The sequence below is a fragment of the Rhinatrema bivittatum genome, chromosome 2, assembly GCF_901001135.1.
Source record: "Rhinatrema bivittatum chromosome 2, aRhiBiv1.1, whole genome shotgun sequence".
In the NCBI taxonomy this organism is placed as follows: Eukaryota; Metazoa; Chordata; class Amphibia; order Gymnophiona; family Rhinatrematidae; genus Rhinatrema; species Rhinatrema bivittatum.
The window spans coordinates 18,433,181-18,495,130 of NC_042616.1; the positions used below are offsets into that span (position 1 = coordinate 18,433,181).

At 45.4% G+C, this 61,950-nt stretch overlaps 2 protein-coding genes across 2 annotated transcripts; both read right to left on the reverse strand.

Annotated features, from left to right (window-relative positions):
* Positions 1 to 3,563: 3,563 nt before the first annotated feature.
* LOC115083618 (oocyte zinc finger protein XlCOF6-like) lies at positions 3,564 to 29,116 on the reverse strand. Its single transcript, XM_029587540.1, has 4 exons — positions 28,900 to 29,116; positions 21,591 to 21,717; positions 19,943 to 20,062; positions 3,564 to 7,616 (listed from the first exon to the last, which is right to left on the reverse strand). Exons 1-4 carry the CDS (start codon positions 28,921 to 28,923, stop codon positions 5,440 to 5,442), a joined length of 2,448 nt encoding a protein of 815 aa, XP_029443400.1. The 5' UTR covers positions 28,924 to 29,116; the 3' UTR covers positions 3,564 to 5,439.
* A 17,440-nt stretch (positions 29,117 to 46,556) lies between these two features.
* Positions 46,557 to 58,129, reverse strand: LOC115083617 (oocyte zinc finger protein XlCOF6-like). The gene is made up of 4 exons (XM_029587539.1): positions 57,944 to 58,129; positions 56,098 to 56,224; positions 54,893 to 55,012; positions 46,557 to 48,753 (listed from the first exon to the last, which is right to left on the reverse strand). Exons 1-4 carry the CDS (start codon positions 58,106 to 58,108, stop codon positions 46,577 to 46,579), a joined length of 2,589 nt encoding a protein of 862 aa, XP_029443399.1. The 5' UTR covers positions 58,109 to 58,129; the 3' UTR covers positions 46,557 to 46,576.
* Positions 58,130 to 61,950: the final 3,821 nt, after the last annotated feature.

Consider the following 61,950-nt stretch of genomic DNA (forward strand, 5'->3'; position numbering starts at 1 on the left):
GCCAAGGGATTAGTTTTAAAGGGTCGGGGTGGGTTTAGGGGTTAGTTTTGTGTGCCGTTTTTCCCGCCCTCCCCCAAAACGATAAGAGAATCCCCACGATCAATATCATGGGGTTTTCCTATCGTTTCGGGGGATTTCTGACGATTTTGAAAATATCGTCCGATATTTTCAATCGTTCGAAGCCCGATTCACATCCCTACCAGGCATACACCAATGGAACCACTAAAGGACTCTGCCTGTATTGAGTGGGTAATATAGTGAGTTTAGAATGCAAAAGATATCCCAATCCACACGGAACCAGCAAAAAAACGCTCAATTGTTGGGGCACGTAGAATTGGGTTCCCAGAAGTCAATCGGCTACATGACGTAAATTACAGGACACAATGTACAATTTAAGGTCTGCTAGGCCTAGTCCCTTCTGCTCCCATTTGCGCATAAGTTTTTGGAGGGTAACACGATATTGGAGAAATTACTTATCTGATAATTTTGTTTTCCTTAGTTTAGAAGATGGATTCAGGATCAATGGGTATAGTGTACTCCTGCTAGCAGATGGAGACGGAGTCAGGTTTCAAAGCTGACCTCACCCTTGCTACACCCCTGCAGTGACCTCAGCCATTCAGCATTCTCTTCAAAAGCCACTGTGAACTAACTATTGAAAAAATTCAATTAAGACTTGATTAAAATGATTAAAAAACTTGAAGGCCGGTGACCATGACCGTACTCAACCAGACATAAGTGCTTTATCCCTGCCAACTTATAGCAACCCCAATCCAGGGGTGGGGAGATGGCTTACCTGTAGTCCCTTGGGGACAAGGTTCATATGCATTCCCTTGTCACTACTCATGGGCAGCCGTGGGCAGGATGCTCAGTCCATCTGTGTACACAAAGGAAAATAAAATTATCAGGTAAGTAATTTCTCCATTTCCTAGTGTGTAGGCAGATCGACTCAGGGCCAATGGGATGTACATGTACACGTCGCTGCTCGGCAAATGCCAACGGGAGACAGTAGCTTAGCTTCCACCCAGGATACTGCCTAGGAATGAGCTTTTTCTTGGAGGAGTAGAGGTTTCCCTGCCTCTAAGTAGGCTCCCGTGATTACTTCCTAGATCCAGCGGGCTATGGTAGCTCGCTAAGCTGCTTCGCCTTGTTTCCTTCCCCCATGAACAAATAAGTGGTCCGTCTTGCGCACAGGTTGTGTACATTCTAGGTACCGTACCAGCAACCTACTAACGAATAAGTGGCGTAGGAGGCGGTAGTCTTCCAAGTCCTTGCATCGATCAAGGGACGGTAAGGAAATGAACTGGTTTATGTGAAACTCCGAGACTACCTTTGGTAAGAAGGAAGGGACGATGTGAATCAGTCGGAGGAACAGCTTACAACATGACAGCGCCTATAATTCAGAGATGCCTATAACTCAGACAGATGCCTATAATTCAGACAGCGCCTATAATTCAAAGATTCAGAGAAGCAGAGGCCACTGAGGGAAGGCGTACAGTAAGTCCTCATCTGGCCGTGTCTGAATAAGGACGTTGATCCCTTGGGAGCGCGGATCTCGTCTGCAACTGAAGAATTGGGAGACCTTCGCATTGTGAGATGTCACCAGTAGGTTGATGGATGGGAGGCCCCAGCAATCTACTAGGAGCTGGAAGGCTCTGGTCAACAATGCCCATTTCCCTGGATCCAGACGCTCCCTGCTGAGAAAGTCTGCTGACGTTGTCTTCCCGCGATGTGGGAGGCTGAGATCCCTTGTAGATTTAACTTCGCCAATTCCATAAGGGGGTCTATCTCCAGAGACACTTGATGGCTTTTAGTTCCTCCCTGGCCAAGGTAACCCCAATATTTAAAAAGGGCTGCAGGGGCGATCCGGGAAACTATCGACCAGTTAGCCTGACTTCAGTGCCGGGAAAAAACAGTGGAAACTATTCTAAAGATCAAAATCGTAGAGCATATAGAAAGACATGGTTTAATGGAACAGTCACCATGGATTTACCCAGGGGAAGTCTTGCCTAACAAATCTGCTTCATTTTTTTGAAGGGCTTAATAAACATGTGGATAAAGGTGAACCGGTAGATGTAGTGTATTTGGAATTTCAGAAGGCGTTTGACAAAGTCCCTCTTGAGAGGCTTCTAAGATAACTAAAAAGTCATGGGATAGGAGGCAATGTCCTTTCGTGGATTACAAACTGGTTAAAAGACAGGAAACAGAGAGTAGGATTAAATGGTCAATTTTCTCAGTGGAAAAGGGTAAACAGTGGAGTGCCTCAGGGATCTGTACTTGAACTAGTACTTTTCAATATATTTATAAATGATCTGGAAAGGAATAAGACAATGATACAAAATTATTCAGAGTAGTTAAATCACAAGTGGATTGTGATACTTTGCAGGAGGACCTTGCGAGACTGGAAGATTGGGCATCCAAATGACAGATGAAATTTAATGGTATTGCATATAGGGAAAAATAACCATTGCTCGACAGCTGGACCCACCCTTTGGAACTCTCTGTCACCGGAGCTTCGTCAAGAACCTTGTCATCAAACATTTAAGAAACACCTCAAAACATGGCTTTTCAGACAAGCCTTCCTGGATTCCCAAGACCATTTTGACACAGGTCAAAGGACATAACAGAATATAATTGTCCTTCAGGGTCCCCTTTATGCTCCATTTGATTTGTTCACTTGTTCTCATATTTATTCTCATATTTATACTAGACCCTATGTTTTAATGTAACGCCTTAGCTGCCACTGTTATGTTGTTCTATTTACTCTATTAGAAGCTTTGTTTTAATGTAACGCCTTAACCGCGATTGTTCTGTTAGATTGTAAACCGATATGATTTGTCAATTGTACAAGAATGTCGGTATATAAGAATTCTAAATAAATAAATAAATGTTAGGTTCCATATCAGGAGCTACCACCCAGGAAAAAGATCTAGGCATCATAGTGGATAATACTTTAAAATCATCAGCTCAGTGAGCTGCAGCAGTCAAAAAAGCAACCAGAATGTTAGGAATTATTAGGAAGGGAATGGTGAATAAAACGGAAAATGTCATAATGCCTCTACATCGCTCCATGGTGAGACCGCACCTTGAATACTGTGTACAATTCTGGTCGCCACATCTCAAAAAACATATAGTTGCAATGGAGAAGGTACAGAGAAGGGCAACCAAAATGATAAAGAGGATGGAACAGTTCCCCTATGAGAAAAGACTAAAGAGGTTAGGACTTTTCAGCTTGGAGAAGAGACGCTGAGGGGAGATATGATAGAGGTGTTTAAAATCATGAGAGGTCTAGAACCGGTAAATGTGAATCCATTATTTACTCTTTCGGATAATAGAAGGACTAGGGGCATTCCATGAAGTTAGCATGTGGCACATTTAAAACTAATCTAAGAAAGTTATTTTTTACTCAACGCACAATTAAACTCTGGAATTCGTTGCCAGGAGAAGTGGTTAGTGCAGTTAGTATAGCTGGGTTTAAAAAAGGATTGGATAAGTTCTTGGAGGAGAAGTCCATTACCTGCTATTAAGTTGACTTAGAAAATAGCCACTGCCATTAGCAATGGTAACATGGAATAGACTTAGTTTTTGGGTACTTGCCAGGTTCTTATGGCCTGGATTGGTCACTGTTGGAAACAGGATGCTGAGCTTGATGGATCCTTGGTCTGACCCGTATGGAATGTTCTTATTTTAGTTTGCAATGTTAACTATTCAATGTTAACTAGTGTTCAAATTGTAAAGTTTTATTGTAACTGCACCCCTGTTTCTTGTGAACCAGCATGATGGGACCACTGTCTTGAATGTTGGTATATAAAAAAAACTTAAATAAAAAAACTTAAAAAATAAACTATTTATGGTATACTGGAAGGAGAACCATTTGAGAAAAGTAAGAATGTGGGCTCTGCTGAAATTTATCAAAATGAAATAGATCAAGCACACTTGAGTACATCAAGTTCATCATGAAAATGTGGCAGACAACATTTCACCTGAGGATGGCCAACCTGTCCTCTCCAATATTAAGATCCAGCGAGGAATATTCCAGGCAGATTCCCTGTTACTGCTTTTGTATTATCTGGCATTAAACCCACTGAGTGCTCTCATTAACTCCTTGAGTTATGGAATTTGCTTTAATCGTAGAGCAACCAATCCCCTACAGAAGGTTTCCCATTTACTATTTGTCAATGATTTAAACTCTACAGTTCTTGTGATGATCATTTAGCACAACTCGAAAGCTTCTTACAATGCTTATCCCCTTGATTACAGATCAACAAACTCAGTACTCAGTCAGGTTAGAAGCATTTAGTCTGCAAAATTAGACAGAGTATCGGGAAGGAGGGACAAATGACCTGACAGTCACTGTTGGAGATCCTTCAGTTTTCTGCTTGCACAAAAGCTGCTTATATAGAAAATTTCTCTCTTTGTTTATCAGTTTCCTCTTATCTCAGCATCATGACAGTTGGTTCTGTTTCTTTTCATCTTGGCCCACAATTACCCCAATATTAGTATCTGTTCTGCTCCCACAGGCTATTTCTCTTCTGTCTGAGTTTCAGTCTTACCACGAGGGCAATGGTTTCAATGAGTCTCTTTTGTCTGCTTCTTAGATCTCCCCGCTGGCAATGTTTCTTTTTCTGATATGGATCATGAGCACCACAGCTTCAGCTCTGTGCGCACACATTATGTCTGCTAGAGCTGTCTCTCGTTCTGCAGATATACAGACTCCATGTGCTGAACAGTTTCTCAGGAAAATCAAGCAAACTGAAAACATCTCCCTGATTGATGATTCCAATATAGGAGAAGTGGAGCAGGAGAGTGCATATAAATATCTAGGAGTAGAGGAAGGTGGAAAAATCCAACATAAAGTATTGAGAAAAAAATCAGTAAAGAATAGTATAGAAAAATGAGGCTGATATTGATGAGTGCCTGAACAGCACAAAATAAGATACAAGCTATTAAGCAGCTTGCAATCCCTGCATTATCATACAGTTTTGAAACAGAAGACTGGCCTAAAAACAAGAAAGTTCCTCCATGCCCATCAGATAATTTATAAGAACCAGTGCATGCTGAGATTGCACATCCCTAGAACTGAAGGTGGTTCTTATTGAAATTAATTACACCTATAGCTACAGAATAGGCCTTCAGTACTTTATGCTGAATTTTTCTTCCTTCATGCTCCAGTTCTTTTATATTGCAATCTTCAGTCAGGGAGATGTCAATTTTGCTAATTGAGCATCACAAGAACTGTAGAGTTTCAAATCAAGTACAAGTAGTACAGAAGATACCTCTGGAAGGGGATTGATTGCTCTAGGATTAAAGCAAGTTTCATAACCCAGGGAGTTAATGAGAGCACTCAGCGGGTTTAATACCAGACAAAAAAGCAGTTACAGGGAATCACCTTGGAATATTCCTCGCTGGACCTTAATATTGGAGATGACATGTTGTCCATCCTCAAAGTTCTGGTTTCTCTCCTGTGTGGATTCTTTCATGCCTTTTCAGGCTTGATTTCCAACAGAAGCTTTCATCACACTCAGTGCATAAAAATGGTTTCTCTCCTGTGTGGATCCTTTCATGGCTTTTCAGATGTGCTTTCAAGCTAAAACTTTTATCACATTCACTGCATGTAAATAGTTTCTCTCCTGTGTGAATCCTTTCATGGAATTTCAGCTCTGATTTAACCCTGAAGCTTTTATCACATTCATTGCATGTAAATTGATTCTCTCCTATGTGGATTCTTTCATGCTTTTTGAGGCTTGATTTCCAACTGAAGCTTTTATCACATTCAGTGCATGTAAATGGCTTCTCTCCTCTGTGGATCTTTTCATGGCTTTTCAGATGTGCTTTCAAGCTGAAACATTTATTGCACTCACTGCAAGTAAATGGTTTCTCTCCTGTGTGGATCCTTTCATGGATTTTTAGCTGCGATTTACACCTAAAACTTTTAACACACTCAATGCAAATAAATGGTTTCTCTCCTGTGTGGACCCTTTCATGGCTTCTCAGCTCTGAGTTACTCCTGAAGCTTTTATTGCACTCAGTGCATGAAAATGGTTTCACCCCTGTGTGACTCATTTCATGCCTCTTCAATTCGGATTTCAAAAGAAAGTTTTTATCACACTCAATGCATGTAAATAGTTTCTCTTCTGTGTGGATCCTTTCATGCCTTTTCAGTTTTAATTTACACCTGAAGCTTTTTTCACACTCATTGCATGTAAATGGTTTCTCTCCTGTGTGGATCCTTTCATGGTTTTTCAGCTCTGATTTACTCCTGCAGCTTTTATCACATTCACTGCATGTAAATGGCTTATATCCTGTGTGGATCCTTTCATGGCATTTGAGCTGTGATTTATACCTGAAGCTTTTTTCACACTCCTTGCATGTAAATGTTCTCTCTTCAGTGTGGCTTCTTTCATGGATTTTCAGCTCTGATTTACACTTGAAACTTGCATCCTGCTCATTGCATGTAAATGGATTCTCTCTGGTGTGTATCCTTTCATGAATTTTCAGTTTAAACTTCCAACTGAAACTTTTAACACACTTAGTGCATTTAAATGGTTTCTCTACTGCATGAATCTTTTCATGCTTTTTCAGTTCAGTTTTCCAACTGAAGCTTTTACCACATACAGTGCATGTAAATGGTCTCTCCCCTGTGTGGAACCTTTCATGCAATTTCAGTTTTGATTTTCTACTGAAGCGTTTATCACATTCAGGGCAACTAAATGGTTTCTCTCCAGTATGGATAATTTCATGTATTTTTAGTACAGGTTTTGAACGGAAGCATTTATCACATTCAGTGCATGAAAATGGTCTCTCTCCTGTGTGGATCCTTTCATGTATTTTCAAGTAAGATTGGCTAATAAAGCATTTATCACACTCAGAGCATGGAAACTGTTTCTCTCCTGAGTGTATGATTTCATGCATTTTCATTTCAGGTTTTGAACGGAAGCTTTTTTCACACTCAGTGCATCTAAATGGTTTATCTCCTGTGTGGATCCTTTCGTGTATTTTCAAGTATGATTTGCTAATGAAGCTTTTCTCACACACAGTGCATGTAAAAAGTTTCTCTCCTGTATGGATCCTTTCATGCATTTTCAAGTATGATTTACTAATGAAGCATTTATCACACTCAGTGCATGCAAATGGTTTCGTTGCCTTGTGTATCCTTTGATGCTTTTTCATTTTTGATTTCCAAGTGAAGCTTTTGTCATAGTCGGCACATGGAAATTGCTTTTCTCTTGAGTGGACCTTCTGGTGCATTTTCAGTTGTGATGGATAAATGAAACTTTTGTTACATTCTCTACATGTAAATGATTTCTCTCTGGTATGAATCTTCTGGTGAACTTTTATTACTTTACTTGCACATTCACTGCCTGAATAGAGTCTCATCCCAGCCTGTTCTCTCAGGTGTTGTGTACTTTGCTCACAGGGAGTCACATTCTCAGTGGAGTCTCCTGCCAGGTTTCTCAGCCTTTCCTCTGACTTGCACGGATTCCAGCAGTTTTCCTCCCAGTCACAGCAGGGGCAGGTATCCACTCCATCTTTTTCCAATACAATCTTCGTCACTGCCAGATGTTTAGTGGGTTCCTCAGGATGCGTCTCCTCGTGTTTTCTCTTGGTCTCATCGATCTCTGGATAAGAAAATAAAGGATCGACATTATTTGATGTGAGGGAGACTCACAGTGACAACGGTCAGGGTTTTCTCAACATTAACATAGCTCAGAGGGATCAAGGGTGTAAAGCAGCCACATCACCTCCTTTCTGCAGCATTCTGAGATGAATCAGAGCACAATGCTGGGTCTCAGAGGAGGATAAAGCTGAGGACTGAACATCTCAACACAGTCAGGTGTATAAAGTTCTCAGAATGTTGTTTTATGTAACTCACACATACAAAAACCACTTTGTACACTAACAAACTATATTTAAATAGCCCTGTGATGTCCAGCACTCGGTTGAAATTATTAATGGAGGTCTTCATGCACAGCCAACTGTTAATCTTGAAAATGCAATCAGTGCTTCACTATGATCATTGACCTCACCTGAATGTGCTTTCAATAATGGACAACAGTGAGCACTTCTTAATTTTAATTTTAAATTACTTTCTTTTGCAATGTGTCTCATATTTGCAATTAAAAGGACTTATCATAGCTGGGAGGTCTTGCCGTCTCCTTCAATGAAACATTCCCCAAGTGCTATTCAGTAATCCACTATCAGAACCTGACACGCACCCCTGAAGCAGAGCATTTTCCAAACACAGATCCGCATCAGTTTCTGAAAGGTGAATATCACTTGAGGAATGCTTCAGTGAAGGGGACAGCAAGAATCATAGCTATGAGAAGCACTTTTAATTGAAAACAGAAAAAATTCCAAAAGAAGTAATTTAAAATAGATCACAGAGCCCCTAAGAACAGGAGTAATGCTCTTTCTGTGAAACGGATACCATGGACCGAATCCTTCAGAGCGTGTAAACAGAGCGAGCGCTCACGCACCCCCAGAGACACGCGGTGAGCTCTGAACCCAACGAGAGCAGGAGAGGAGAAGGATTTGACTCCCTAAAAGAGAAAAACTACAAAACAGCAGAGAGCAGCAGGTGAAAGGAAAGGCTTAAAAGGACTCTGTAAGCCCAAACCACACAGGGAAAAGATAAAAGGGATCTGTGGACCCAGACCCTTCATATGCCACAGAACAGGAGAGATAAACGTGTTGTGGTTTGTAAAACAATGAGGGAGACTTATTCCAGAAGATTTTGTCACCTATCCTGCTATAGGAATAAAAGCTATCAAGGTGAAGATGTGGATGTGAATGTGCCCCATGTGGGAAATTATTTTTAGGAGGAAGTTAACGTGCAGAAGAGTATTGTGCCATGATAGACAGGCATGAAGCAGAGAAAATCAGATATTATTAGTGTAATTATTTAATATAAGGCCTATAAGTTCTGAGAATACATATGCCAATTTTCTTAGCCTATTTGTAACAAAAACTGTTTGCATCAAAACAAGTCCTGAGATCAGATATATTGGAGAGCCGTTACTCAGAAAGGCTAACTGCAGATATCTGAACAGAACAGGCCTTAGCTCCTGGCCACACCCAGCTGTTTGTCGGTGATACGATAACGGATAGTCAGGGCCTCAGCGAGCACATGGGGAGTGGTTCAGAGAAAGATACTAGGACAAAGGTCAGAAGAATTAACTTAAAAAAGCAACATGAGACAGGTTATTTGAAATCAGAGAACCAATACCTCGGAGGGAAAGCTTTCCGGACATTACCAATGTTAATGAAGAGACTCGTGGAGTAGGGAAAAGCTTTTTGGACATTATCAGTGGTTAATGAAGTGACCAACTGAGTTGTTGCTGATTTTCCAACACGTTGTCCCGGATTTCCAAAATACATTACATTGGGAATTGTGAGGAAAGTATTTAGTGTACATATTCTTTAATGCAAACTCTATGTTTTGATTGCTTATTCTCAGACTTATAAGTAAAGCTCCTATACTTGTAATTAATGTGTTCTGTACTCTGACATATAACCTACCACTCAACCACTCAACCACCCCACCTCCAACACTCACACCTTTTACACCCCATCCCAAGCCTGGAATCTCGATTCAGCTCTTAATAATAACCAGACCTTGAGACCTGAGATTACAGCACAGGAATGAGGGACAGGAAAATGTGAATAAATCTCTTATCTTAGCTGCTGGTTCTCATAAGCAGGAAATTACAGTGCACTGGGAGTGGAGTCAGATCCTCAAGGTTTTGTGGCTATTGACTTGGTGGAGGATCCAGGTCACCAAAATCAGAAGGCTCTAGTGATGACGGCTGCCTGTCTTACACTTTGTCCTCTTATTGTGTCTTTTCAGGAGAGTGAGAAACGGAACCATGGAAGAGTTTGGGAGCTGGAATATTTATTCTTTTTGGTGTGTGATGGGTTTTTGTTATTCTTGGGTTTTCTATGATCCTTTTTTTAACCAGAGAAACTGAAGTATCCACCCTTAGAAAACAGATAAAATAAGGGCCTTTAGAGAGGATCAGTGGCAGTGATATAGCAGCATGGGAAGAACCAGCGTCTCTCATCCCGAGCAGTTAGGGAGGACTGGTAGTAGTGGTGCATCAGCGTCAGCAGGGACTCGAGACCAATGGGATATACAAAAGCTACATAGGCTCTCATGACCACCTCATTAATCCGTTTTTCGGACCGGTTCTGAGATTTCCAGATACCGTAACAGAAATCTCTTGCCATCCAAATGACAGAGGGGGTGATATTCCTCCACATCCTTGAGTTTATTTAGGGATGGTAACAAAGTGGATCGATTCAAATGAAACTCAGACTGTTGGGCAGGAAGGATGGGCAGTAGTCATCTGGAGGAACAGTTCCCAGCATGACAATGCCTACATTTCAGAGACGCGATGTGCCAAGCATATAGCCACCAGGAACTCTGTTTTCAAGGTCAACGAACGCAAGAAAAGACTGCGCAATGACCTAAAGGAACTTCCAAAAAATTCCAGTATTAAATTAATTAACCCTGGGGGTGGCCAAAGGTGCTTCGCTCCCTTCAAAAAACAGACCAAATCGAGAGCGGATGTCGTCACCGCGCAGGACGGACGGCTGAATTCTAGCTGCTCACCTCCCGCTCCTAACATCAGCTTACATCCTCGCCCTGAGGCCTCGGTTTTTGCCCCAAAACGAGGATTCGCTTCTGTAAGTGCTGCCATGGCAGCTAACAAGAAAAAATTAGATTTAAAACTATTCTCCTTCGCCGCAGCAGTGGCGGACCTGGAAACGGGAAGCGCGGTCAAAATGGCGGACGGGCCGGACATGTCCCTCGAGCCGGAGGAGGCGGCAATCCCGGGACCCCCCGAGCACGGGGACAACGATGCGCCCTCCTGAGCTGAGTTCTCCGCGTGGTTTGGGGCACTGCGAGCCGACATGGCACAATATAAAAAGGATATGGAGGCAATAATGTCGGGCCTAAAAACCAAGGTAGCTGAGAGAGCTCACCGTGTGGAGACCATGGAGGAGGGCCTAGAGGAGCAACAGGCGTACAGTCACTCCCTCGGCGAGGAACAACAGAAACTCAAAGATACTCAGGACATTTTAGCACGGCAAGTGGAAGACATGGAAAATAGGCTGAGAAGATCTAATTTAAGATTTAGGGGCATTCCAGAGACCCCTGATAATATTGACTGTATAAAGGTAGTTCAGGGCATCTGTATGACCTTGCTACATCCTGAGACGGCTCCAGAACTACTTAGACAACAGCATTTTGAATATGGCAATAAGGCGAGTAAACAACTGGCACGAAAATTAAAAGAAAAGGAGGCAGCCACACAAATCACAAAAATCCGAAACAAGGAAGGGCAATACATCCACTCTCAAGGGGAAATAGGACAGAGATTTAATGCATTTTATCAAGAACTTTATGACTCTGACCCAACAATAATGGCTCCGGAGATATCTAAGTACCTGGAGAGTGTTACTCTACCAGTTTTGGTGGAGATGGACCGACAGAGGCTAGACAGGGAGGTGACGCACATAGAAGTTCTACAGGTTATTAAAGAGCTCAAACTGGGTAAATCCCCCGGATTGGATGGGTACTCTGGGAAGTTCTACTTGTGACACCCCTTATAAACATGTTTAATGATTTAAAAGATACAGGCAGAATTTCTCAACAAGCCAACACCGCAGGCATTACTATCCTGGATAAACCTGGGAGGGACCACACTCTGTGTGGCTCCTACAGGCCGATATCACTTATTAATATTGACCTCAAGATGTTGGCAAAAATCCTTGCCGGAACACTGGGGAGTGTGGCCCACCTACTGGTAGCTCCGGATCAGTCAGGGTTTATCCCAGGGAGGCTGGCTTCCGATAATGTGCGCTGGCATTTCCGGACTCCAATTGATTTAACACCTCAACATCAACACACATCATCATCTACACCATTGTTAACTACCTCTACTATCGTTAGCCATTATTAATTAGTAACCTGTCCTTTCTCTTCCTTCTTCGCCAAGTTCTAGTCACCCTGTTACATGTAACTGCCTTTCCGCACCATAGTTCCAGTTTAAGTTTATTACGCACTCCTGTTTTATGTGAACCAGCATGATGTGACTGCTGTCTCGAATGCCGGTATATAAAAAACCTAAATAAATAAATAAATAAATAAAAAAAGGACTGAGACCTCCCAAATGGTCGAGCCCTCTGAAATGTTGAGTTTCTGTAGGGGCGAAAATAATGGGAACCCCTGGGATGGCCCCTCATAGGCGAGGAGAGCTGAAACTGCTTCCTCTTATTTTCCAGTAGCCGGGGAACTGGAGATTCACCTCTCTTACTGGCCAGTTTTTCCAACTTGCTCCCAAATACAAGTGATCTTTTAAAGAGCATCTTTGTAAGATTAGCCTTGGAGGTTGCATCAGCTGACCAGTTCCCACAGCCATAGCTGTCTTCTGGCCGCCTCTACTGAGGCCACTCCTCTGGCCGAAGTATGGACTAAATCAGAGCCTGCATCTGCTAAAAAGGCGGCAGCGAGTTCCATAATCGCTCTGGAATTCGCCCCTGAGTCATTCACCTCCCGAGAGAGGAGCAGACACGAACGAGCCACCAGAGCGCATCAAGAAGCAATCTGAAAGATCATAGCTATTGCATCAAAGGCCCGTTTAAGGATGGACTCCATCCACCTATTGTGCGTATTCTTTAAGGCCGCTCTTCCCTCCACTGGGATAGTTGTTTGCTTAGAGACGGCACAGACCAGCGCATCCACTTTAGGAAAACACAAACGCTCTCTCACTGCCGGATCCAGAGGGTATAGAGCTTCTAATGCTCATCCACCTTTAAAACTTGCTTCTGGGGTGTCCCATTCCAGGTCAATCAACTGGATGGCTTCCAGTACTGGAAAGTAGCAAGATGCTTTCCATAGGGAAATCAGAATGGGATTCTTCTTTGGTTCCGTCATACAGTCCTCCCCAGGAACTCCCAGCATCTTCAGGGTCTGGGAAACCAGGGCTGGTAATTTGTCTCTATGGAAAAATCATAACACGGTCAGATACGGTTCTAAACCGGGGGATTTCCCCATCTTCCAAGGAATCTGTATCCTCCTCTTCGTTCGTGCCATCCTTGGTGAGGCGAGGCATGCCTCGATGTCTGTCGATAGGACTGTGAGAGGGAGGGCTTACCAGCTGAGGTTCCATCCGGACAGGGGCAAGGGAGGTAGCAGAATGCACCTGCTTGAAGGCCTTGAAAGAATTCCACCAAAGAGAAGGCGGCCGTGTCCATGCCTAACCCAGGAGGTACTGAGGTAGGTGCCGCTGAATTTCCCTCTCCCATGGATGACCCAGTCCCGGGGTTACTCAGATCTGGGGTACTTCCGTTTAAGGCTGTGGCTGACCCATCCTCTGAATGGGAGGAGCTGGGCTTAGTGAAGTCTGGGAAGGCCAACTCTCCCTGGGCTTCCTCACAGTGCTGACATAACAAGAATGCAGGTCAGTCAGTGCAGCCCTAACATGACAAGCAGCACAGAGAGAAAGGCGCTTATCTTTATTTGCTGCCGGACGCATTGGTGACGGTAACTGCGTGCTCATAACTGCGTTTTCTGACTGCTCAACGCTTAAAATTTTATGCTCACAGATTTCAGGCGCCTACGTGGGCTGCAGCAAGGTGCACGCACAGCCTGTGCACGTATGTACGCATGCAAAAGTTATGCACACAGCGCGTGTGCAGAGCTGGCAAGCACTGCATGTACCGAAGCTATATGGTGGGCAATACAGGCACAAAAATGCATGCAAGATGGTGCCGCCACGGTCTACCATGCGATGTGCCAACCAAGCCTAAAGTGGGGCCTAGCCCACCGTGGGCCGCTCAACCCAACACGGAAGCCCACTTCCCCTCACCCCAACAGGATCAGGAACGACATCTGTACGGCGCGCCGAGCAAGGAGACCTGAGGAAGTCTTACCGAAACCTCTCCAATGTCTCTGAATCAGGAGGAAATTCTCTCTCTTTTTTTTTTCACTTACCAGCTGAGTACAGAGATGGTCTCTGGCTGTGGGGGGAGAGGGCTTTGGCAGTCACCACCACACTCTACTTCCTGCACCCGCTGCCTTTCAGCTGCTTCAGCAGCAAAGTCCATGCCGGGAACCGGCTACCGGACCGAGGCACACCTCTGAGGGATCTCGGAAATCACCTCAGGAATTCTCAACAGGGGGGAGGGACCCTTAGGTATCACCGCAGGAGAGCGGGGCTCGATCTTTCTCCGATTTAAAAGTAGAATTTCTTCTTCCAAAAGGTAAAGCGATTCCATAGGAAAAGCATGTCTGCATCTGCTGGAGACTGAGAAATAATGAAGGGCTGAGGTCACTACAGGGGTATAATCTTTGAAACCTGACTCCATCTTCATCTGCTGGCAGTGGAGCATAACCCATTGGTCCTGAGTCCATCTGGCTACATGCTAGGAAATGGGCTTCTTCTTTGGTTCAGTCATAAAATCCACCCCAGGAACTCCCAGCAAATTCAGGGTCTGGAAAACCAGGGCCGGAAATTCATCTCTATGAAAGAACCGTAACATGGTCTGATACAGTTCTTTTTTTTTTTTTATTAACAATTTTTTTTGTCAACAGTAAATATACAGAATAAACATATCCATAAGCCTAGGAATGAACGACAAAATTAGTAATGATACACTGCAGTACAATACATTCCCTCCCCCCTTTCATGAAATGCATCGAAAGTTGATAAGAATGGTATTGTCTGTTTCATTGTCTTCATAGTTGGAATGATGGTGACACTTGTCATCAAAAATTGACATCAGTGAGAGGAAGTTGTCTCCAAGTCCAGTAGGGTTCTCAAACGGGTGTTGTAGTGTTGAAGTTTGTGGTGGAGAACAGTTAGCTTGTACACTATGCAGATCCGATCCAGATGACCTAGTATCATAGCAAGAGTGGGTGGTGCAGGATCCTTCCATGACCTGGCAATCGCCATCTTTGTGGCTGTACAAAATTGATAAATGAGGGTTTGTACTGATGAAGAAAAGGTATCGTCTGGTAAGTTGAGAAGCGCCATTGTAATTGTCAGTGTGCATGGCGCTCGTAAAACTTTCTGGAGAGTATCAGCAACGGCTTGCCAGACAGGTCGGATGAGAGGGCAATCCCACCACATGTGAAGATATGATCCTGGTTGTGAACAGTTCCGCCAACATTGGGGGTTGAAGGAGGCACGAAATGTATGTAGTCTGAGTGGTGTGAGGTGCCATCTGAATAGTACTTTATAGTTCGCTTCCATAATCCATGTAGATATCGAACCATGTGACATTCTGGAGAAGATCCACAACCAATCATCTTCTGAAAAACAGCAGTTAAGATCCTGCTCCCATGTTTGTAAATGATGAGGTTTATTGGATAGTCGATAGTTCAGGATCTTATATATTTTAGAGATGAGGGCTTTAGGTGGTCGTGTGGAGGAGCAGTAACCTTCAAAAAGAGATCTCTCAATGGCCAAAGAGCTTTTTTTTCTCGCTTGTGAGATAAAGTGACTGATTTGCAAATAGGAGAGAAATTCAATGTTAGGCAAATTATACTTAGAGCACAGAACTGGAAACGATAAGAGTGAGCCCTGGGAGAAAAAGATGGGAAATCTGGGTGATGCCAGAACTTTTCCATTGTGGGAAGGCTGACAGAGAAATGCCCGGTGGAAATGTAATGTTGTGGAATAATGCTGTCTGTGTGAAATAGGATGCTTTGCCCACTAGTCTCTTTCCATAGTGACCATACAATCAAAGTGTGTCTGGTTGTTGGTGCCATGTCCGGGGCATGATCGCCATGTTGCTCGGGGCTGCCAAGGTATCGCGTGCAGGGGCATGTCTGAGATCCAAGCTTGCTCCATCTGAGCCCATTGTTTAATATCTGATGCCCTGACCCAATCAATTAGGGGCTTACGTTGAGCAGCTGTAAATCAGGCAGGCCTATTCCCCCGTGTTCTTTAGCTTGGGATAGAACCGTTCGAGCTACCCTGGGTGGGCGATGTCTCCATAGGAATTGGAGGAGTTTCCGCTGCCAAATTCTGAGTGTGGCGTTGGAAATGGCTATGGGCAAAGCCTGAAATAGAGAAATCTGGGTAGAAGATTCATTTTGAGAGTAGACAGCCGACCTAGCCATGAGAGCGGAAGTCGTTCCCATTTACTGAGATCACGATGGATATTTTGAAGGGGGTGTGTAATTAAGTTGGTAGAGATCTTTTAATTGTTTGCCTATGTAGACTCCCAAATATTTGAGTTTAGTAGTGGCCCATTTGAAAGGGTGACGAAGCTTCAGGGTGCTCTCCACCAGAGGAGAGCAAGAAATATTAAGGATTTCTGATTTGTCCCAGTTAATCTTAAAGCCTGAGACCACAGTGAACTAAGCAGGCTCAGATTCAATCTCCGGTAAGGATGAAGCGGGGTCTCCGACAGTAAACATAATGTCGTCGGCAAACATTCACATTTTGTATGTGTGTTGTCCTAAGGTGTAGCCTTGGATAGCAATATTATTCCTTATCCGAATGGCTAGAGGCTCCAGAAATATAGCGAAGAGTAAGGGGGAGAGCGGACAGCCTTGTCTGGTGCCTCTCCATACCATGAAGGGATCAGAGCAGCCTCTGTTGATTTTTAGACAGGCCGTAGGAGAGGTATATAGAGCGCGTAGCCATTGAAGGAAGGGTCCTCCACAGTTCATGGCCTCCAGAGTCTGGAATAAAAACGGCCAGTGGACCATATCGAAGGCCTTTTCCGCATCACTGGCCAACAACAAAGTGGGTACGGGTTGTTTAGTAGTGCCCCATAAAATATTGAACATTATCGCTCGCCATGTGTCCTGAAATAAATCCAGCCTGGTCTGAACGTATAATTTGTGCAATAAAACAGTTGAGGCGGTCCGCTAGTATTTTGGCTAAAATTTTTAAGTCCAAATTTTTCAGGGAGATAGGACGGTAGGATGCGCATAGTGCGGGGTCCCGACCAGGTTTGGCTATAATTGTGATACTGGCCATGTTAGAAGGGAGAACTGAGCCTCCGTCATGTAGGTAATTGAAATGTTGTTGCAAATAGGGAACAATATAGGGCCCAAGGGTTTTATAAAATTTGGCATTAAGGCCATCAGGGCCAGGGGCTCTGCCGATTTTTAATTGTTTTATGACCCCCAGTATTTCGGGTGTAGATATAGGTGAGATAGGCCGGGAAGGGGTATGGACTTTAAATACGTCTCGATAGATGTCTGAGAAATATACATCTCAGCTGTATATACATTTTGATAAAATTTAAGGAATTGTTGAGTAATAGCAGTATTGGAAGGCTCAATCTGGCCCTGGTCATTTTTGCTTTTAAGAATATGAATCTGAAGCGAGGTTTTCTTTAGTTGGTGGGCTAAGAGTTTACCGGCCTGATTACCCCCTGAAAATGGAGTTGGCGGGTCAGCGTTAGGGAGCGTGCAATGTGATTCAGTTCTAATCTGTGGAGATCCTCTCTGGCCCTGGTGAGAGTGGTGAGTATTTTGGGTAATGATCCGTGCATATGTTGATGTGAGAGTGAAGCAATTTGGGCTCTTAACTGGGAGCACTCAGCCTCCCCCCTCTTTTTCAAGTAGGAAGAACGGGAGATGAAGTGACCTCTGACGAATGCTTTAAAACATTCCCACACCACGATTGGAGACTGAGCGGACTCTGCATTCGTATGGAAAAAAAATCAGATACAATGGTGGTCAGAGCCATGTTGAACTGAGGATCATGTAGCAGCGAGTCGTTAAGTCTCCAGAATCAGCGGCCCTGATCTTGGGAAGAGAGGGCAATATCTATAAGAACGGGAGCATGGTCAGACCATGTTATGATACCTATGATACAGTTCTAACCCAGTGGGATTTCTCCATCTTCCAAGGAATCTGAATCCTCCTCTTCCTCAGCATCACCCGGGTCCCTACCACCCTTGGTAAGGCAAGGCATGACTTGGGGTCTGCAGGTAAGAATGGGAGAGGGAAGGATCACTGGCTGAGGCTCCATCTGACTAGGGGTAAGTGAGGCAGCAGACTGCGCCTGTACAAATGCTTGTAATCCCTGGAAAAAATCCATCCAATAAAAAGCAGCAGGGTCCATGCCTAGTCCAGGAGGCACTGGAGTGGGTCCAGCTGAATTTCTCTCTCCCATGGATCACCATGTCAAGGGAGAACTCAGATCTGGGGTACTTTCAGTTAAGACTGTGACCGACCCGTCATCCGAATGGGAAAAACCTTGCTTAGCAAAGTCTGAGGACGCCAACTCTCCTTGGGCTTCCTCAAGGTGCTGACATAAGCTGGAATCCAGATCAGGCTGTGAAGTCCTAAGACGACAAGTAGTACAGAGAGCAAGGCACTTAGGTTTCCCTCGAATCATTTCTGAATCAGTAAATTTTATTTTTTTTTTATTTATCTTACCTTTGCTCAGTGCTTACCGGCTGAGTACAGAGATGGTCTCCGGCTGCAGGGTGAGAGAGCTTTGACCGTCACCGCCACAGTCTGCCTCCTGCACCTGCTGCCTTTCAGCTGCTTCAGCAGCAAAGTCCATGCCAGGAACCGCTACCAGACCAAGGGAACCTCTGAGGGATCTCGGAAATCACCTCAGGAATTCTCAACTCGGGGCATCTGCTAGAAGACGGAAAGGTACTGAGGAGCTGAGGTCCCTGCCGGGGTGGATCTAGGGTGACGTCAGCTTTGAAATCTGACTCCGTCTCCATCTGCTAGCAGGGGAGCACATAACCCATTGGTCTTGAGTCCATCTGGCTATGTTAGGAAATAATACAATTATCCTGTACAGAAAAGGTCAGGACTGCAGACTGCTCTGACCTCCGACCCCCTTACGGGCCGATACAGTAAAGTCTGCGGGAGAGCAGGCGAATGCCCGCTCTCCTGTGCGCACGATTCAGTATTCAAATTAGGCCCGGCGGTAAAAAGAGGCGCTAGGGACACTAGCGCGTCCCTAGCGCCTCTTTTTGGACAGGAGCAGCGACTGTCAGCGGATTTGACAGCCGACGCTCAATTTTGCTGGCGTCGGTTCTCGAGCCCGCCGACAGTTCGGAAACTGGACGCCGGCAAAATTGAGCGTCCGGTTTTCAAGCCGCGGGACGACTTCAAATTTATTATTTTTTTTTTTTAAACTTTTTGTAACTTTCAGGACCTCTGACTTAATATCGCCATGATATTAAGAAGGAGGGTGCACAGAAAAGCAGTTTTTACTGCTTTTCTGTGCATTTTCCCAGTGCCTGGAGAAATTAGCGCCTACCTTTGGGTAGGCGCTAATTTCTGAAAGTAAAATGTGCGGCTTGGCTGCACATTTTCCTTTCTGAATCGCGCGGGAATACCTATCTCCAGTTAACCATTCTAAAACTCTATGTAGATCGTTACCTATAATTTATCTTCTTAAGTTACAATGTTATGTTTTAATGTAAATCTATCTCTTTAAATTATTATACAAGTTACCATGTAACAATGTGAAATAAGCAGCCCTTGCCTTATTTGTTCGGTTATATGTAAACCGATGTGATATTTCGATCTAATGTCGGTATATAAACGCAAATAAATAAATAAATAATAGCGCCCGCAACATGCATTTGCATGTTGCGGGCGCTATTAGGTTCGGGGGGGGTTGGACGCACGTTTTCGACCCCTTATTGAATAAGTGGTAACGCTAACATGTCGAAAACGCGCGTCCAATTGCGGGTTAACAGTGCACTCCGTCGGAGCGCACTGTACTGTATCGGCCTGCTAGTAAGTCAAGGACCGCTGGTACAGCATCACAGGATGTGACTGTGAGAAAATAACACAGACACAAGCAATGCCTGCCACAGAAACCCTGTGAGAGAGTAAAGAGATCTGCAGAGGAGCTTGTGAGGGGTCTCCTCACTTCCCAGCTGCTCCTTCCACTCCTTAGCTCAGCAGTTTTACTCCGCTCCCTCTTATTCCTGCACTCACCTGAGCAGCCGCTTTTCCCAGCTCCTCCTTCCTCTGACCCCGGCTCCTCCCTGATGTACGGCTCTTCCCCTCGTTCAATGCGGGAGATAATCTCAGGGGTGATGGTCGGGGAGCCTGTTCCTGGGGCAAGAGCACTGCATTAGGTTTCTCACAGTCACTCAGTGATAATTTCTGGAAAAGGATTGTACGGAAGGGAAAGATGCATTGATAGAGACATTCAAATACCTGGAGGGCTGCACCAGTGCACCAGAATGGGGCAGTTTCAATAGAAAAAGGCTCCTGGCACAGAGGAGGAAGGAAGGAGCCTCAGGGGATACAGGAGGAAATATTTCTTTACTGAGAGGGCAGTGAAGGCCTGGGAGAGGAACATAAACCAGGGAATAGAGCAGATTCTCCGTATCCTCCTCAGAAACTGTACAATTACACAGCAGGGCTCCCACAGGAACTAAGCAGCTCCTGAATGCAGATCTCGGCCTTTCAGCCTCACAGCAATTCTACAGGGGTCAGGGTCTCCCGAGACTCCGTGCACCCCCTGAAGAAAGGACCTCTGGGGTCTGAAAAGCTCACGCACCAAATTCATCTGTCAGGAGTGGGTCTGTCTGTCCTTCACCATCCGCATCACAAACTCATCTCTTCATTTCCTCCTCCTCACTAGAATCACTAAGAAATACTCCCCTCCCTCATTTATCCCCATCCCCTCCTCTCCCTCACTGCAATCACTAAGAAATACTCCCCTCCCTCATTTATCCCCATCCCCTCCTCTCCCTCACTAGAATCACTAAGAAATACTCCCCTCCCTCATTTATCCCCATCCCCTCCTCTTCCTCACTGCAATCAATAAGAAATACTCCCCTCCCTCATTTATCCCATCCCCTCCTCTCCCTCACTGCAATCACTAAGAAATACTCCCCTCCCTCATTTATCCCCATCCCCTCCTCTCCCTCACTGCAATCACTAAGAAATACTCCCCTCCCTCATTTATCCCCATCCCCTCCTCTCCCTCACTGCAATCACTAAGAAATACTCCCCTCCCTCATTTATCCCCATCCCCTCCTCTCCCTCACTGCAATCACTAAGAAATACTCCCCTCCCTCATTTATCCCCATCCCCTCCTCTCCCTCACTGCAATCACTAAGAAATACTCCCCTCCCTCATTTATCCCCATCCCCTCCTCTCCCTCACTGCAATCACTAAGAAATACTCCCCTCCCTCATTTATCCCCATCCCCTCCTCTCCCTCACTGCAATTACTAAGAAATACTCCCCTCCCTCATTTATCCCCATCCCCTCCTCTCCCTCACTGCAATCACTAAGAAATACTCTCCTCTCTCGGCTGAGGGTACTGTATTGCATCGGCCCCCAAATCTGCTCATTGCAGCAATAGTCCTGGGCTGTGGGTGAGCATCACCAGGGCTACGTCTGTAACTCTGCAGTCGTGGGCCCTGTATACAGCCACTAGGGGTCACCCCTGAGCAATGACCCTGACTCCCTGTCCTCCCTGGGGGCAATGAATGCTGCCCCTGCATAATTACCCACCCCAGCTTCAGCAGACTCAGGGGGCAGAAGACCCAGCATTCACTCAAGAATGTAATAATATTCTGTTCATTACTCCCAAAAGTATGAATTTGTTAAAAAATGTCCCTCCTTACCCAGTGAGCTGAGGGTCTGGTAATTCTCCTTCATCACAGCCTTGTAAAGCTCCTTCTGCCATTCTTCTAAATACTCCCACTCCTCCTGGGAGAGACAGACAGCGATGTCCTCAAAGGTTAATGAGACCTGAAACACAAACCAGAGACACTCAGCACCTTCTGCATCAGGAGACCTCCCAGTGCTGGGACTCAGCGGGGCAGGGGGAGAGGTTTCTGGGTGTAAATAATCCACAGTCACAAAACACGCAGTCCCTGAGCAGGACTATAGTAAAGGAAAATTGGTTCTTACCTGCTTATTTTCATTCCTGTAGTACCACAGATCAGTCCCGACTCCTGGGTTTTGCCTCCCCTCCAGCAGAGAAAGTTTTACTGACACTGCCACATAACACGAGGTGCCACCTGCAGTCCCTCAGTATTTCAATGTTACCAAGCTAAGAACAAACAACCAATAACCCCCAAACGAGCAGAGAGTAGTGGAGAGAAAAAAAAGGATACGGACAAAATTTGCCCACAAAAAACCCTGCGTAGGAATCACAAAACCTTTGCCACTCTTCCAACGAATTAGGAAGAAAAAAAATACAGAACAAGCAGATTCTCCAAATTCTCCTTCCAGCGAGCGGGACTCTGGACTGGTCTGTGGTACTACAGGAACAAAAATTAGCAGGTAAGAACCAATTTTCCTTTTCCTGTACGTAACCCGGATCAGTCCAGACTCCTGGGATGTACCAAAGCTTCCCTAAATGGAGTGGGACTGTGAGAGTCTTGCTCGAAGAACACTCTCCCCAAAGCCCATGGCCTCCGGGGGCCTGGACATCTAGGCGGTAGTGCCTGGCGAAAGCGTGCAACGACTTCCAAGTAGTGGCCTTGCAAATCTCCTGCGGTGAAACGGTGTTAACACTCTGCCCAGGATGTTGCCTGGGAAAGGGTAGAATGCATCCTAAGCCCCTCCAGAACCAGGTGACCTTGGCAAATATAAGCAGAGCTAATCGCCTCCTTCATCATCTCGCAATCGTAGCTTTAGATGCTTTCTGTCCCCTTTTTGCACCACTCCAGAGCACGAAGAGATGATCTGATAAAACGGAAACTGTTTGTGACCTTCAAGTAGAGAAGCAATGCCCACTTCACATCCAAAAAACGCAACTCTTCATTGAGGCGTCGAAGAATCTAACGCTGGAAAGACGGGAGCTCCACCGATTGATTTAAATGGAATGAGGACACTATCTTTGACAGAAAGGAAAGTACAGTTCTTAAGAAAACTCCTAAATTCGCAAAACAGGTTCCCTATACGACAAGGCCTGAAGCTCCGAAATCCATCGAGCCAAGTAAATTGCCACTATGAAAATCATCTTCAATGTGAGACCTTTCAAGGTCATCCCTCCAATAGGCTGAAACGGAGCCGCACACTTACCCTTAAGGACAACGTTAAGTCTCCAAGAGGGACATGGCTTCCAAGCCAGAGGATGCAAATGTTTTGCGCCTCGAAGAAAACAGACCACATTTGGATGGGCAGCTAGGGAAGACCCTTGTACATTAGCACGAAGACAGCTCAGAGCCACCACTTGGTCACGGATAGAGTTAAAGGATAAACCCGTCTCCAAACCCTTCTGCAAAAAGGCAAGAATAGAAATCACCGAGGCTCGCATAGGATCCACTCCTTGCTCCTTACATCAGTACTCCAAGACTGTCCAGATCCTCACATATGCTAATGAGGTAGACGTCTTTCTAGACTATAAGAGAGTAGTGATAACTCCTTCTGAGTAACCCTTTTCTCTCAAACGCCGCCTCTCAAAAGCCAGGCCATTAGACAAAAGTGAACTGCCTGAACCGAATATATGGGCCCCTGGTGCAGGAGATTTGGTAGATGAGCTAATCTCAATGGAAGATCCACTGCTAGGTTGATTAAGTCCACGAACTACGGATGCCTCAGCCACGCTGGTGCCACAAGAATCACATTGCCTGGAAGCAGCTCTATTCTTTGCAAAACTTTGCCCACCAGCGGCCACAGCAGAAATACATATATCAGAACGTCCGCCGGCCATCCATCCTTTCTGCTCCTCGTTCTCTTCTTTGAAGAACCAAGGGGCCTTGGAATTGCAATAAGTTGCCATTAAATCCATGGATGAAGAATCCCATCTGCGTCATAATAGCTTCTCTTCTGATATCTCCCACTCTCCAGGGTCCAGTTGTTGCCGGCTGAGAAAAATATGCCTGCATGTTGTCCGTGCCTGCTATATGAGAGGCTGCTAGCAAGTTGAGATGTTGCTCCACCCAGCTGATCAGGACTCGAGCCTCCTGAGCCACCGCTCGACTCTTGGTGCCACCCTGACGGTTGATGTAAGCTACCGTTGTCACATTGTCCGACAGCACTCTCACAGACTTCCCCCCTCACCAGGGGGAGAAACACCTGTAGGGCCTAGAGCATTGATTTCGTCTCTAGGCAATTGATGGACCAGAGCTTCTCCTCTCTCGACCACTAGCCCTGAACAGAGTGGTTCTGACACACGGCTCCCCAACCGGAGAGACTGGCATCAGTGGTGACAATTATCCAGACCGGGATTTCGAGATCCACACCATGCCTCAATTTCTCTGGAAGAAGGCACCACGAGTGGCTGGCTCTGGCCGTCTCCGTAAGCGGAAGATGAAACTGCTCTGACAGAGGGTCCCAACGGGATAATAAGGCCGATTGAAGCGGTCTCATATGAGCAAATGCCCACGGAACTAACTCTAAAGTGGAAGCCACAGAACTGGGAACCTGCAAATAATCACAGACTTTGGGCACCTGTTTCCGCATCGAGCCTCAAACCTGCGATTGCAATTTGAAAACCCGCTCTTCGGTAAGGAAATCCTTCCCCGCCCGGGTGTCGAAATGCACCCCCAGGAATTCCAAATTCTGAGAAGAGGAAAGATGGCTCTTGGACAGATTGACTATCCATCCTAGCATTTGAAGCACTGGAGAACCAGGTCCACTGCTTCCTGACAAAGGGATTCTGACTTCGCTCGAATCAATCAGTCGTCCAGGTAGGGGAGAACCAAGACTCCATCTTTCCGGAGCGCTGCAACCACCACAACCAGCACATTTGTAAAGGTCCTGGGCACCATCGCCAGACCGAATGCAGAGCACAAAACAAAGTGTTCCCCCAGAACATTGAATCTCGGTTATCTTTGATGGTCTGGCCGGATACCTATGTGTAAGTAGGCCTCGGTCAAATCCAGCGACGCCAGGTACTCTCCCTTGTGCACCGAGGAAATCACTGAGCGCAGAGCCTCCATCTGGAAATGAGGAACCTACAGGCAACATTCACTTTCTTTAAGTCAAGAATGGGACGGAAGGAGCCCCCTTTCTTGGGGACGATGAAATAAATGGAGTAACTGCCTGTCCCCTGCTCGTCCAGAGGAACAAGAACTATGGCTCCCAGCCTGCGAAGGCAGCCAACAGTGACCTGGACAGCCAACTTCTTTGCTTTGTAAATGCACAGGGAAACCAGGAATAAGTCTCTTAGAAAACTGGGCAAATTCTCAAGCATAACCTTGTTTTATCTTACTTAAGACCCACTGGTCTGACGTGATTTTGGTTCACGCCTTGTAAAACAGAGCGAACCGGCCTCCTACAACTGGTCCCGAGAAGTGAACCGGCCTGGCATCATTGTGTAAATTTGGAACCGCCTTGGGAGGAGCCATCTCTTCCTGGTCTTCTCCCTCGAAAGGACTGGTTCCGAGTCGACTGCCATTGGGAAGCTCCCGAAGACCTGTTAGACTGAAGCTATCTAGTTCTGAGAGGAAGAAAACGGATTGGAAAGGAGGTTTTCTCCCTTCGGGTTATCCTCAGGCAATTTGTGAACTTTGTTCTCTCCGAGACGTTTGATCATCTCTTCCAGATCTTTTCCAAAAAGCAATTTCTCTTTAAAGGGTAATGCTCCCAACTGAGCTTTTGATGAGACATCGGCTGACCGATTCTTCAGCCAGAGGAGTCTGCGAGTCGAAACCGCAGATGTCAGTGTTCTGGAGGAAGTCCTGAGAAGATCATACAACACATCAGCACCATAGGCTACCACGGCTTCCAGCCATTCTGCCTGCTGCGTTTCAGAATCAGACAATGACCTGTCGGCTTGCAAACGCCGAACCCAAGGCAAGCCTACTCTCAACATGAAGCTGCTGCACACAGCTACTCGAATATCGAGTGCAGACACCTCGAAAATCTTGAGATGCGCTTCCAATTTCCAATCCTGAAGGTCCTTCAAAGCTGTGGAAACTGCCACCGGAATAGTGGTCTTCTTGGTAACCGCTGACATGGAAGTTTTCACCTTAGGAACGCTTAAAAATTCCAGCGTGTCTTCCGGCAAGGGATATAATTTGTCCATGGCCCTGCTGACCTTCAGGCCAGTGTCAGGAGTATCCCACTCCCTAAACATCAAGGAGCTGATGGAAGGATGAAAATAAAAAGATCTGGTTGGACCACGAAGACCAGTCATGACCGGGTCCACAAAACCCATGGCCGATTCCTCAGGCGGAACCTTTATACCCAGTTCCCGCAGAACCGCAGGAATCATGGGGTCCAACTCCTCCCTGTGGAAGAGCCGTACCACTTTGGGATCATTCCCTTCCACCGTAGAACGTTTTGACAGTGCCAGATCTGTATCCTGAACTGCTAGCTCCAGATTGGATGCCATTGGTCCCTGCGTCTGCGGACCCTGTACATCCAAAGCTTCAGAGGAACTATCTGGTGGCAGATGGTGCCGGGGGGCCCCGGGACCCACCGGACCCGGTTGACTGTGAAGCTCTGGCCCTCTTTGCTGGTCTTAAAGGCGCCGTAGAACCCCGTGCAGCTTTAGCTCTTCTGGCTTTATAAGCCTTATGTAATAAAAGCACAAAATCCAAAGAGAAGTTAGAAGAGGGAACCGAATCCTCCTGGGAGTCCTCAATGTCAGCAGAAAGAGCTTCCCTTGCTTTTTGGTCTTCCCCGGAGGCCGCAGTGACAGGGGAGAGCAGAGGAGGGAAATCCCTTCCCCCCTCCACCACTTGTGCGGCAGCAGAGAAATTCGACAAAATGGCTGCCATCCCTGCACTCAGTGGCAACAGGTCGACCACTTGCTGTCCCCACCAAGAAGAGCCTCCCAGGCCCGCGGCCGCATCAATCTGACCCCTCCCCAAGGGGTTCTCTCCTCCAGAGAGAGAGAGACACCAGGAGCACCGATCGTCACGGGAGAGACGCGCGCAACCCGCAGACCTTGCATCTCGACCCACACGGCATGACTACTGCCTCCAGAGCATGTTGCCATGGGTCGGAAAAAGAAACAGCACAGGACACTGGAGGAAATGGGGGAGAAAGTGAAGAGCCGCCTGATCTGCCAAGAGAGAGAGAAACGGTAGAGTGGAGAGGGCCTGCCCTTCCTACTACTCCCTTAAAGAAGAAATGGCATCAGGCTCAGCTTCTCCTCCAGGGTGATGAACCAGGAACCTCCAGGTATTCACCCTGACCGGTGTCAAGGTAGCGAGCAATTCAGGGTGCCCAACTCCCTGCTCGTCCGCCTCACAAACCAAGGGGGATAGTCCCACCAAGACCTAACAACCCACTAGGAGGCACACTTGGATCCTGTCTGCCAAACTTCTGTCGTTTGCTATGTCTTTTTTTTTTTCGTACTGCAGGCTTTGCATCTCCACCATCTGCTGGAGACGGAGAAATACTGAGGGTTTGCAGGTGGCACCTCGTGTTATGTGGCAGTGTCAGTAAAACTTTCTATGTCTCCATCTGCTGGAGGGAAGGCAAAACCCAGGACTCTGGACTGATCTGGGTAGGTACAGGGAACTGGAAACCAGTTATCCACAGACCCTGGGACACCATGCTTAACTCTGAGTCACTCCTGATCTCTCTCCTTAAAAACTCAGGACAGTCCCTATGTGCCCTTTTAGTGCCCCGGGTCTGCTTGGGGTCCCATTAAAGTCAGGGCTGACTCTGCCCTGTCCCAGGATAGAAAGCTGCAGCAGTGTTTGTATGGAGAGGGCAGGATTGGAGAGTTTAACACCTGTCATTAAGAAGGTCTCCCTTTTTTTTTTTAACCACTAGTGTAGTAATTAAGGGATGTACAAAGCATAATATGATTATGTGTGAGCAGGTTTACTCGTCAGAATCCCCAGCAGCAGTTTCTTCATCCTTTATTAGGTAGAGCAAAGGGTTCCATCTTAAAAGGGGAAGAGGAGTGATTATTTCAAAAAAACAAAACTGAGCTTTAGATATCTTTCTTTAAATTATCAGCTTCCACGTTCATTGATCCTGCTGCCCTTCTGTTCACACTCAAGTCAATGTTGTGATGATCAAGTTAACTAGACTGTTTTGATGGCTCCCTGATGCAGAAAAGTATTTTGAAATGCAGTCCATATCAGGGTGACTCAACCAGTTAACCACTTAAATAGGTGCTTTTAATTGTATACAACATTTTTAAAAAAAATATTTTCATGGATATTAGCCCAATAAAGCCATACGACTATAAGAAGGCAATGAGGCTTGTAGCATCAATAGGTCTATTATGATGGAGGTTACTTCAGTTGGGTATGTATGAGGAATGATCTATTATGTGATATTTCTTATGTTCTTACAGGCTATGCGGAAAGGCATGTTCAGTCACACACACCATTTTACCTGCACGTCTCCCCTAAATAAAGGGAAAGACTTTTAAAAAAAAGTTTAATTTTCACAGATAAATTTGTACTTAAGACAGGTAAGTAGCAGCTGATACCACTTACCTGGATGAGTACTGACTTTTCTGGCTATCGCGCAGCTGCTTCCCGGCGCATTTTCCATGTGCAAAACTTACTGCCTATGCAGCAAGAAGTTTTGCACACAGAAAACATGCATTTCCAGAAAGGACTACTGTGCAGCGCCCTCACATGGAAATCGAATGTAAATTAAGCCATTAAGCATTACCCCAGCCCAAACAAGAGAGGCTGCATCTGGCCAGTGCGCCTTTTTTTAACGCTGGAAACTTAACCTCTGGTTAGAGCTGCTGTTAAGTTTCCAGTAATTTAAAAAAAAAAAAAAGGAGTAAACAAGTTTTTAAAAAATAGTCAAAAACTCTCTGGGTAAGTGCTGGGAAACAGCCTAAAGGTAGCCGCATAAATCAGTACCTGCAAATGAACATTTTACATTTTTTTAGGTGGGTTTTTTTTTAACTCCCATTTCATTAGCATATCATTAAGTTTACTGCATCGGGAGTTTAAACAATTAATCTTATCACTAAAACCCAGCGCCGAGATTATTGCATCATCCTGTTAGTGTTTATATAGAAAGGACAGGAAGCTGGGGGCAATCTCCTACCTGAGCAGCAGCTCCTGCAGGCATTTTCCTCTCTTCTGTTGCTGCTTTCAGGATTAGAAATAAATTGGGAGCTCTTTCTCGGGATGGGGAAGTGCTGAGTGTTTCCCTCCTGCTGTTACAGGGGAAAAGGAAAACTGGGAAGCAGAGCTCGGGGAGAGGACACGTGCTCCTTCCTCCGGGATGTGACTTCCATCGAACTGTGCAGAGGAGCAGCTCCGCCTCCTGAGGGGCGCATACTGATGACATCACGCAGGGGAGCTTCACACTGAAGGCGCAGACTGATGACAAAATTAGGGGGGAAGCTTCACACTAATGACATCACTCAGAGGAGCTTTATACTGTGGTCGCAGATAGCAGTTGGCAGCACAGCTGAAGAAAATGCAGAGGGGTTTCTAAGTCACAGTTTCTCAGATCAGAATCTGATATTCCCAAGGAGAATAAGAGTTTAAGAACATAAGAATGGCTAAGCTGGCCCCCTCCAGGAGATTTTCCCCTCATAGTTCCCCCCCCCCCTCTACCCTAACTTTCCTAAAAGAGAAATCCCTTCTTTAGCTTGGAGGGCACAGGGCTGGAGAAGAGCAGATACTCCCTGCCTCCCCCTCTCCCCATGACCCAGCCCAGCTTGCACAGACATCATCAAACTGAAAATACAGCAATTTTCCAACCTGTGTGTCTGTGGTTACCTTTCACCTCACTCTGTTTACTATGAGTATTTCACTTTATCTGTGCTATTTATTTAAAACCTTTTTTATACCGGTGTTAGTGTGAACATCAGGTTGGTTTACAATATAACAAAAATGAGTAGAAAATACAATTAACAAGGGAATAAAACAGGTGGGTGAAGAGAAACGCGGGAAAGCAGCATAGAAAGATAGTTCAACTGGTGTAGAGTTCTTAACGATGGTAACTATTGTGTGAGCTAGGGCTCACTAAATGTTGCTATTACAGATGGTAAATATAATATAGAAGTAGAATTATATTCCTTTATTATATTAAAGATGTTTAGAGATTTCTAGCTGTAGCAGGCCGAGTTGCTAAAGCCTAACCAGCCCCCCTTCTCTTCCCCCCCCCCTCCCCTCCCCCTTCTTGCTGAGAAACACAGCCTGCACAGCAAATTACTTTGTGCCAAGGCCGGCACAAGGAAAGGAATGTGTAAGGATGGATCTCCCCCCACATTCCTCCTTCTGACTGACTTTTAACAAAAAGATTCTCCTAGCTAAACTAAACTAACCAGAGAAATAAGACTTTCTCATAGCATTGAAAAATAACAAGAAAAATGGCTATTTAGGAACAGCACGTAGGCAGATATGAAAAAGACACAGAAACAATAGGTTAACTCTGAAAGTTGAAACCTGGCATTAGAATACGTTGGTAAAGCAAAATAAGAGAAACAGAATGTTTTAAGATGCATGAGAAAATGCCTGAGAAAAGAAGTAACGCTGAAATGAAGGCATTGGATAGGTTGAGTATCCAGAGATGGGGAGGAGTAGAAAGATAAGCAAATGTACAATAGTAAGATGTTTTTGCTTTGTGGGCGTGCCTGCTTCTGACACCCGTACTTGCAAGTTCGTAAAATAAAGAACAGAAATTGTTTCACCAACTCTTTGTGTTCACTATATAATTTTCTAAGACGGTGCAGTACCGCTTCTAACAGCTTGGGGGCTCGTCCGGGATTTGAGCCATCTCGGGCACCGAGGGTCGGGTGCCGAGGAGAGGAAGGCACGCCCTGTTGCAGTTTTCAACAGTCCTCGAGTCGGCACCGTGGGTCGGTGTCTGGACTGGCAAATGGTCCCGTGGCAGTGAACTTGGTGAAACAATTTTAAAGGACACAAGTAGGCACAGCTAGCGTCAACCAGGCAACTTCGTGCACGAAGCAAGGTAAGAAAAATGACTATTAAGTATTACCTCGTTGGTTGGGACTGTGAACCTTTATTTATTTATTTATTTAAGGTTTTTATATACCGGCAATCATGAAAACATATCTTGCTGGTTTACATGAAATGGGAGTGCATTAAATACATCAACTCGAACTGTGGTGACCGAAGGAGCAGTTACAAATAACAAGGGTAGCAGAACTTGGAGAAGAAGGAAGAGATAGGAAAGAATAAACGGTTAAACGGTATACAAATAAATTAAATGCTATGTACAAATGGCATGATTAATGGTTGAGAGTTTTGTGGAGTCCTTGGTTTGTGTCCTTGACTTGTGTTATTAGATTGTGTCTTGGAAAGCTTGCTTGAATAACCAAGTCTTAAGTCTTTTCCTAAAAGTTAAGAGGCAGGGTTCCAGTCTGAGATCTGTAGGAATGGAATTCCACAGGGAAGGGCCAGCTGTGGAGGTGGCACGATCTCACCTTGAAGGGTGAAGGGATTTAAGATGTGTCGTGGACACGGGGAGGAAAGCCAGAGATGGCTATGACGGGAGTGGAGATTAGAGGACTTCAGAGAGTTCACAAGGGGAAATAAACTGGCCAGAGATAAAAAGAAAGGGGGGTGGACTCAGACATTCCCCTCCAGATAGTCCTATGGGGAGGATGTCAGGGTCCTGGGAGGACGACAGGTCTTGTACAGAAATAAAAAGAAAAAGAAGATGATAAAATATTGTTGTTTTAAATGGCCCAGATAGGGTCTAAAACAGCCGGCAATGTTTTGGCCAACTTATGGGGCAGATGAGAATTGGTTATGTCCCATTATCCAGCGGAGGGGAAACACACCTGGCCATGCTGAGTGTACATACCCTGTGACATCTATGGCCTCTGACTTATCGTAATTGATCTTGAGGCCCGCAAATCTACCAAAATCGCCTAGTAATTCCAGTACCACCAGAAGTGATCGTAGGGGCTGTGTAACAAATACCAAAAGGTCGTCCGCAAAAACGGCTATTTTGAATATCTGGGTGGGACCGCCAAATCCCTTCACTGCTCGGCAGGCATCAATTTTCCGCAATAACGGGTCTATATAGGAGTATATATAAAAGAGGTGAAAGCGGGCAACCTTGTCGTACCCCCCTCTGGATCTGAAACACATCGGATAGACAACCATTTGCTAATATACGGGCCGTCGGGTGGTACCATAGTAAGGATATGTAATTAAGAAAATCACCCCGAATGCCAAACCATTGTAGCACAGAATATAAATAAGGCCAGGCCACGCGATCAAATGCTCAAATGCTTCACACCCCATAAAAATCGGGAGACATCAGGATGCGTTGCCAGGCTCGTCCAATGTATGTTACTGCGCAAAGAACCGATCGCGGCTACCTGCACTCGTAAGGAACTCCAGGACAAGCCCTTCGATAAACCATCCTGAAGGAAACCCAAAATGTCCTAGATTCCCGCCCGGGTAGACACAACACCCCTGGCGAGACACTATGCATCAAAAACCTTCCAGACCCTGACATACTGCAAGGAAGTGGAGACCTTGCGGGACTGCAACATGGTAGATACCACCGCGTCTGAATACCCATGAGACTTCAGACGTTTCCTCTCAAAAGCCATGCCGCTAGACTAAAGCATTCGACCTGATCGAAATAAACCGGACCCTGATGGAGAAGGTACAGCAGATCCTGAAATCTCAGAGGACCATCGATGGCCAAATTGATCAGATCTGCAAACCATGGACACCTCGGCCATTCGGGAGCGACGTGAATTACCTCCGAAGGATGCACCTCTATTCTGCAAAGAGTTTGACCGATGAGCGGCCACGGAGGAAACACAAAAAGTAGTACATCCATTGGCCAGGGGAGAACCAGAGCATTCACGCCCTCCACACACGGTTCCCTGCAGCGGGCAAAGAAGCGTGGCACCTTGGTGTTTCTGAACGTCGCCATCAGATCCAGAGAAGGTGTTCCCCATTGGGCACAAATGCGGTGAAAGGCTTCATCCATGAACTCCCATTCTCCAGGATCTAGGCAATGTCAACTGAGAAAGTCCGCCCGAATGTTGTCGACTCTGGCAATGTGGGAGGCTGCTATGCTGAACAAGTTCCTTTCTGCCCAAGAGATCAGCAACCGAGCCTCCAATGCTACTGGTTGACTCTGTGTTCCTCCCTGACGGTTGATATAAGCCACCGTGGTCACATTGTCGGAGAGAATGCGTACCGACTTGCCGCGGAGAATTGGAAGAAATCCCTGCAGAGCTAACCTCACCGCTCTGGTCTCTAGGCGACTGATGGACCATCGAGCCTCCTGTGAGGACCACCTGCCCTGCACCGACGTCCGCTGACAAATCGCTCCCCAGCCATAAAGGCTGGCATCTGTGCTGACTACTGTCCAATCCGGAATTACCAAAGGCACTCCCCGCCTCAAGTTGTCCGGGTGGAGCCACCAGGCCAGACTGGAACGAGCGTATCCTGCCAGAGGCAAAGGAAGACGAAACTGCTCTGAAACTGGGTTCCATTGGGAGAGTAACACGGATTGCAAAGGCCTCATATGAGCGAAAGACCAAGGAACCAATTCCAAAGTCGATGTCATGGAACCCAGAACCTGTAAGTAATCCCAAACGATTGGAGACTTGGCTAGCAAGGCCCGAATATGACCTTGAAGTTTGATCACACGCTCCTCCATGAGGGATACCAATCCCTGACGAGTGTCGAACAAAGGCCCCAAAAACTCCAGGGACAGTGAGGGAGTCAGTCGACTTTTGGCCAGGTTGACTACCCAAGCAAGGTTTCATAGTAACTGCAGTACCCGAAGGATCGTCTCCTGACAACGCAACTCCGACTTTGCTCGGATCAGCCAATTGTCCAAGTATGGGTGGACCAGATATCCCTCCTTGCGAAGCTGTGCTGCCACCACAACCATAATCTTGGTGAAGGTTCTGGGTGTCGTGGCCAGACCGAATGGAAGTGCCTTGAACTGATAGTGATGCCCCAGAAAGGAGAAACGTAGAAACCGCTGATGATCTGCTCTGATGCCGATATGGAGATAGGCTTCTGTGAGATCCACAGATGCCACAGATGTCTCACCAATGCAATGACTGATCTTAGCGTTTCCATCCGGAATCAAGGAATCCACAGACACCGGTTGACGCTTTTGAGATCGAGAATGGGTCGAAAAGCTCCTTCCTTCTTGGGGACCACGAAATAAATGGAGTACCGGCCCTTTCGGCGCTCCTCCGATGGCACCGGAATGACGACTCCAAAGTCGAGCAGCCGCTGCAGCGTTTCTTGTACCGCCCCGTGCTTTGGTGCCTGGGTGCAAGGGGAAATCAGGAACCACTGGCGGGGCATACGTACAAAATCTAACAAGTAACTGTGTCTTATCACCGATAGGACCTACTGATCTGACATTATTTTGGCCCACTCCTCGTAGAACAGCACCAGTCTGCCACCCACTACGGGAACCAAGGAATGAGCCGGCAGCCCATCTTTGTGAAGTCTTTCCACCCGGCGCAGTCTGAACGGAACCAGGTCTACCGAAACGCCGCCCCCGAAAGGACGGAGTGTAGGACTGCTGCCTACTGGCATTGTGACGAAAGGAAGAAACCGAACCTCTGAAAGTCCTGGTCTGCCGACCTCCGCGAAAACGAGACCTGGAGGGGAAAGCTCCCTTCGACTTCGGCTTATCCTCCAGTAGGCGATGCCCCTTATTTTCGCCTAATGACTGGACTAGGTCCTCCAGTTCCTTGCTGTAAAGGAGCTTACCTTTAAACGGTAAGGAACCCAGCTGAGCTTTTGAAGACACATCCGCTGCCCAGTTACGGAGTCACAAGAGACGCCGTGCGGACACCGCCGACACCATGGTCCTGGCAGATTTGCGAAGTAAATCATAAAAGGCATCCGCGTTATAGGCAATGACAGCCTCCAGACGCCCCGCCTGCAGCGCTTCTTCCTGGGATAATGACTCGTTGGCAAGGAGCTGTTGTGCCCAACGTAGCCCTGCTTGCAACGAAAAATTACTACAGATCGCTGCCCGAATCCCCAGGGCGGAGACTTCAAAAATCTTTTTAAGCTGAACCTCCAGTTTACGATCCTGCAGGTCCTTAAGGGCTGTACCTCCCGTAATCGCCGTCACCGCGGAATCTACCTTAGGAACCCTCAAAAGCTCCAAGGCCTCCTCAGGTAAGGGATAGAGCTTATCCATAGCCTTAGCCATCTTTAGTCCCATGTCCGGAGTGTCCCACTCCTTAAAAAGCAAGTCCGTGGCTGAAAAATGGAAAGGGAAGGATGAAGGAGGCCCCCGGAGCCCCATTACCACAGAGTCCGTAGCACCCAGCCAAGACTCCTCTTAAGGAAGCTGAATGCCTAGCTCCCCCAGGATAGCAGGAAAAAGAGGTCCTAGCTCATCCCTGCGAAAGAGCCGAACCATCTTTGGATCATCACCATCCGGCGCGTGGGCTCCCCGTAGTGTCTCGGAATTGCCCTCCACCCCCCTCGGTGGATGAGAGGGCAAGTCCCTGTAGTCCTTGTCCTCTGATTCCGAAGACGAATCGGAATCAGTCACCGGGGTTCTCAAGGGCTTCGACTGCTGCCCCGGCGGGGGATTCACTTCCTGCAAAATCCAAGCCCGTTTAGGAGGCTGGGAGTCTGGTAGAAGAGGCCTCTATTTTCCCGCCTTGCGGGCCTTAAAGGCCCTATGCATAAGAACAAAATCGGAGAATGATGAATCTGAAAATGTGTCATCCCCATTCCCCGCAGCCGGATCTGCAGGCTGAACACTGTTCACCTCAGCGACTGTGTCCCCCTCAGGGACCCTGCGCTGCAGGGGCAAACTGGGAGGAAGATCCTCCTCTCAATGCGTAGCCTGTGCTGCCGAAACCATAGGCGCGAAAGGAGGCAAAATGGCACCCGCCAACAGAGCTGCCAACCTCGGGGGACCCAAAATGGCGTCCGGACCCACGCTGCCGAGGAACAGAGCAGGAATTGTCCCCGGCAGCTCTCCAAACGCGGCCATCAACGTCTGGATCCGAAGCACTACCCCCTTTGGGGCTGCCAAGGCGCCCTCGCCCCCGGAGACACACGCGGAGCACCAGCTGTTTCTAGACAGTCGCGCGCCGAGCCACAGGCCCGACATGCGGTCTGATGCGGCATGGAGGCCTGATCAAATGACCCCTGCTCCCCGAAAACACGGCAAAATGGCGAAAAAAAACACCACCCCCCCCCTCCCCGCGATCGGGGTAACCCTGGAGTACAGCTGCGCGAAAATATTAAACTTTTTATTTATTTATTTTTAAAGTGCCTATCCGACGCCTCCGGGTCCTGAACCTACTGGGGGGAGTGAGCCGGGCTCCCCGGTATCACCCCCAGTAGCATAAGCGTTGTTTGTTGGGTCCTCAACCCACAACAGTTACAGCCTCTGGAACCAGGGGGGATGGTCCCCTCAGGATCTCGCAACCCCCCGGGGGGGGGCAGGAGACCTCGACCTGCAGGAAAACACTGCGGTCTGTCTCCCTAGAAGAAAAAAATCTGTCCCTATTTCCTTTTATTTATTTATTTATTTTCAAGATTACTTTTGCCTAACCCTAAATCCACAGCTAGGCCCTAGCCCAGACTGTAGGTTTGGCCCGTCCTCCACCTGCTGGAGACAGAAGAAGACTGCCAGACTGTAGGTGGCACCAGCCTATATGAGGCGGAGTTTTTTGTTTGTAAACTTCTGTCTCCATCTGCTAGAGGGCGGGGCACAAAACCCAGGAGTCTGGACCGATCCCGGTACGTACAGGGAATATTCGTTTGCTTTTCTTACTGAACTAATCTTAATCATTGTTTGTTTTTCTGTTTTACCTTATACACAATGAAGAAAGCGTGCCCAAAGCTACCGAGCATCAGCAGACCCCCTATAGAAAGCCTAAGGATAAAAGCAAGCAATGGCGAAAGAACTCCCAGACACCCAAACATCAGAATCACAGAACATATAGAAAGACATGGTTTAATGGAACAAAGTCAGCATGGCTTTACCCAGGGCAAGTCTTGCCTCACAAATCTGCTTCACTTTTTTGAAGGAGTTAATAAACATGTGGATAAAGGTGAACCGGTAGATGTAGTATACTTGGATTTTCAGAAGGAGTTTGACAAAGTTCCTCATGAGAGGCTTCTAGGAAAAGTAAAAAGTCATGGGATAGGAGGTGATGTCCTTTTGTGGATTGCAAACTGGCTAAAAGACAGGAAACAGAGAGTAGGATTAAATGGACAATTTTCTCAGTGGAAGGGAGTGGGCAGTGGAGTGCCTCAGGGATCTGTATTGGGACCCTTACTGTTCAATATATTTATAAATGATCTGGAAAGAAATATGACGCGTGAGATAATCAAATTTGCAGATGACACAAAATTGTTCAGAGTACTTAAATCACAAGCAGATTGTGATAAATTGCAGGAAGACCTTGTGAGACTGGAAAATTGGGCATCCAAATGGCAGATGAAATTTAATGTGGATAAGTGCAAGGTGATGCATATAGGGAAAAATAACCCATGCTATAGTTACACAGTGTTATGTTCCATATTAGGTGCTACAACCCAAGAAAGAGATCTAGGTGTCATAGTGGATAACACATTGAAATAGTCGGTTCAGTGTGCTGCGGCAGTCAAAAAAGCAAACAGAATGTTGGGAATTATTAGAAAAGGAATGGTGAATAAAACGGAAAATGTCATAATGCCTCTGTATCGCTCCATGGTGAGCCCGCACCTTGAATACTGTGTACAATTCTGGTCGCTGCATCTCAAAAAAGATATAATTGCGATGGAGAAGGTACAGAGAAGGGCTACCAAAATGATAAGGGGAATGGAAAAACTCCCCTATGAGGAAAGACTAAAGAGGTTAGGACTTTTCAGCTTGGAGAAGAGACGGCTGAGGGGGGATATGATAGAGTTGTTTAAAATATGAGAGGTCTAGAACGGGTAGATGTGAATCGGTTATTTACTCTTTCGGATAATAGAAGGACTAGGGGGCACTCCATGAAGTTAGCATGTGGCACATTTAAAACTAATTGGAGAATGTTCTTTTTTACTCAACGCACAATTAAACTCTGGAATTTGTTGCCAGAGGATGTGGTTAGTGCAATTAGTATAGCTGTGTTTAAAAAAGGATTGGATAAGTTCTTAGAGGAGAAGTCCATTACCTGCTATTAAGTTGACTTAGAAAATAGCCACTGCTATTACTAACAACGGTAACATGGAATAGACTTAGTTTTTGGGAACTTGCCAGGTTCTTATGGCCTGGATTAGCGACTGTTGGAAACAGGATGCTGGGCTTGATGGACCCTTGGTCTGACCCAGCATGGCATGTTCTTATGTTCTTATGCAAAGGAAGAGAAAAGGAAGAGTCGACGGATATGGACTCATCGGAGAAAGGCTGTTTTGAGTCTGTGATTCAGATTTAGAGATGGTGTCAGACGTTTCTGATATTCCCTCTGTAGACCCCGAGATTGTAAAAAGATGGCACAGGCCAGCGGCATGATCTATTCAGACGAATTGCATTTTATTAATATGGAAAATATCACCTTGTTCAGGGACGCGCAGGAGGCCATACGTTGGGGAATTCAGCAAGCTTTAGACAAGATAAAACAGTAGAGAAGAGCCCAGCAATTACCTACAAATAGGCTTTGATCCGGGCAACGATCACCACCACCCCCATGTTCTAGAAGGCAGCATCCCAATGAGCTGGACATGGATATTTTCTTAGAAAGGGTCAGCAAGTTTTTTCAGAGCTACAGCGAGATACACATTAACGCCATCAGGCATGACATTGGGAGGGCGATAAGAAATCGGGGTGGAGGAGCACGTAGAGTGTTAAGAAGTATCCTCCATAGCAGCACTGTCACTAGATAAAGATGATACTTGGTAGATTTGAATAACAGGGGTAACACCTTGTGTTTTGCAGGGAGTCTCATGCCCTGTTGTCTACAGAAAAGCTCACAGACGTAGAAGACAGGAGCCTATGGAAGTAAAGAGCAGCTGATGCTGAATAAAGCCACTGTGACCAGCTGATTGCATAACTGAAACCTCAGAATAACATTGGCTGACTATAAGGCGGCCTTTGATAGCATCCCACACTCTTGGATAATAAATTACCTTGAAATATACAAAGTGAATCTGGAACTGATTGAGTACATCAAGTTCATCATGAAAATGTGTCGGACTACACTCTACCTGAATTATGAGGATGGACAACCTGTCATTCCCAATATTAAGATCCAGTGGGGAATATTCCAGACAGATTCCCAGTTACTGCTTTTGTATTGTCTGGCATTAAACCCGCTGAGTGCTCTCATTAGCTCCTTGAGTTATGGAATTTGCTTTAATCCTAGAGCAACCAATCCCCTACAGAAGGTTTCCCATTTACTATTTGTCTACGATTTAAACTCTACAGTTCTTGTGATGAGCATTTAGCACAACTTGAAGGCTTCTTACAATCCTTATCCCCTTGTTTACAGATAAACAGACTCAGTATTCATTCAGGTTAGAAGCATTTATTAGTATGCAAAATAAGACAGAGTATCGGGAAGGAGGGACAAATGACCTGACAGTCACTGTTGGAGCTCCTTCAGTTTTCTGCTTGCACATTAGCTGTTTATATAGAAAATTTCTCTCTTTGTTTATCAGTTTCCTCTTATCTCAGCATCATGACAGTTGGCTCTGCTTCTTTTCAAGTTGGCCCACAATTGCCCCAATATTAAGTGTCTTTTCTGCTCCCACAGGCTCTCTCTCCTCTGTCTGAGTTTCAATCGTACCATGGGGCCAATGGTTTCAATGAATCTCTTTTGTCTGGTTGTTAGATCTCACCGCTGGCAATGTTTCTTTTTCTGATATGGATCATGAGCACCACAGCTTCAGCTCTGTGTGCACACATTATGTCTGCTAGAGCTGTCTCTCGCTCTGTAAATATACAGACTCCATGTGCTGAAGAGTTTCTCAGGAAAATCAAGCAAACTGAAAACATCTCCCTGACTGATGATTGCAATATAGGAGAACTGAAGCAAGAGAGTGCATATAAATATCTAGGAGTAGAGGACGAAGGAAAAATCCAGCATAAAGTATTGAGAGAAAATATCAGTAAGAACACTATAGGACGGTGAAGCTGATAGACGAGTGCCTGAACAGCACAAAATAAGATACAAGCTATTAAGCAGCTTGCAATCCCTGCATTATCATACAGCTCTGGAACATAAGACTGGCCTCATGAATATCTTGAAGAATTGGCTGAAAAAACAAGAAAGCTCCTCCATGCCCATTAGATAATTTATAAGAACCAGTGCATGCTGAGATTGCACATCCCTAGAACTGAAGGTGGTTCTTACTATTTATAAGAACCAGTGCATGCTGAGATTGCACATCCCTAGAGCTGAAGGTGGTTCTTACTATTTATAAGAACCACTGCGTGCTGAGATTGCTCATCCCTAGAGCTGAAGGTGGTTCTTACTATTTATAAGAACCAGTGCGTGCTGAGATTGCACATCCCTAGAACTGAAGGCGGTTCATACTATTTATAAGAACCAGTGCGTGCTGAGATTGCACATCCCTAGAGCTGAAGGTGATTCTTACTATAAGAACCAGTGCGTGATGAGATTGCACATCCCTAGAGCTGAAGGTGGTTCTTACTGAAATTAATTACTCCTACAGACCTGTAGAATAGGCCCTTTAGTACTTTATGCTGAATTTTTCTACCTTCCTGCTCCAGTTCCTTTATATTGCAATCTTCAGTCAGGGAGATGTCAGTTTTGCTAACTGAGCATCACAAGAACTGTAGAGTTTCAGATCATGGACAAACAGTACGAGATACCTCTTGAAGGAGATTGCTTGCTCTAGGATTAAAGCAAGTCTCATAACCCAGGGAGTTAATGAGAGCACTCAGCAGAATTTTTTTTTTAAATATATATATATTTATTTCTGAAATTTTTCATACAACAAGCAAGAAGTGCAACAAGATAAGGCCCATAATATAAAGTCATACATGAAGAAGGAACATGTAAACAAGAAGACATTCAAGCAAGAATACATTCCAACGAGAATAGCAGTGATGGGACTGCACGTGGGAACACTTGAAATGTGACATTAACATATCATGTTGCCATCCAGCGACTGCGTTATAAATAAACAAATAAACAGTTTGCCTTTTAGTCGTTGTGTGTCCTCTTAATTATTTACCCCCCCTCCCCCCCAGCGCTGATCCAATCGGCCAATAGTGTTATACTTCTATAGAGGCATACGTGCATGACAACAGTGTTAAGTATAGACAGTCATCAATGGTTTGTGAAATGCCTATGGCTTGTAGGTACCAGGATCATTAAACCATAGTGAAGTACTCCCTTTCTTTCAGGGTGCTTACGGGTGGTTTCATTCAGGCTGTCAATAGAAACAATAACCCCATAGCTAACGGTTGAGTAGGCGGACTAATGAGAGTCATCGGTTGGAAAAGTAGACAATAGGCCTCAGCCCATGTGAGACCTGAGAATGTAACTACACTGTGGGGTCCAGAATTTTACTGCGGGCCTGAGGATTGAGGGAAAGCAGATAAGGTTTCCAGACGTCTAGGAATATGTCATATCTTTTGGATGAGGAAGAGGTTTTCGCCGAGAGCTGTTCATAAACAATAAGTTTATGTAGTTTCAGTCTCCATTGGATGAATGTCGGAGGTTCCTTGAGAAGCCACTGTGCTAGAATCGTTTGGTTGGCCAACAGAAGAGCTTTACTCAGGAAAGTGCGCTGTGTTTGACGGTGAATCCCTGGTACAGTGTCTCTGATAAGGGATAACAGGCATAATTTAGGATCCATGGGCAAGCTCCATGCCAAAAGGCGTCCCAAGTAGCCCAAAATTTTGTCCCAAAATCTTTGAATGACAGCACAGTCCCAAAAGTTATGGCAGAGATTGGCAGTCTCGGCCGCACATTTCAGACAGGACGCGGAAGTCGTCGGTTTCCATTTAAAGGCCACATTTGGAGCTATATAGGATTCTATGTAACAGTTTATAGCGTGTTTCTCGCAACTGCACATTCTCCACACTAAGCGAGATGGCTTTAAAGCAGCCTGCCAATTGAGATACCGATAGTGGACTTGCCAAGTCCTGTGTCCACATATTCGCTAATTTCAGTAGTTTGTCCGAAGTTTCCAGAGGGAGCAATAATTTCACCTTAGAAGCGCAAGTCATTTGTTGCTGTCTGGGTGAGAAGAACTTGTTTAGACTTTCTAGATCAAAGACCGTTGTTGGGTGGCCTTCCCAGGTTTGCAGAAAGTGTCGAATTTGAAGGTAAGCAAAGAGGCTCCTGTGTGAGATCCCAAAGGCCGCTCGCAGGTCCGTAAATGAACACAATTGACTTCCCGAAGAGTCCAGCAATTGAGGAATATGAGTAAGACCGGCCTCCCTCCAGTGAATAAATGCCGAATTCTCCCAACCAGGAGAGAAGGTGGGGAGTCCCACAATAGTCGCATAAGCTAACGTCCGCCAGGAGACATGGAGTTGCAAGCAGATTCGTTTCCATGCCAGGCTGCAAAATATGGGAAAGACCGGATGTGGACAGGGAATGAGGAGTCTGGGGCCACTAATAAATTGCCCAGCTCCAATGGCTTACACCAATCCCTAAGTAAGTCTCTCGGTGTTAAAGCTGCGGTAGGTCCTAGCCAGTCCCGGATATGACACAGCAGGTGGGCTGCATTGTAGCGGTGGATGTTGGGACAAGTCAGACCCCCATCGGCGACGGGTCACATGAGCATGGCTAGTCCAATCCTTGCTTTTTTATTGCGCCTTGTGTATCTCCTGAGTGCTGCTTGCAGCTCTACTATATGCTGTTTGTGGATCCAGGCTGGTAACATCTGCATAACATAAAGCCATTTTGGCAGTTCTATCATTTTAAAAAGCTGTATTCTCCCAGATAGGGTTAAAGGTAGGCTCACCCAATCCTGTAGTCTCCGTTTTGTCCCAGTTAACAGCGGAGTAAAGTTTACATTATAGATATTGCCTATATCTATCGGTATGTGGATACCCAGATACCTCATCGAAGAGGCAACCCACCGTAGTGGGAATACTCCAGGCCAACTCGTGTGCACCTGACCAGTAATGTCTATTGCTTCAGATTTGTCCATATTAAATTTTTAAACCAGAGAACGTGCCAAATTGGGCTTGTAAGCATAGTACCCTCGTCAATGAAGGAACTGGGTCTACCACAAAAATGAGCACATCAGCAGCAAAGGCTGCAATTTTGAACATGGTGTTGTTGCCCACCCTCAGACCCTTTATCCCTTCGTGCTCATTTATGACTCTTAAAAGAGGATCTAAGGATAGAATACAGAGTAAAGGAGAGAGGTGACATCCTTGTCTAACACCCCTACATATCTCAAAGGGGGCAGAGAGCAGGCCATGGGCTACACTAATGGAGCAGGGATGTTGATAAAGTTTCATAATGTTCTGGAGTATAGGCCCTTGGAATCCAAATCTCTGCAGTACAGAGAACAGGCAGTCACAAGCTACTCGATCAAAAGCTTTCTCTGCATCAAACCCAACTGCTAGGGCTGGGATATTGCGGGACTTGCAATGTGTCATGGCTACCCAGAGACTAAGAATGTGCCGACTCGCCTTCCTGCCTTGCACAAATCCTACCTGACTGTTTGATATTAAATGGGGGAGAATCCCACCCACCCTTGTAGCAAGTATTCGAGCATATAATTTAACGTCATAGTTCAGTAATGATATGGGGCGATAAGAGGCGGGGCTAAGCGGGTCTTTGCCACTTTTGGCGAGAACAGTGATGTACGCTGTGGTGGCTTCCTTGGGGAACTCCTCTTGGGATACTGCTGAAAAATAGAGTCGCAAAGGTTCCCCAATTTCGCTCCTTAAAAGTTTATAATAGTCTGCATTTAAACCGTCGGGGCCTGGAGCCTTGTGAGGCTGACTAGAACCAATACCTTCCCAAATTTCCCGTGTAGTGATTGGGGCATTTAAAAAAGTTAATTGCTCTGTGGTAAGTGTAGGCAGTGACAAATTACGAAAGAAACTGTGTTCTGCTGAGTTGTCTGGGGGTGGAGATTCAGCAGTATATATAGTTTTTCGTAAAACTGCCGGAACAGTTCGCATATTTGTGGACCTGAAGTATGTCGTTTTCCTTGACTATCTTTAAGTGCAGGAATAAACGTAGTGCCCCTCTGTGCTCGAACTTGATTCGCTAGAAGTTTGCCCATTTTATTACCAAATCTGTATAATTTATGAGAATAATATAATATATCCTGTTGCGTCCGACGATGAATATAGCAATTTAAAGTATGCAATAGATCCCTGTAATCTTGCTTAGATTGGGTGGTAGGGTGTGCTATGAGTCTGCCTTTAGCTTTCCGAACTTCCTTCCCCAAGTCTATAAGCTGTTTGCTGGCTAATTTCTTCTGCCGTATGACGTATGCAATAATCTCCCCCCTTAACGTGGCCTTACTCGCAGCCCAAAAAAGGGTCGGGTTGTCCGGATGTTGAGAATTATGTTGAGTGTATTCCTTCCATTTGTCGGTGATATAGGCCTGAAAGCCTTTATCTGCAGAAAGGTGTGCTGGGAAGCGCCATCTAGGCTGCAACCGCCTGGGACCCCCCTAGCCCCGCATCGACCCCAGGTCATAGCATGGTCGGAGCATTCTTCAGGCCCTATCTCTGCTGTTCCGTTCTTATTGAAGCATTGTGGGGATACGAATAAGTAATCTATGCGGAGCATTGAGAAGTGGGCTCGAGCAACGTGTGTGCAATCTTTGGCTTCTGGATGTAAAACCCTCCATGGATCCACTACTTGTAGTTGGTGGCAGAGATATGGTAGGCCCCTGTGCTTCGCAGTGCTGGGATGGGGACCTGCATGGGAGCGATCTAGGCTTGGGTCCATTACCTGGTTAAAATCGCCTGCTATGAACAATAAACCTTTTCTATGTAGTGTAACGGTTTGCACCAAGTCAGGAAAGAAACTGTGTTGGTAATTATTTGGAGCATATACGCTGCATAAGGTGACTTCCATGCCAGATAATTTCCCCGACCCTAAGATAAACCTGCCTTCGGTATCAGAGATCACTCGTGCTTCTTCAAAAACAGTGGTTTTCCCAATCAGTATGGCTTCGCCTGCTTTTCTGTTTAAAGCAGGAGAGTAATAAACCTTCTCCACCCAGTCTCTGGTTAGCTTTTTGCTTTCTGCAGCAGACAGGATACACATCTAAGCTTTTCAGCCATTCTTTCTTATGGGAGGTATTAATAACCAACCAGAGGTTATTTCCGAGCTCATCTGTGAGGCACACCCCCCGCCCCCAGCCTAGGGGTGCTACTCTGTCTGATCCTCCAGCCTGCATTTGTAATTGTAAAACAAGAGCAAGTACAGATAAAACACCATATAATGCCTCTGTGAATAAACCCCAGTGCACCCCAGGTCGCTACCCTCCCCTTTGGACCTCCCCTCCCCAACTAAACCCCATGCATTTACCAAACTCCTCCATAAAAAGGAGGTAACAGACCACCTGAGTTTTCCCTCCGGCTCCCCCCACCATTCCTTGTAACTTAAACTTATAGCGGGTTAACATTCAAGAGAATACAGCATGATCCATGTCCAGAACCTTAAGGTTAGCAAGATAAACATACCATAACTAGAAAACATCTCTAACTCTTTGTATCAAAGAATAATGAAGAAGACTCCACAAATCGCTCCAAGTAGAGTCATTTGATAGCCACAGTGCCGTGAATGAACTGTTTCACTGCTTCCACAGATTGGAAACTATGCCAGGTCCCTTTAAACTCCAAGCGGAGCCTAGCCGGATATTGGAGTGTGAACCTCATTTTTCGATTGAAAAGTTCTGCACCTATGGGAGAAAATTCCCTGCGTTTGGCGGATACTGCCGCAGAGTAATCTTGAAAAATCATTATTCTGCTGCCCTCGTACTTCAGTGCAGAGCAACACCTGTACGCTTGCGTAATGGCAGCTTTATGACAAAAATTCAGGAATCTAGCTATTACAACCCTGGGCTTTGTAGCCTCCTGATTTCGGGTCCCCAGTCTGTGCGCTCTTTCAACTACTACACTGCCCAGCAGCTCCCCCAATCCCAGCTCCTGTAAAAGCCATGTTTCCAGGATTTTGGCTAGTTCCCTCTCCGTGACGGATTCTGGGATCCCCACAAACCTGATGTTGTTCCTCCTTGACCTATTTTCCAAATCTTCCACTTTGCTTTCCAGGGTGGTGACTTGTTTTTGCAAGGTGTCTTGTTTTTGTAGGAGAGTCTGGGTCTCCGTTTCAACGTCTGCTATCCTTTGCTGTGCATCAGCCACTTAATTTTTTATTTCCTGCAGAGTTTCATTGCCAGTGCTGATTTTGTGAGCATGCTCAGAAAAACGGGGTTCTAAAGCCTGCACCACTGCCTGTGTGACCTCTCCCACCAGATCAGGCTTTTCTGCAGGCGAGCTGGGGCTTGGAGGGCCGGCGGCCATCTTGCCATTGGGTAGTCGTGTTGCAGATTTTTCTCTCCTCTGCGGCTTAGCCGCCATCCCTGGGTCCTTGTTCGGGAAAAAAGAGTCGAGTGTGGTTTGCAGGGACCCTGATTCAGATGAAGTCACCACGATGCACGGTAAGGGCGCTGAGAGGTCCGTTGTTTTTCGGCGGGGGAGCACGGTCAGCCTGCAGCCTACCCGCTCATCGGGTCACGTGGTCCCCGCACTCAGCAGATTTAATGCCAGACAAAAAAGCAGTTACAGGGAGCACCTTGGAAAATTCCTCACTGAACCTTAATGAGAGATGACATGTTATCCATCCTCATATTTCTGGTTTCTCTCCTGTGTGGATTCTTTCATGCTTTTTCAGGCTTGATTTCCAACAGAAACTTTTATCACACACCGTGCATGAAAATGGTTTCTCTCCCGTGTGGATCCTTCCATGGCTTTTCAGATATGCTTTCAAGCTAAAACTTTTATCACACTCACTGCATGTAAATAGTTTCTCTCCTGTGTGGATCCTTTCATGGAGTTTCAGCTCTGATTTCCTCCTGAAGCTTTTATCACATTCATTGCATATAAATGGATTCTCTCTGGAGTGGATTCTTTCATGCTTTTTCAAGCTTGATTTCCAACAGAAGCTTTTATCACACTCTGTGCATGAAAATAGTTTTTCCCCTGTGTGGATACTTTCATGGCTTTTGAGATGTGCTTTCAAGCTGAAGCTTTTATCACACTCACTGCATGTAAATAGGGTCTCTCCTGTGTGGATCCTTTCATGGATTAACAGCTCTGATTTAAGCCTGAAGCTTTTATCACACTCAGCGCATGAAAATGGTTTCTCTCCTGTGTGGATCCTTTCGTGGCTTTTCAGCTGTGAATTACACCTAAAACTTTTATCACACTCAATGCATATAAATGGTTTCTCTCCTGTGTGGGTCCTTTCATGGCTTCTCAGCTCCGAATTACTCCTGAAGCTTTTATCACACTCCGAGCATGAAAATGGTTTCACTAATGTATGACTCATTTCGTGCCTTTTCAGTTCAGATTTCAAAAGAAAGTTTTTATCACACTCATTGCAAGTAAATGCTTTCTCTCCTGTGTGGATCCTTTCATGCCTTTTCAGTTTTGATTTATACCTGAAGCTTTTTTCACATTCTTTGCATGTAAAGGGTTTCTCTCCTGTGTGGATCCTTTCATGGTTTTTCAGCTCTGATTTACTCCTGCAGCTTTTATCACACTCATTGCATATAAATGGTTTATATCCTGTGTGGGTCCATTCATGGCATTTGAGCTGTGATTTATACCTGAAGCTTTTTTCACACTCCTTGCATGTAAATGGTTTCTCTTCAGTGTGGCTTCTTTCATGGATTTTCAGCTCTGATTTACACTTGAAACTTGCATCCTGCTCATTGCATGTAAATTGATTCTCTCTGGTGTGTATCCTTTCATGAATTTTCAGTTTAAATTTCCAAATGAAACTTTTAACACACTCGGTGCATTTAAATGGCTTCTCTACTGCATGGATCTTTTCATGCTTTTTCAGTTCAGTTTTCCAACTAAAGTTTTTATCACACTCAATGCATGTAAATGGTCTCGCCCCTGTGTGAAACCTTTCATGTAATTTCAGTTTTGATTTTCTACTGAAGCTTTTATCACACTCTGTGCACCTAAATGGTTTCTCTCCTGTATGGATAACTTCATGTATTTTTAGTACACGTTTTGACCGGAAGCATTTATCACATTCAGTGCATGAAAATGGTCTCTCCCCTGTGTGGATCCTTTCATGTATTTTCAAGTAAGATAGGGCAATGAAGCATTTACCACACTCAGAGCATGGAAATTGTTTCTCTCCTGTGTGTATGATTTCATGCATTTTCATTTCAGGTTTTGAACGGAAGCTTTTTTCACACTTGGTGCATTTAAATGGTTTCTCTCCTGTGTGGATCCTTTCATGTATTTTCAAGTATGATTTACTAATAAAGCATTTATCACACTCAGTACATGCAAATCGTTTTGCTACTGTGTGCATCTTTTGATGCTTTTTCAGTTTTGATATCCACGTGAAGATTTTATCATAGTCCATACCTGTAAATTGCTTTTCTCTTGAGTGGACCTTCTGGTGCATTTTCAGTTGTGATGGATAAATGAAGCTTTTATTAAATTCATTACATGGAAATGATTTCTCTCCGGTATGAATCTTCTGCTGACCTTTTATTACTTTACTTGCACATTCACTGCCTGAATAGAGTCTCATCCCAGCCTGTTCTCTCAGGGGTTGTGCACTTTGCTCACAGGGAATCACATTCTCAGTGGAGTCTCCTGCGGGATTTCTCAGCCTTTCCTCTGGCTTGTACTGACTCCAGCAGTTTTCCTCCCAGTCACAGCAGGGGCAGATATCCGCTCCATCTTTCTCCAGTACAATCTTAGTCACTGCCAGATGTTTAGTGGGTTCCTCAGGATGCGTCTCCTCGTGTCTTCTCTTGGTCTCATCGATCTCTGGATAAGAAAATAAAGGATCGACATTACTTGATGTGAGGGAGACTCACAGTGACAATGGTCAGGGTTTTTCCAGCATTAATACAGCTCAGAGGGATCAGGGGTGTAAAGCAGCCACATCACCTCCTTTCAGCAGCATTCTGGGATGAATTAGAGCACATCGCTGGTTCTCAGAGGAGGATAAAGCTGAGGATTGAACATCTCAACACAGTCAGGTGTATAAAGTCTCTCAGCATGTTAATTTATGTAACTCACACATAACAAAAACCAAACTATTTTTAAATAGCCCTGAGATGTCCAGCACTCAGTTGAAATTATTAATGGAGGTCTTCATGCACCGTAAATTTTGAAAATGCAATCAGTGCTTCACTATGATCATTGAACTGACCTGAATGTGCTTCCAATAACGGACAACAGTGAGCATTTAATTTTAAATTACTTTCTTTTGGAATGTGTGTCATATTTGCAATTAAAAGGACTTATCATAGCCGGGACGTCTTCCCATCTCCTTCAATGAAACATTCCCCAAGTGCTATTCAGTAATCCACTATCAGAACCTGACGCACTCCCTTGAAGCAGAGCATTTTCCAAACACGGATCCATGTCAGGTTCTGATAGCGGAAAGGTGAATATCACTTGAGGAATGCTTCACTGAAGGGGACAGCAAGAATCATAGCTATGAACGGTAATTTTAATTGCAAATAATATGTAAAATCGAACATCGGTATATAAAAAATAAATAAATATAAATATTTCCAAAAGAAGTCATTTAAAACAGATCACAGATTTTCTCCTATAACACGAGGAAAATTTAATATCCTTATATTTAAGTGTCTGGAGGCGTTTTCCAATGCTTCTATCCTTCTCGCTGTGAATTGGTTATCTTTTACAACTGCGGCTTTAAACTTGAGGTTTTCCTGTTCTTTTTCTTCTAATTTTTCGATTCTCTTTGAAACCAATTCAAACTTCTGTTGGATTTCCTGCGATTCCTTATATATCTTTGAAAAAGTTTCTGAAGGAAGTTTTGGGGTTTCAAGATGAAAATCTGACAAATATTAACAAATGCTTCTTTTTGCCAAATGTAACTCCTATATCAAATAGAGGGGATATTCATGAAAATTCAACCGAGTTCTTAGAAAATTCTGCAGCGGAGGTCATAGATAGACCCACATTACTGGTTTCTTTAATATCATTAATAGATGTTCAGTTAATCATGAAAAAGTATTTCTTGAAATTTCCCACTCTTTTTCTTGGTGAAAATGTGAAGATTTTCCCTGATTTGTTCCCAATTACTCAAGGAAGGTGAAGGGAATTTTTAACCCTTCGCCAGCAGGCAATTGCATTGGGTTACTCCTTTAAGTTAAAATTTCCGTGTAAATGTATTTTAAAGAAAGGACCAGAAGTAAACATATTCTTTACTTCTCAACAGCTAAATAATTTTCTAATGTCTAAAACTCCCCTTACATCTTCCCCAATTGATATGTAATTAAAAGTGGTGGATAGATGTCGCCTTTTTTCTTTTTGGGGAATAATTAAGTTAGTTTAATGAATTCAATTTGCTATAGTATTCTCTGCAATATCGGATCTTATTAGTAGGTGGAAACACATTGTATATTGATTTATAAATTAAGACTTATGGAATTTAAGATTTTCCTTAGTGAGAGCTGTATAGACTCATGTTTTCTTATTATAATGATATGCTTCATGTTATTATATTCTATTTGTTAAATATTTCTTATAAGCAAAATTTATGGTTTTGTAAGTTAAAACTGATAAATAAAGAATAAAAAAAAAAAAAAAAACACAGATCACAGAGCCCCCTAAGAACAGGAGTAACACACTTTCTGTGAACCGGATACCATGGGCCGAATCCTTCAGAGCGTGTAAACAGAGCGAGAGCTCCCAGGGACACACGGTAAAGTGGTCGCATGCATGCCCTCGTCACTACAGTGGGCCCTTGAGTTACGACCGGCTCGAGTTACGACCAACTTTTCCGGTTTTGAGTTACGAACAAATTTCGAGTTACAAACAACATTTCCATCTGTTGGGGGGGAGAGGGGGAAAGAGAGAGAGAGAGACTAGCCATAATGCCCTCATACTAGGTAGGTATTTATAATCCTATATGAGACTCACCTAGTTACTCGAGGTGAGGTTTAGGTAATAGTGTAGTGAGTTAGGGGCTACGTTGACATGCAGAATGTGACGTACGAACATAACAGTGCACTCTTGTGAAGATTTGATGACCTTCAGAGTGAGGAAATTCACCCAAAGATGGGATTTTTGCTATGTTCTCTCAGCCTAGCTTGATGTTACCCAGGTAGAGAGTCCATATGCAGATATCGAAAAGGAACTGGTGGAGGAGGTGAAATTGTTGTTTCTGGTAGGCTAGGCACATTTTATAACTTTTTGGTGAGTACACTAGGAAATTATTGGTGTTTCTGGTAATTACAGACCTTATACAACCATTTTTTTTTATTATAGAAATGGTTAGGTAAGGGGTACTTTTGAATGGTTTGGAATGCATTATGGGTTTTTCCATTATTTCCTATGGAAAAAATAGTCTTGACTTACAACCAACTTGAGTTACAACCAACCTTCTGGAACCAATTGAGTTCGTAAGTCAAGGGTTCACTGTACTTCCAGGGTTGCTACAAAATGAGGATTAGAAGCCAAGATGTCAAAATTTTGATCCTTTATTGGAGACTTAAAATCTTAAAAACGCCCTTATCTACGTGGTCAGAAGGAAGACCTTGGCCTGCTTGGCATCAAACCGGACTCCCAGATATTCCAAGGACTGGGAGGGCTTGAGACTATTCTTGTCCAGGTTTACCACTCAATCGCGTTCCTGAAGCAAGGAGGTCACCCTGTTGGTCACCCGGAGACTCTCTTCCATGGACTTGGCCCAGATCAACCAGTCGTCCAAGTACAGGTGCACCAAGATTCCCTCTTTTCTCAATGCTGCCGCTACAACTTCCATAATCTTGGAAAATGTTCTGGGGATGGTGATTAGGCCAAAGGGCAGTGCCAGGAATCGATAACTGTGACCCAGTACCGCAAAGCGTAGGAAACAGTGTCCTTGACGGATTGGAATATGTAGGTAGGCCTTGGATAGGTCCAGGGAGTTTAGGAACTCTTCCAGGTGTTCGGCCATTATCACGGAGCATAAGGTTTCCATGTGGAAATGATTCACTCGTAGATGTTGGTTGACACTCTTGAGGTCCAGGATGGGGCAAAAAGAACCTTCCTTCTTGCGTACGATGAAATAGATGTAATAACGCCACGTATTTTCCTGGGGCGCAGCTACTGGGATAATTACCCTCTTAAGGCTCCTCAGGATGAGGGTTATCTCCACGGCCTGCTTCTTGTGCTGGGAGTGGCAAGGAGACATCATGAATATGTCCTGAGGAGTGCTGTGAAATTCCAGTGCCTATCCTTCTCATATGACTTCCAGTACCCATTTGTCTGAAGTGATCTCGACCCACCGTTGGTAGAAGAGGGACAGCTGATCCCCTATTTCCTCATTCTGCACATAGGTCAGCAAAATTTAATTGGGAGGAGGTCAGGATGAACCTGAACCTGCCCCTCTCTTGGGCTGTCGACTTCAAAAGGTCTGAGACCTCCCATAGGGGTGAGTCTTCTGAAATGTCAAGTTTCTGTATGGGTAAAAACGATGGGAGCTCCTGGATTGGCCCCTCATGGGTGAGAAGCACTGAAACTGCTTCCTCTTATCTTCTGGTAGCTGGGGAACTGGAGATTCACCCCATTTACTGGCCAGCTTTTCCAATTCGCTTACGAAGAGGAGTGATCCTTTAAAGGGCATCTTTGTAAGATTTGCCTTGGAGGTTGCGCCTGCTGACCAATTCCGCAGCTGTCTTCTGGCCACCAACACGGAGGCCACTCCCCTGGTCGAGGTACGGATTAGTTCGAGCTCGCGTCTGCTAAAAAGGCAGCGACGGGTTCCATGACCACTCTGGAATTCATCCCCAAGTCATCCAACTCCTGAGAGAAGAGTAGGCATGAACGAGCTACTAGGGAACAACAAGAAGCAATCTGCAAGGTCATTGCTACTGCGTCCAAGGCTTGTTTAAGGATGGACTCCATCCATCTATCATGTGCATCCTTTAAGGCCTCTCCTTCCTCCACTGGGATAGTTGTTCATTTAGAGAAAGCACAGACCAGCGCATCCACTTTATGGAAATGCAAACTCTCTTTCCCTGCTGAATCCAGTGGGTATAGAGCTTCTAATGTTCTTCCCCCTTTAAAATTTGCTTCCGGCGCATCCCATTCCAGGTCAATCAACTCCTGCATGGCTTCCAGTACTGGAAAGTAGCAAGAGGCTTTCCATGGGGAGATCAAAACGGAATTCTTCTTTGGTTCTATCACACAATCGGACCCAGGGACTCCCAGGCGTCTTCAGGGTCTAGGAAATCAGGGCCGGCAATTCATCTCTATGAAAGAACCGCAACATGGATCAATACGGTTCCAACCCAGAGGCAATTTCCCCTTCTTCCAAGCAATCCGGATCGTCCTCTTCGACTGAGCCATCTGGGTCCCTACCAGGGATGACCATTGTAAGGCGAGGCATACCTCGAGATCTGCCAATAGGACCGGGAGAGAGGGAGGGCTTACCGGCTGAGGTTCTGTCCGGACAGGGGCGTGCGAGGTAATAGACTGCGCCTGAACGAAGGCTTGTAGACCCTGGAAAGATTCCACCCAAGAGAAGACGGCCGGGTCCATGCCGAGCCCAGGAGATACTGGGGTAGGTGCCACTGAATTTCCCTCTCCCATGGATGACCCAGTCCCGAGGGTACTCAGATCCGGGGTACTTCCGGTTAAGGCTGTGGCTGACCCATCCTCTGAATGGGAGGAGCCGGGCTTAGCAAAGTCCAGGGAGGCCAGCTCTCCCTGGGCTTCCTCACAGTGCTGACATAAGTTGGAATCCAGGTCAGCCCATGAAGCCCTAACAGGACAAGCAGCGCAGAGAGAAAGCTGCTTATGTTTCTTGGCTGCCAGTGCCACTGGCGGCAGTAACTGTGCGTTCTGTCGGCTCGCGTTCAAAAATTCATGCGCACAGGTTTCGAGCACCGAGGCAGGGCACACACACAGCCCCCGTGCGCCCGGCTTTTCACGTACCCTGCACTTACTAGGTTGCGTGCGTACGTACGGACACATTATGCGCGCTGTGCGTACCAACATTCAATGGAGGGCAACAGGGCACGCGCAAAGAAAAGATGGCGCCGCCGCAGCCTACCCCGCGGTGTGCCAACCAAGCCTACAGCAGGGCCTGGCCCAGCGGCGGGGGTGGGACTGCTCAATCTGCTTGGAAGCCCCACCTCCCTTACCCCCAACGGGATTGAGAATGACGTCAGTACAGTGCACCGGAGGAAGTCTTACCGGGAGGTAAATCATCTTCTTGTTTTCTTTTCTTTTTTAAACTTACCCGGGGCTCAGCGCTTACCGGCTGAGTACAGAGAGGGTCTCCGCTCGGTCTCCTGCACCCGCTGCCTTTCAGCTGCTTCAGCAGCAAAGTCCATGCCGGGAACCGGCTACCGGACCAAGGCAACCTCTGAGGGATCTCGGAAATCACCTCAGGAATTCTCAACTGGGGGAGGGACCCTTAGGTATCACCACAGGGGAGCGGGGCTCGATCTTTCTCCAATTTAAAAATAGAATTGCCTCTCCCAGAAAGTACAGCAATCCCCATAGGGAGAGGTAAGTCCACCATCTGCTGGAGACGGAGAAAACTGGGGGACTGAGGTCACTGCAGGGGTGTATTTAGGGTGATGTCAGCTTTGCAATCTTACTCCATCTCCATCTGCTGGCAGGGGAGCAAAACCCATTGGTCCTGAGTCCATCTGCCTACGTTAGGAAATAATACAATTATCCTGTACAGAAAAGGTCAGGACTGCAGACTGCTCTGACCTCGGCCCCCTTAGTAAGTCAAGGACCGCTGGTACAGCATCACAGGATGTGACTGTGAGAAAATAACACAGACACAAGCAATGCCTGCCACAGAAACCCTGTGAGAGAGTAAAGAGATCTGCAGAGGAGCTTGTGAGGGGTCTCTGCACGTCCCAGCTGCTCCTTCCACTCCTCAGCTCAGCAGTTTTACCCCGCTCCCTCTTATTCCTGCACTCACCTGAACAGCTGCTTTTCCCAGCTCCTCCTTCCTCTGACCCCGGCTCCTCCCTGATGTACGGCTCTTCCCCTCGTTCAATGCGGGAGATAATCTCAGGGCTGATGGTCGGGGAGCCTGTTCCTGGGGTAAGAGCACTGCATTAGGTTTCTCACAGTCACTCAGTGATAATTTCAGGAGAAGGATTGTATGGAAGGGAAAGATGCATTGATAGAGACATTCAAATACCTGGAGGGCTGCACCGGTGCACCAGAATGGGGCAGTTTCTATAGAAAAAGGCTCCCGGCACAGAGGAGGAAGGAGGGAGGCTCAGGGGATACAGGAGGAAATATTTCTTTACTGAGAGGGCAGTGAAGGCCTGGGAAAGGAACATAAACCAGGGAATAGAGCAGATTCTCTGTATCCTCCTCAGAAACTGTACAATTACACAGCAGGGCTCACACAGGAACTAAGCAGGTCCTGAATGCAGATCTCGGCCTTTCAGCCCCACAGCAATCCTACAAGGGTCAGGGTCTCCAGAGACTCCGTGCACCCCCTGAAGAAAGGACCTCTGGGGTCTGAAAAGCTCACGCACCAAATTCATCTGTCAGGAGTGGGTCTGTCTGTCCTTCACCATCCGCATCACAAACTCATCTCTTCATTTCCTCCTCCTCACTAGAATTACTAAGAAATACTCCCCTCCCTCATTTATCCCCATCCCCTCCTCTCCCTCACTGCAATCACTAAGAAATACTCCCCTCCCTCATTTATCCCCATCCCCTCCTCTCCCTCACTGAAATCTTTTTGTGACCCGGGACTTTTCCCCTGATCCTTTGTACTTCCAGTTCTCACATAAACAGGGTTGGACTGGGTGCTGTGAGCCTTCAGTCCCGACTACCAGGGAAATTCTTCCCCCCATTTTAAATCCCTCCAAAAGCATCAAATCTGCTAATTACGGCAACAGTCCTGGGCTGTGGGTGAGCATCACCAAGGCAACGTCTATAACTCTGCAGTCACGGGCCCTGTATACAGCCACCAGGGGTCACCCCTGAGCAATGACCCTGACTCCCTGTCCTCCCTGGGGGCAATGAATGCTGCCCCTGCATAATTACCCACCCCAGCTTCAGCAGACGCAGGGAGCAGAAGACCCGGCATTCACTCAAGAATGTAATAATATTCTGTTCTCGCCTCCCAAAAATATGAATTTCTTAAAAAACGTCCCTCCTTACCCAGTGAGCTGAGGGTCTGGTAATTCTCCTTCATCACAGCCTTGTAAAGCTCCTTCTGCCATTCTTCTAAATACTCCCACTCCTCCTGGGAGAAACAGACAGCGATGTCCTGAAAGGTTAATGAGACCTGAAACACAAACCAGAGACACTCAGCACCTTCTGCATCAGGAGACCTCCCAGTGCTGGGACTCAGCGGGGCAGGGGGAGAGGTTTCTGGGTGTAAATAATCCACAGTCACAAAACACGCAGTCCCTGAGCAGGACTACAGTAACAGGAAACCAGTTATACACAGACCCTGGGACACCATGTTTTACTCTGAGTCACTCCTGATCTCTCTCCTTAAACTCAGGACAGTCCCTATGTGCTCTCTCAATGCCCTAGGTCTGCTCGGGGTCCCATTGAAGTCAGCGCTGATTCTGCACTGTCCCTGGATAGAAAACTGCAGCAGTGTTTGTATAGAGAGGGCAGGATTACAGTGTTTAAAAGCAGTGTTTGTATAGAGAGGGCAGGATTACAGTGTTTAATACCTGTCATTAATATGTGTTCCCTTTTTATTTTTTAACCACTAGTGTAGTAATTAAGGGATGTACAAAGCATATTATGATAATGTGTTAGCAGGTTTACTCGTCAGAATCCTCAGCAGTACTTTCTTTATCCTTTATTAGCTACAGCGAAGGGTTTCACTTTAAAAACGGAAGACGAGTGAAAAAACTGAGCTTTATATCTCTTTCCTTAAAATAGCTGCTTCCAAGTTCATTGATCCTGCTGCCCTTCTGTTCACACACAAGTCACTGTGTGATGATCAAGTTAACTAGACTGTTTTGATGGCTCCCTGATACAGAAAAGTATTTTGAAATGCAGACCATATCAGGGTGACTCAACCAGCTAACCAGTTAGATAAGTGCTTTTAATTGTATACAACATTTTTTCATGGATATTAGCCCAATAAAGCCATATGACAATAAGAAAGCAATGAGGCTTGTAGCACCAATAGTGTCTATTATGATCGCGGATCCTTCAGTTTTGTATGTATGAGGAATGATCTATTGTGTGATATTTCTTATGTTCTTACAGGCCTATGCGGAAAGGCACGTTCAGTCACACACACCATTTTGCCTGCACTTCTCCTAATCGGTCGTACCACTTAGCACCCTCGCAGGTTAGAGCTGGCACTGAAAACACCTAAATAAAGTGAAAGGCTTTTTAAAAAAGTTTCTGTCACGGATGGGTTTGTACTTAGTCAGGTAAGTAGCAGCTGATGCCACTTACCTGGATGAGTACTGATTTTTCTGGCTATCGCACAGCTGCTTCCCACTTCAATGCACATTTTCTGTGTGCAAAACTTACTGCCTATACAGCAAGAAGTTTTGCACACAGAAAACATGCATTTCCAGAAAGGACTACTGTGCAGCGCCCTCACATGGAAATCTAATGTAAATGAAGGCATTAAGCATTACCCCCCCCTGCAGAGAGACTGCATCTGGCCAGTGCACCTTTTTTAACGCTGGAAACTTAACCTATGGTTAGAGCTGTTTTTAAGTTTCCAACGATAAGAAAAAAAAAAAAAGGAGTAAACAAGTTTTTAAAAAGTTTAAAAAGTAATGAAAGACTCTCTGGGTAAGTGCTGGGAAACAGCCTCCGGATAGCCTCATAAATCAGTACCTCCAAATGAACAATTTACATTTATTAGGTGTTTTTTAACTCCCACATCATTAGCTTACTGCATCGGGAGTTTAAACAATAAATTGTGTCACTAAAATGTGGCCCAAAACCCAGCGCCCAGATTTCTGCATCATCCTGTTAGTGTTTATATAGAAAGGACAGGAAGTTGGGGGCAATCTCCTACCTTAGCAGCAGCTCCTGCAGGCATTTTCCTCTCTTCTGTTGCTGCTTTCAGGATTAGAAATGAATCGGGGGCTCTTTCTCGGGCTGGGGAAGTGCTGAGTGTTTCCCTGGGAAGCAGAGCTCGGGGAGAGGACACGAGCTCCTTCCTCCGGGATGTGACTTCCATCGAACTGTGCAGAGGAGCAGCTCCGCCTCCTGCCGGGCGCAGACTGATGACATCACGCAGGGGAGCGTCACACTGAAGGCGCAGACTGATGACAACCTTAGGGGGGGAAAATTCACACTGATGACATCACTCAGGAGGCGCTTCACTCTGAGGGCACAGACTGATGACATCACGCAGGGGCGCGTCATACTGCGGTCGTAGAATGATGACATACAATTAAGAACATAAGAACATGCCATACTGGGTCAGACCAAGGGTCCATCAAGCCCAGCATCCTGTTTCCAACAGTGGCCAATCCAGGCCATAAGAACCTGGCAAGTACCCAAAAAAAAAAATAAAATTAAGTACCCAAAAACCATGTAACCATTGCCAATGGCAGTGGCTATTCTCTAAGTGAACTTAATAGCAGTGCTGCTGTAGGAAATGTCAGAGGGGTTTCTAAGTCACAGTTTCTCAGATCAGAATCTGATATTCCCAAGGAGAATAAGAGTTTAAGAATTTTCTTGTAGATAAAAGAGGACAGGACATTGTGACACCCCCCGAAATTGGGAATAATTGACTGGTGTAAATTGTAAGTTTCTCCTCCTTAAATATACTTGTTGTTTTTGAGTTAATTTTCTTTGAAATATGACTTTGGATAGCTCCCCCATAAAGTGGACTGGTTGTTTGGATTTACATTGATAATTGTGTAAAAGTATTTCTGTTTGGACTATGATGATGTAATTCAAAATTTTCTTTTTTCATGTGCATTGTTTGAAATGGCAAGAAATTTAATAAAGTATCAAAAAAAAAAAAGAATCTGATATTCCCAAGGAGAATAAGAGTTTAAGAACATAAGAATGGCTAAGCTGGCCCCCTCCAGGAGATTTTCACCTCATAGCTTCCCCCTCTCCCCTAACTATCCTAAAAGAGAAATCCCTTCTTTACCATGGTGGGGGGGAGGGCACAGGGCTGGAGAAGAGCAGATACTCCCTGCCTCCCTCTCCCCCCATGACCCAGCCCAGCTTGCACAGACATCATCAGACTGAAAATAAAGCAATTTTCCAACCTGTGTGTCTGTGGTTCCCTTTCACCTCACTCTGTTTACTATGAGTATTTCACTTTATCTGTGCTTCCTCATTCTTTTTCACTAAAGCATACACCTAACTCCCCCTATCTCTCTCCACTGTGCTACCCTCCCCTCCTTTCCTTCCCCTCCCTTCCCTCCCTTCTCCCCCTTCTCTCTCCATAGTCTGCCCAAATTTATATTTTATTTTATCTCCCATTAATGTACATATTGTATATACTTGCAAATCTTGTTTATAATACTAATGCTATACTCCCTTTATCTCCCCCCCCCTATTACTCACTTGTTCTCTTGTTAATATGTTATATTTGTTTGATTTAAAGCGCCACCCCAGGCGTCTGTTTGCGTTTCACTGTGAACCGATGTGATATCTTTGATGAATGTCGGTATATAAAAATTTTAAATAAATAAATAAATAAATAATACAAATATCACATCATTTTTCTTGTGTTTCAATAAAACAAACAGACTTTTCTACAACAATTGTGGAAATATATTGACTAAACAATGTTGACTAAATAGACCTTGATCCATCATTAATAATTCTCTCCAGCATTATAAAGAATTTCCACCGCTTCCCACTCTGTTACTATCTGTGATTGCACAAGGGGTCATCCTCAAGAGCCCACAGAAACAAAAACATCGTCTTCCACTTTCAGGGAATAATCAGAACAAACCTCCTTTTGCTTCTTTCTAACAAATGCAATTTTTTACTGATTCTTGTTGCAGTCAGAGGGAGGAGGAAGTAGCTCTGTGAGGAATAATAGAAATCTTAGAAAGCAGGAAGTTCCAAATAAGCTCAGTTTTATTATAAGGCTACAAATTATGAGTAAAATCAAATTATGTATTTAATAATGTAATCCTCTACAGCAATTTAGTTAGGCGCATTCACCAGAAATCTTCAAAAATCATATGCAAACAGAAAGCGAGATCTCTAATGATCCCTACAGATAATAAGAACATAAGAACATGCCATACTGGGTCAGACCAAGGGTCCATCAAGCCCAGCGTCCTGTTTCCAACAGTGGCCAATCCAGACCATAAGAACCTGGCAAGTGCCCAAAAACTAAGTCTATTCCATGTAACCATTGCTAATGTCAGTGGCTATTCTCTAAGTGAACTTAATAGCAGGTAATGGACTTCTCCTCCAAGAACTTATCCAATCCTTTTTTAAACACAGCTATACTAACTGTACTAACCACATCCTCTGGCAACAAATTCCAGAGTTTAATTGTGCGTTGAGTAAAAAAGAACTTTCTCCGATTAGTTTTAAATGTGCCCCATGCTAACTTCATGGAGTGTCCCCTAGTCTTTCTACTATCCGAAAGAGTAAATAACCGATTCACATCTACCCGTTCTAGACCTCTCATGATTTTAAACACCTCTATCATATCCCCCCTCAGCCGTCTCTTCTCCAAGCTGAAAAGTCCTAACCTCTTTAGTCTTTCCTCATAGGGGAGCTGTTCCATCCCCTTTATCATTTTGGTAGCCCTTCTCTGTACCTTCTCCATCGCAATTATATCTTTTTTGAGATGCAGCGACCAGAATTGTACACAGTATTCAAGATGCGGTCTCATTATGACATTTTCCGTTTTATTCACCATTCCCTTTCTAATAATTCCCAACATTCTGTTTGCTTTTTTGACTGCCGCAGCACACTGAACCGACGATTTCAATGCTCAGAATGTAGACACAACCTTCAGTCCTGCCCACCACAAGAATTTTTGAAGGTAAGGATGCTGATGAAGGAGGGGGCACAGACCAGTCTTGACCAGGAAATTCCTGCAGGATTTCTCTGTAATGTCGTCTCCATGGTTTTTTGGTCTGGGTCATTCTTACATCACTTGCCTGTCACTCACAGGTGAAATATAGATTAGGGGAGTGCACGTTGAATTTTTTCTGAAACGTTTCCCCTCGGGGGGGGGGGGGGGGTTAGATAGGGGAAGGGAGGGAAAGGTGGGGGGGAATAAAAAATAATTCCCTCCAAGGAGCGGCCAGGGAAAGCCATTGGGGCTTGGCGCATACAAGGTGGGAGCGCACGCATGTTATAAAATCGGATGTACATTTGTGTGCGCCGGGTAGCGTGCACAAATGTACCCCGCGCGCTTACATTTTAAAATCAGCCCCTAGGATTTTGTACCTGAGGCAATGGAGGGTAAAGTGATTTGCCCAAGGTCACAAGGAGCGACAGCAGGTCTCGACCCCTGGTCTCCTGGTTCGTAGCCCACTCTAACCACTAGGCTATTCCTAATAAAACAGAAAATGTCATAATGCCTCTGTATCGCTCCATGGTGAGACCGCACCTTGAATACTGTGTACAATTCTGGTCACCGCATCTCAAAAAAGATATAATTGCGATGGAGAAGGTACAGAGAAGGGCGACCAAAATGATAAGGGGAATGGAACAGCTCCCCTATGAGGAAAGACTAAAGAGGTTAGGACTTTTCAGCTTGGAGAAGAGATGGCTGAGGGGGGATATGATAGAGGTGTTTAAAATCATGAGAGGTCTAGAACGGGTAGATGTGAATCGGTTATTTACTCTTTCGGATAGTAGAAAGACTAGGGGGCACTCCATGAAATTAGCATGGGGCACATTTAAAACTAATCAGAGAAAGTTCTTTTTTACTCAACGCACAATTAAACTCTGGAATTTGTTGCCAGAGGATGTGGTTAGTGCAGTTAGTATAGCTGTGTTTAAAAAAGGATTGGATAAGTTCTTGGAGGAGAAGTCCATTACCTGCTATTAAGTTCACTTAGAGAATAGCCACTGCTATTA

What these genes read in the sequence shown, in the direction of transcription:
- LOC115083617 (XM_029587539.1), bottom strand. Translation starts at nt 58,108, where the DNA reads ATGGAAGTCACATCCCGGAGGAAGGAGCTCGTGTCCTCTCCCCGAGCT. An exon ending in CTGCAGGAGCTGCTGCTAAG is followed by an intron (nt 56,225 to 57,943) that starts GTAGGAGATTGC and finishes TTTGTGTTTCAG; the next exon opens with GTCTCATTAACCTTTCAGGA. An exon ending in CCAGACCCTCAGCTCACTGG is followed by an intron (nt 55,013 to 56,097) that starts GTAAGGAGGGAC and finishes CTCTTACCCCAG; the next exon opens with GAACAGGCTCCCCGACCATC.
- LOC115083618 (XM_029587540.1), bottom strand. Translation starts at nt 28,923, where the DNA reads ATGCCTGCAGGAGCTGCTGCTCAG. An exon ending in CCAGACCCTCAGCTCACTGG is followed by an intron (nt 20,063 to 21,590) that starts GTAAGGAGGGAC and finishes CTCTTGCCCCAG; the next exon opens with GAACAGGCTCCCCGACCATC. An exon ending in TGGGAAAAGCGGCTGCTCAG is followed by an intron (nt 7,617 to 19,942) that starts GTGAGTGCAGGA and finishes TTTCTTATCCAG; the next exon opens with AGATCGATGAGACCAAGAGA.